Source organism: Ostrea edulis, chromosome 2, assembly GCF_947568905.1.
Source record: "Ostrea edulis chromosome 2, xbOstEdul1.1, whole genome shotgun sequence".
In the NCBI taxonomy this organism is placed as follows: domain Eukaryota; kingdom Metazoa; phylum Mollusca; class Bivalvia; order Ostreida; family Ostreidae; genus Ostrea; species Ostrea edulis.
Genome location: NC_079165.1, coordinates 71,559,108 through 71,624,698, shown reverse-complemented (window position 1 = coordinate 71,624,698; position 65,591 = coordinate 71,559,108). Strand labels below are relative to the sequence as shown.

The following is a 65,591-nucleotide window of genomic DNA, read 5'->3' as shown; positions in this document are numbered from 1 at the left end:
GTTTGACACAGAAATATGTGTGTGTGATACAAAGCCCCAGTTACACTGCATGAAATTTGCCCGCCATCATTAAATCCATCAAGCAGACAATTTGGTATAGAATAGACAGATTTTATTTTTTAAGTGCCATCAGAAAGTTGAAATTGATTAATTTCTTTAAAATTAAAGTTGCAGTGTACTTTTGTTGTGGTTTACTTCAAGTGGTTTCACTCAAACCATAGTATCAGCTTCATGACGCACTATACATGCTTTCTGCAAATGATATAACCGTGATTTTATAGTTTGAAGTCCTTTGTTAAAAGTGTCTAGATTAACTTGCAAGCTGGAACTTTAAATCTATGTAATTGGTTTGGTTTTCCTTTTCTCACCAAATGGAACCTGTACATGTATCTAAAGTTAGCTTGTACTCCGGTGGACTGTACTCCAATAGCATACTATTACATCAACTTTAAGTATCAAACTACTATTTCGATTTCAATTCGTCCCTTTTCATCACTGAACTCCAAGATCAAATGTTAACATATATAACTACATGTACACAAATTAAGTCTCAAATGCATACAGTTGTATACAGATGTAACTTGAGTATGAAGGTTTTTATTAATGCATGATTTTATTCATGGAAGATATCATATAAAATTTTATTCAATTTTTCGCAAATGACAGATTTATTGACTGAGAAAAGCTGGTTAGATTTTGGTAGCAAGTTGCGTGAGATAAAAGTTACAGAGAGACGTTTGGGACATTTGATGGAGCCTTGCTATCTCTGTATTGTTCTTGATACCTTAGTAGTTTAAGTGGAGCTAACCATAAGATCAACATACATTAAAATCAAACATACAAGGAAATAAGAAAACAATACAAGTAGTCAACCTATTTTTGCAGAAGTACTTCTCCAGTTTTATACATTTTATCACATACATCATCAATGCTGTCTCGAGACATTTGTACAGCATTTGGCGTCTACTTTTGATAAATTACGAGAAAAAATGCCATTCAATATATCAACCTAAAGTTCTTTTCACCGCTTCCTTCATGTGACGTTTTGGGTGGGTTTTTTATCACGTAAATTTTAGTCAGACAATATACAGATTTCATTGTCCCCCTGAGTAAGAATGATACAATGACAGTGGATTAAGATATATATATATATATATATATATATATATATCTACATATCTACATATCTATACATGTATATATATCTGTGATTCTGTATTTCATAAAACAAATTTTCCCTTGGAACTTATTATCTTTTTTAAACTCTTTTTAATTTTGCAACAACAACAAATATCGCAATCGACGTTAAATAAAACAGTTGAAATAGTAGAGAAACTGTGTGTACTAGGATCCTTGCAAGTAGAAATGAAATGGAGGCGTATTTCAATTACGTCATATTCAAAGAAACAAACAATCGCGATCGACCTGACATTTTGCGTCATTCTCAAAATTCTTTTGTACATATCGTAAACATTTCTCAGCAAACCCGATCAATCATTGATCAAATCGATTTATGATCCAGCTATTGATTGTTTACAAGAATAACAAATGGATGTATTGTTGTCTTAAACTATCATAGGTTATCATCTCAATTGTGTTTGATGACGAATATAAATCCTGTTGACAGAATTACGATGTTGCTGTATTTTTTAAAATGTTAATGTACCTTATTGTCAGATGAGGGTCAATTCATTACAAATTTGAATCTGGTTGAATGTAATATGGAAAAAAAAGTTACACCTTTAGGGAAACAGACCAGTTTTCAAATAAACGGAACACACGGAGGACCATTTAAATAAACGGAACACACGGAGGACCATTTAAATAAACGGAACACACGGAGGACCATTTAAATAAACGGAACACACGGAGGACCATTTTTTAAAGAAAGAATTTATATATGATTCAGGTAAATATTCACATCGATCATGGAATGACAAATAGCGCATAAATGCGTTGAGTTTTCCCAGACGGTGATGAGAGTTAAAACTTGGTCTAACTCCCTTTTACGTATGAAATTTAAATTACTATAGGTCAGAGGTGGATTTAAGGGGGGCGTAACCGCCCCCCCCCCCCTTAAATTTTTTCAAATCTAATGTAAATCGTGGTATCTTTTTTAGTAAAATGTACTAAACGATAAAAAAATCAATAATTTCTTCCACTCCCGGAGAAATAAATGACAAAATCTTTTGATTTCTTGAATTGCTTTATTGGGAGAACTTATTTTTTTCCAAAAACCCTTAAAATTTGCGTCATTATATTAATTTCTCCTTATAAAAAATGATAGAAAATAGTACGAATGACCAGATAGGAGATATATTTCAAGCAGTATAAAATCTGTAAAATCCAGGACCTTACGGGGGCTTCGTCCCCTGGGCCTACACCAGGGCTTCGCCCTGGACACAATGGGGGCCTCAGCGCGGCCCCCAGACCCCCTGTCTCATAAAGTGGCGCCCCCGTAACCGCCTGCATGTGGAGTTTCTTTCCTGGATCCGCGCCCTGCTATAGGTACATGAAGAATATTTTTGAAAAAATCCAGAAAATGAAGATTTAAAAAGTATATCAAAGGGTACATGAAATATTTCAAAAGACAGGATGAGTAGGATAGATCGGTTACTAAAATGCATGCTGATTTTGACAGATAGGGTTCTAGAGTTGGATCTAATTTCTACGCTGTATAATTGTATTAATAAAAAAAAAATTTGACTATTGACACTTTGACAGTTAGAAACAATGTGTATATAATGACTTTTAAGGCTTCATAGTTGCATCTGATGACTGATTGACTGTGTTTCGTTGCATCTCATGATTGATTGATTATTTGCTGTTTTCCGCCACACTCGACAATTTTTCAGCTATCTGGTGGCGCCCAGTTCTTAGTGGAGGTGAGAATCCAAATACATTGTGTATATATGGGAAGAGAATCCAAATACATTGTGTATATATGGGAAGAGTCCACCGACCTCCCGCAAGTAAACTGGGAAACTTTTGCACTTACCGACGCGAGCGGGATTCGAACCTGCGCCTACCAGAGGTGAGAGGCCGTGTGATATTGAGCGCGATGCTCTAACCACTTGGCCACGGATCCACCACCACACACACCCCCACCCCACCCTCCCCACCCTGTATCTCATGAAAATTTGAACAGACACCAAATACATTTATAAATATGGTGCATGCTTTCTATACTTTTATAGTTTCTTCGTCAAAAGTCTTTCCGAGGGAGTATTGCCGTATTCACCAAGGCAAACACTTGACACCGTTACTGCCTGATGCTCATGGTTACATGTATTTGCTATTACAGTGGTGTTCATATCATTATTCACTCAGCAACCCAGCAATGAAGAAAACACCTACCAATATGAAACAAACAGCTATGATAAGTTATACTTTTTAATCAAACCCCAGTCTTTGTTTTTCCAATTACTACTTTACTATGCAACTATCTGCATCTCTTTTCATAAACATCTTTATTTGACCCTCCTGCTAATTAGTCACAACTTTTCTTGAAATGAACTCAACTGCATTTAATATCATAGGCACATTCAACAGATCAGAAGATAAAGAAGACATGGACATCTATTATGTATATATGTTATATTTCAAACAGATATGATGTAGGCACAGAAAGAACCCACTGTAAATGTACTTTTAGACACTATATTTACAAAGTACAAATTTAACAGGTTCGGACTTATCCTCACATTTTCTAAGTAAAGCTTAAATATTTCGAAATCAATATACTCATCTTTAAAATAACTACATGTATATTTAATTATTGATCTTAAAGCAAAGATATTTACATTAGATATTATACTATATGAGATATGCGTAATTGAATATTATTTTGGCGCTCACTAGTAATATTCTGCGCATATGACCCTAAAAGACTTGTGATTTAAGATTATCATCACCAGGTGCACGCTTCCATATATTCTGACACCACAACAAAGCCCATTTCTCGGTCGAACATCCTCCCACAACAACATTAACGGAGACCTCAGCTGACGGTTAACCATTGCTTGTGTGCAAGTAAGGCAATGAAAAGTACATAAAGACAACAAGTTTGCGATCTCTCCATCGATAAAACTAGGCTATATAAAAGTACACAGGACATTCCAATTTGCAGGTGCATTGTCATTGTCCGGAAGAGATAGTTGGATCCCACGCAAATACATATAGGCTATGTAAAGACCGTCCGTGTTTGCCACGTCGACATGCTTTTAGCCTTGTGATTTTGTATACAAGTTCCTTAGACCACGATAGTTACTATGAATATCATTTTCCATAACGTTATATGGAATAAAGAAAGATGATCATGAATTCAGATCACAATTTTCCTGAACGCTATTTTTTATACTGAAACGTTTTAGGTCGCGTATGTTGACGGACAATTAATAGGATGGTTGTTGACTCATTTCTACATAGGGCACACTGGTTCTAACGAGTGCTGTTGTCTATGGAGAATAAACAAGCTGTTGTGTCACAAGGTTCAAATTAATGTTAACATTGTTTACTATTTTCACCTTAGGCCAAGATCATTTTCTAAGTTCAAGTTCATTTATTCGCTCAAACCACATTATACAATGTATATGGTATGCGGTATATACAAAATACATAATATACATGTAGTGAAAAAGTATTTACAAAATATGTTAAGGAGAATAGACTAACTCATAGATTTTTAGATAAACATACCGAGTTTTTAAAAAAAATTGTTTTAATCTTAATGGTTGACATAATTTCATGAAATTTAATAACATTAGGTCTTGTGTAGTTCCTACTCTGTAGGTACTCTTTCTGACAAAGCACTGCATTCTAATGTATAATGGAATTCGTCTGCAATTTATTATTCGTTACACAAAATCTTTCATTATATGAAATACTAATCCGTCTGCCAGTCTCCACTGAAAGCCGGTGATTTCAGAAGAATAGCTCTAAATTTTTAAGGCAATTTTTCTAAATATTTATAAGGTCCAAAGTCTTATCTTCTGTATGTTTTACCTGTAGATTAATTAAACATATTAATCGACCAGGTTGGAATAAATTGATCCCGAGTCTTTGTTTGACAGCATTTGTTATCTATATTTCATTTACGTTCTCTTGTTGATGCAATATACATAAATTTGAAAGTCCACACGTTTAAAATTCTATGAATACATTCAAACCAGGGTTTTTAGCAGCACGTTAAGATAGTGTACATACACAATTTTATAAAGTACATTTACAATTACAAGTCATAACCGGGCAATAATTCAGCCCAGAATGAAATTATTCCACTATAAACATAACATAAATTGTTTCACCATATACCATAAATGAGGGCGTGGAGCTTTTCAGCTGAAAAAATGTTTCACAAACTTTGAATGGATGCGCTCTTCAACTTGTGAATTTTCATACCCTATACTTCACATCCATAGATTAAAACTAGTAAAACGACTTTGTCAAACAGGTCAACTTGGAAGATTCAGCTTTACGAAAAGACTCTGATCTAGAAAATACAATACCAAGATGTTTGAATTCTTTAACATTTTCTATAACACCACCGTTGAAAGAAAAATACCTTTTCATCAACGGGCCCTTTGATAATATCAGATTTTGTTTTTGTTTTTATTAACATTAATGAAATCCCTGTGTACAGTGTATGGAAAATTCATTTAACCCACATTGTAAATCACCAGTAGATTCAGCCGTTATAAATGTATCATCTGCATATAGATTTGAAGTACAACATAAGTTCCTCCTCAATTGAATTAGTAACACTTTAAATTTATAGGCCAACTATGCATTTCTCTTCTAAAAGATATTCAAGATCGTTAATGTACAAAGCAAACAGAAAGGGATATGATTTCCCGCCCTGTCTTATTCCAACATTACATGTGAAAAAATCAGTCGACATGCCATTTATCTTAATCATTGATTTAATTCCAATATACATATTTATGATATTAGTAAATCATTTTCCCTCAATACTGTTTGTAGTTAACTAATTCCACAGACCACTTCTCAATTGTCAAATGCCTGTTTAACATCAATAAATGCACAGAATAATTTCTTATTTTTTACTTATACAAATGTAAGAGTGTAAAACTTATACGGTACCAATTTTGATGCACCAGATGCGCATTTCGACAAATAATGTTTCTCCAGTGATGCTCAACCGAAATGTTTGAAATCCGAAATAACAATGAAGTTTTAGAGCTATTTTAGGGGGAAACAGAGTGTCAAAAAAGTGGAGTCAAATTCGTCTAAGGATAAGAGCTATGCGTGAGGGAGATGATCCTTAATTTTGAAATGAATTTCTAAATTTTATAACAACAATTAAATATACATTCGTATTTTCAAGCTAGTAACGAAGTACTTAGCTACTGGGCTGTAGAGACCCTCGGGGACTAACAGTCTACCAGCAGAGGCCTCGACCCAGGGGTCATAATGTAAAAATAATGTGTGACAAAAACTGTAAAGAAACAATATGGTCTAATGTTGAATAGTTTTTCCTAAACCCAGTTTAATTTTCATTAATCAAATTAACTTCCTCAATGTATGCCTCCAGTCGACTATTTAAAATACATGTGAAAAGTTTACCAAGACAACTCAACAGAGTAATAGGACGGTAATTTACAGGTGATTTTGGGTTACCCTTATTTTCGTATATAGGTTTAACAACCTCAAGTAACCACTCATATCCATTTTATAGGATAAATAACCCCGGTGTATCAAGGTCATCCAGACGCTGTTTCTTTAATGGTGTAACCCGAAGCTATCCAATGCTCAGCAATAATCATAAACAAAAGGCCCATGGACCACTTCGCTCATCTGATTCACCTTGGACTTGTCATTGTTCAGCTGTTGTGATTTTTAAAAGATTTATTTAGTTGCGCTGACAAGAACAGGACAGACGGGCTCGAAAAATTATAAGTTCAAGAGGGGCATAACTCCCAGAAAAATTATTGAATCAAAATTTCTTGGAATATGCACATTTACACGGTGTGTTTTTATTAACTACATAGTTTCTCGAAATTCTGTTGAGCGGTCTCAGAGAAGTTGCGCTGACAAGAATAGGACAGACGGGCTCGTAATTCTAAGATCTAAAGGGACATAGCTCCCAGAAAAAATATTGAATCAGAATTTCTTGTGAATATGCACATCTACACAGTGTGTCCTTATTAACTACATTGTTTCATGAAATTCTGTTGAGCGATCTCAGAAAAGTTGTGCTGATAAGAAAGGGACTGACTGACGGACGGACTGGTAAAAACATTATAACCTCCGCAACTTCGTTGTGTGGGGTATAAAAATGAATTCACATAGCACAGATATGCCTCAACACCAGTATGACTAATATGATCTTCCTGTTCTGGAAAAAGACCAAGAGGTCACAAGGTCATTGATCATGGTATGATATGAAGACCTTGCCATACGAAAATTATGTACAAAATATGAATGGTCTATTTTAAATAGTTAAGGAGATATTAAAATGGTAATTTTTTATTAAAAGTATGTCAAACGTCCTGGTCAAGGTCAAGCTTCACAAAATAATAAGGTCCTACCATAAAGAACCTATATACAAAATTTGAAAGCCCTACCTTTAATAGTTCAGGAGATATTGAATATGTCAGATATTTTTTTAAAAGGTAGGTGAAAGGTTTATGTATGTATATATATATATATATATATATATATGTGTGTGTGTGTGTGTGTGTGTGTGTGTGTGTGTGTGTGTGTGTGTGTGTATATATATATATATATATATATATATACACTATGCTCAAACATAGTATGGGAACAGACAGAATAAACTCTTGTTTATATTCTATAACAAATATCGCATGAATTTTTGTTGTTTAAACTTGTTATAAATTCTTTAAGTATATAACAGTCGTCCACTTCTGCTTCATACGTAGATATATTATTGAAAGTAGACATTAACGGCAAACTGACAACTCAACTGTATGACAAACGGGATGATTTCAGCTTTTCCATCGTCAACTTCCCACATTTATGTAGCAATATTCCATTATCAGGCCAAAAGGTGGGTCCAGTATTTTCAAGAGGTATTAAATTGCCCAGAACCTGATGAACCTACTACTCCTGTACCTGCTGAGGAAGACCTGGAAATAGACCTCGAACCACCGACATTGGAGGAAGTTAAAAATTCTATAAAAAATCTTAAAAATGGGAAATCACCTGGCATTGACAACATCCATGCTGAGATGCTAAAATCAGATATTGTCACATCAGCAAACAAACTACTGAGCTTATTTGTATCCATCTGGGAAAACGAGACTATACCATCTGATTGGAGTAAAGGACTTATCGTAAAACTAGCAAAAAAGGGAGACCTCCAAATGTGTGATAACTGGAGAGGAATAACATTGCTCTCAGTCCCCAGTAAGGTATTCTGCAAAATTCTTCTCAGCAGAATAGATGAAGCTATTGATGATAAATTGAGAGAAGAACAAGCTGGGTTCAGAAGAGGAAGAGGTTGCATAGACCAGATTTTTGCCATTCGTAATATTATCGAACAATGTATTGAATGGAAAATGCCACTATACATCAACTATATTGACTTTAAGAAGGCATTTGACAGTGTGCATAGGGATACATTGTGGAAAATAGTTAGATCATATGGAATCCCAATGAAGATCTGTAACCTTATGCGAGCATTCTACCAAAACTTTGAATGCAGTGTCATATTAGGAAAGAACATCTCTGAGTCCTTTAGTGTCAAATCTGGAGTTAGACAAGGATGTATATTGTCACCTATCCTCTTCTTAATAGTCATTGATTGGATCCAAAGAAACAGCACAGCAGATAAGAAGAGAGGTATCCAGTGGACTATGTTCAGCAACCTAGAGGACCTAGACTTTGCAGACGACCTGACAGAGATCTCAGGGAACAAGACTCATCTACAAGAAAAAACAGATCAGCTGAACAAATTTGCCAAACAAACTGGTCTTAACATCAACACCAAAAAGACCAAGGTGATGACAATAAATGCTCCAGTGGAACCTGTGGTTTTAAATGGAGAACCGATAGAGGAGGTAGAGGACTTCACCTACCTAGGAAGCATACTTAGCAAGGACAACGGTGCCGGGAAAGACATAAAGGCAAGACTCAACAAAGCACGTGCAGCATTCGCCCAACTCCAAACCATCTGGAAATCAAACAGCTACAGTCTGAGGACCAAAGTCCAACTTTATAACAGCAATGTGAAATCAGTCCTCCTGTATGGGTCTGAATGCTGGCGTGTTATAGACAGTGACATAAAAAAAAATTGAGGCCTTCCACAACAGCTGCCTTAGAAAAATAAACAGAATCTTTTGGCCAAACAAAATCAGTAATAAAAACCTACACCAAAAGTGCAAAAGCAAGAACATCAGCGCAGAGATTAAACAAAGAAGAATGAGATGGCTTGGTCACGTAATGAGAATGCCCCAGAACAGGATTCCCAAAGTAGCTCTACACTGGACACCACCTGGAAAGAGGAAAAGAGGCAGACCACGTACCACCTGGAGGAGAACCGTAACATCAGAACTAGAGGAAATGGGCTACTCATGGGGACAGGCACAGTATATTGCCAAGGACAGAGGTAGATGGAAACAACTTGTTGAAGCCTTATGTCCCACCGGGGACGAAGAGGATAAGTAAGTAAGTATTCCATTATCACCTGCATATGGTGTTTATATATCTCAACTAATTCGATATGCAAGAGCTTGTTCTGGGTATAGTCAGTTTTTAAATCGAGGTAAGCTACTGACAAACAAGTTGATGGTACAGGGATTTCAACAGTCTCGATTGAAGTCAGCATTTCGCAAATTCTATGGTCGTTATAACGATCTAGTTCGTCAATACGACCTCGCATTGGGTCAAATGCTGTCTGACGTGTTTCATACCGATTGTTAAGCCGTTCTTGGCACACTGATTTTGACTGCGGATAACTCCGTTTACCTGATCAGGATATGGGGCTCACGGTGGGTGTGGCCGGTCAACAGGGGATGCTTACTCCTCCTAGGCACCTGATCCCACCTCTGGTGTGTCCAGGGGTCCATGTTTGCCCAACTATCTATTTTGTATTGCTTGTAGGAGTTATGAGATTGATCACTGTTCGTTATCTTCAACTTGCATTGAGTCTTTAAGAGATGAATATGTTGTTCATATAGATTTAGTAAGAATACATTACATTTCTTTAATCATATCTAATGCGTCTTTCATTCTCCTAAACTGCAAACAACCTTACTGACTCTTTAGTAAAGAAGGCGGCACTACAATTGTGTTCCCTGGAGATCGGGTTCTAGTCTTAGTGCGAGGTGGGTTTTTTTTTAAATATCTATATTAATTTCCTTTATCTCTCAACGGTCTAGGTTAAAGTAAAACAACCAGTTTGGGCAAATAACCATGATTCATATACATAGCAAAGTCAAAGCGTATGACAAAATAAGTACATAAAGCAAAACATAAAGCGAAATCATGGTTAACCTAATCTACTTCTACGGCATTATGTTATATAATAATTATAATAAATTAAAAAAAATGTATATAGTATTATAGACACATTGCAATAATTCCTTGTTTGGAACAATTATGGTACAAAAACTGCCTAGACTGCGTGACCTAGCTGATAAAGGTTGTGTGGCCTCTGCCCTTCATGAATTTTTCTAAAGTGACGCTTAACTAAAATTTGAAATGCTGAAGTAGGAAAAGTTATGAACGTTGATTGGATAATTAAATTGTTATGATTTGAAATAAGATAATTAATAAATATGATTGGTAGAAAGGAGGGGGTCCCCCTAGAGGGCGCAATCAATTGTCCCTATAGGGGGGTGTCCTAGATAGATCGAAATAGTAACACATGATACTAATAAAAGACAACATTTGATTGGTTGATAAATATAGACGATAGGCATACAGGTAACTCTCGAATTATCGCCACTCAATTCATCGCCATTTTCGTTATAACGCCGCATTTTTCTAGGAACATTTTTCCTGTTACTTAAAACTCTCGTTAAAACGCCAAATTCGTTATCGCCATTTGCCGCGGTGTTTTCATTACAAAAGTCTATTTCAACGTGTTAATTATCTCGATAAACCGCCATGGGTGCACGTGGTCAGTGAAGCAGTAAATTGGTCATTATCAATCTCGGGCGTACACCTGGACAGAAGGATCCCAGTAATTGTTGTATTGAATAAACAAGAACAATACTCGAGATGAACAATACTCAAGTTGTTTAAGAAAAGAAACACATTTCAATTTAGCTATGGCTTCGCCACGAAAGAGGGTCCTGTTAAATTTCGATGAGAAAAAGCAAATCATTACGTACCAAGGACATCATCAAAAATGTACCCATCAGGATATTGCAAATCATTTTTCTGTTTTATGGGGAAAGTCTATATAAAAAGAAGGACAGTGGGCAACATCTTAGCAGCAAAGGATTGCTCACTTACATAAGTATTGTAAATAGAGGAAAGATAACTTGCATATAAAAGAACAGTAACTCTATTTTTTCAAGATGGCAGTGATTCAATTCATCGCCAAATTCGTTATAATGCCATAATTTCATAAGAACAAAAGGTGGCGGTTTATCGAGAGTTGACTGTAGTTATCAAAAAAGCGGATGGGGCAGAGAAGTGTAAATTAATAATCATTAAATTAATTTAATAGTATATAGTGAAAATGCGATGTTTTCCCCCAGATTGTTCATGACCTCTAAACATCGAACAATCCAATTGATGGTATAATGGCAATAAACGGTAAGCTTCCAATACTGTAAAATTCACGGCCCCTATGTAGGGGAATCTGGTGCTAGGGCGTGACTCTTGTGTTCATTTAAAGAAAACGAATCATTTCTTCTTCTCCTAACGAGCATGCTTAGTAAAAATGAGCACAGAGCGAGTCTTTATGTGATACTTAAGTGAACGTTAAAGAAGTTTAAGAATTCGTGCAAAAGTATATGTAAATAACAATTCTATGTTATTTTAAACCGGTATCATTATATTGATATTTTTCGATGTGTATGTCATGCGATTGCTTATCCACGGTACACAACCTGAATGTAACTTTCTTTTTCCATTTCATGAATTAATGCATTTTGTCTAATTTATGAGAGGAAAATCGACATATCGAAATTCAATATGGTTGGTGGGTATCTGTGTCTCCTGTTTATCCTGTGCAAAGGAGAAATCTGAAGTAGCTCGACCCAGCGTCTGTTGTCAAATCATTCATTTCTCATGAATATGAATCTTCTTTTGAATTAAATTTCAGCAAGACCTTGACACGCCATGCTATTTCTGTGTATCAAAATAAATAAGTACATGGCTTTCAACAAAGTTCAGTTTTATTTTAAAAGTATATCGGTACGAATATTGACGGTCAGGTGTAAAATGATTTATGAAACACTCTATGCTATCAAAGATCTTTTTGGAAGACTGGTGCATTGTATGTGCATCGTTAACTCTCTGCTGCCGTCCTCAAGCCTTGATTTTATGTATGAGCTATCGAGATTTTTGTTGCTGCTGCTGTTGTTGTAAAGTAAGATACAAAATATGTAGATTAGTTCTACATGGTAAAAAGTCAAAATGCATGGACAAACAATATCCCTGGGAGGTGACAAGATATAAGCGTGAAATAACAATGTTTTTAATGACAGTTTAAAACAGTGATAATATCAAATATTTCAGTTAATTATGGGCTGATTGGTGTCTGTATTTTGTCTTGGTTGAACTACGAGGGGATCCGCATGTTTTGTAACGTCTTGTTGGCAGTCAAGACAATCGACAAAACAACATATAAATGTAGGTAAAAAATTTTCCCTGATACTCCTTTTTTATATATAGATATTAAATCGCAAGATTGTTCAAAATTTAACAACATTTGTTTCATCTTTTCCAAATTTTAATAGTTTTCATTCATCTCTACAATAAGCAAAGTAGTTTGTACATTCAACAGTAATTAGAAGATTTGGCAATATCACAGACAAAATATCACAGTATTTTTAGGAAAAAAGTACGAAGTCCTACAATCTATCCAACTTTTGTATACTCCATTGGTAAGTGAATACTCAGACGGCTATCAAATGAAGCACGGCTGCAGTCTAATTTCTTCAAAAGTTTTGTCAAAGATTTATCACATGAACACGGCTCGTATCCAAACCCATCATCTTTCATCCAGCATCGGTCCTTTTCAAATGTGTAACCTGGAAAACGCAATAAAAAGACTTACAGAAACCATCTTCATTATCAGTGGTACATGTACATTGTATATGAATTCGAGACAGCATCCCGTTTCATGTAAGTAGCTAGTTAGTCCAAATCTTACCTGCTTTGATAAGTTTTTTCAGCAACTTGATGTATTTGTGATCTGACGTGTAACTCATGGTTAGGAATAATGCACTTTGGCCAAGGTGATCCACGGTGTTGACATCACTGCCATGTTTAATAAGGTACTCTGCTGTCTCGAATTTTCCATCTTCCAAAGCAATCAGCAATGCAGACTTGCCAGCATTGTTTATTTCGTTCACATCTGCCCCTACAACGTAATAGTACATTCAATTGTTAATTGAAGTACTAATAACTGACAGAATCAATGTTAGGCGTGTCGATTACTCTGATTTGATTATATTATCTGAAGTATTGTCTCTATTTACCTGCTCGGACTAAAAGGCGAATGATTTCCTCCTCGCCCAAGATGACAGCAAGCATCAATGGTGTTTGTCCGTTTCGGTCTTGTTGATTTATGTCATATGCATCTAAACAAAGATAGTAATTGCAGATTCTTAAAATCAATCGGTAGTAAAAATTTCCAGTTTATTTGTAATTAGCCAATGCTATCATTAATTTCAATAGCTTGTATTTTCATGCAAGAATAATAAAGTTTGAATTACCTACCATGAGTAACCAAAATTTCAGCCATGTCATAAAGTCCATTTTCAATCACAATATGCATCAACGTATTTCCTTCACAATCCGTTGAATTTGGATCCACGCCAGCTTTTAATAAACACTTAAATTCAGCCAAGTCATTCTGATAAACAGAGCTGAAGAGTCTGAGTATCATTCGAATTTCATCCAGCGCACTCTCTTTGGTCACTTTTATCGACAAACTAGAGACATGGTAATGCAGAGCTCGACGTAGTTCTTCTAGCATGATGGAAAGTCTTCGTAACCCTGCAAAAGTGAATAAATCTGTAAGACAACTCTTACTACGATGCGTTTGATAGAGGACAAAAACAAAGAAAGAAAGAAGACTCTTGAATCTTGCTAACGTTTCTTTACTTACTGTTTTCAGAAGTGAACTCCGATAGCAATATACAAGACACCAAGTTGTCGTCTGTTTTATAGCTGCACGCGCGATGTTTCGCGACAAGTGAAGCGTAACAATCGTTCTATACAGCCCTCCCCCGGCGTAGATTGGTCGACCCAACATTCAATAATTGTTTGTCTTTATTGTGTTCACGGTTCCAGACGACCCGGTAGTTGTTTATAATTTATTAACGCTCCAATTGTTACTATATTTTCTATCACAGATCTAATGAATATGATTATTTTTATGATACAACACGTACTTCATTTTTATGCCTGCAAGTGGTGTTTTTGTTTACAGATAGCTGATGTATGTTCTATCATGGTTCTTTCTGGAAAGTATTCAAGTATAGATATTCTTTTTGCTCTTTTCAAGTCTTATATAATCATTGAATAATCAATTAATATGGTGAATTAAACACTTTATAATATATAAAACCTATTATACTTCTCATTCAAATTCCTATTTTTTAAAATGTCGACAGTTGTGAATTGTTTTCATAAATGCCTGTGAAACACAAGTATTAAATAAGTACACCGTGTTTTCATGTTTTTCTTTAAAAACAGTTTCTTTTGTTTATTTCATAATGCGATGGAGTTGTGTACATCTCACAAACAACATCTATACGTGCGCAGGATCTATTTTTATTGCATGAAGTTGAACTTGCTCTTTAAAATTTTTGCAATTTCTATCATGGTAGCTATCATTCAAACTACTTATCAAAATAATCCTAAGCTTTTCTGCTATCAAAATAATCCTAAGCTTTTCTGCTATCAAAATAATCCTAAGCTTTTCTTCTATCAAAATAATCCTAAGCTTTTCTGCTATCAAAATAATCCTAAGCTTTTCTTCTATCAAAATAATCCTAAGCTTTTCTGCTATCAAAATAATCCTAAGCTTTTCTGCTATCAAAATAATCCTAAGCTTTTCTGCTATCAAAATGTTTGAAGAATTTATCAATAACCTCTCGGTCTGAAACTTACAATTTGTCTGGAAAAAAAAACTATTTGTCAGATAGTGTGAAAACAAAATTTAAATGCAAAAGTCATTCTGCTACTTAATGAATAGTAGAGGCTTAGTTTTGATTAAAAGTTCGTAAAAAAAAAAAATGAAGCTTCTGCATGCTAATTCCTGTGACAATTTAGTTACGCGATCATTGAGACATAATTCGCAGGTGGTGTTTTGCAATTTAGATAGGGTTCAAGAAATTTATTAAGTTATACATGCAAAAAAGTTGTTACTCATCAACTACATAAAAAGCATCAAACATGCGCGTGATTCATTCCCGTAATATAGTGTATTATATATAGTTAGTGTAATTAATGCAAATATCATAGCCACGCCAAATTAACAAGACGACATTTACGCTCTAGCTTGAAACCATTCATAAGTGGACTGGAATCAAAACGTCGTCGTTGTTTGTGTTGAAAGTCCTTTATAGTTAATGAAATGTTATTGCAAAACACCTCGTAGCAAATGTATACACTATGGATCTATTACGCCGCACAGTAACACATGATTGCCATATTTACGTTTACAATGTTATGTCCATGATAATACCGACGTCAACTCGACGTTCTTGATAAACAAGTCAGTGGTACCAAAACATCTTAATGTGCAAGATACAGTAAAAGTGCGACCATTGTGTATCGCAGTAATACGGATGTTTTATCATATATTGAAATAGGAATACATTTCCTTGCAGCAATGCGAAAAGATGTTCAGTATGTTATCTTTGTATAAAAACAATGATTGCATCGAATTTCATATACTAGTATATCTCTAAAAGTATATTTCTCAATAAGGTTGTATACATTTCAGTATATTTCTCAATAAGGTTGTATACATTTCAGTATATTTCACAGTTACGTTTTACATATTTTTTTTTATTTACACTATTCCCACTATCAATGTTTTTACATGGCCGTCTGTCAAAGCAGCTGGATTGGTCGGATCAGAGGAATGCGGTCAACACCAGCAAAAACATTCAAGATCTTACATTACAAATAAATTACCTTAGCATAAGATTCACAATGTGTGGACTACAGCCAATGAAATTGTACTATAACTTGATTATTTTTTTCAAGGACACGAGGAAGAGTACTTCAACTATTAGGATTCCGTTTTCTTTATTTTTGAATTTTAAATCAATTACAAGTTAAATCTTCATTTACATTTGGTTTAATAGAGCATGTGCCTATCCCAGTCATAACGAGCCCCGATTGTTAACCAACCAACCTACCACGATCAAGAAGTTTTAAGGAATTGGAAGATTTCTTGGGTATTGTTATTTCGCAAACTTTTTATTTACCACCATCCAATTATTAACAAATTTACATGTACATATCATCATGCTTAACGATGAATTACATATCTAAAAGAAAGCTTTTGGACCCCTGTTTTGCGGAGTAGGCATGGAATTGTGAAATATTGAACTTAGAGTAATTAAACTAACGAAATATAAACATAAATTACTTTAGCATAATGCTATATAGATGAACTGAATGCATCTATTACCATATTTAAGATATTTACATATACAATTTAAGCTTGAAAATGTGTATTGCATCATCAATCTGTTGTGCATTGATCACCTTCTATAGACAAAAATATTGTATTCTTTTCTGAAATTTTCTACTTGTGTCATACCCATACCAAACAACAACATGCACATACAGCTTCATATTTTTTCACTGTAAGGTCTACTTAAAAAGAAAATCCAGTTTTCCTTTTAAACAACTTTTCCATAACGTTTTGTTTTCTAGTATTTATATGTACTTTTACTCAATAGATTTTCATTTCCTGATGGAGATCTTGCCTTCTCAGCAAAGTTAAAGAAAATGTACCTGAATATCTGTAAGTATGTATTTCAATTTTCTTAATTAAGGAAATCTACTTCGTAATTAACGTTTTGATAAGCAATATTACTAAATATGAATATAGTAGAAGGAAAAACTAGCGTCCTAATTTCGTATGATAATTATAATTGATGATACGATGTCGGTACTAAACACCTCATTATCATTGCTGATCTATTGCTGTTACTATTTTCAGTACTTTCTCAATCTTCTCTATTATTACAGACATGTCTAAGAAAACGCTTGTTCATGAAAAATTGGGAAACATTAATGTTCAAGCTCATATTCCTCTTGTTACTACAATGTACACCTTAATAACTTCTGTCAAGTAGGAAGTGGATATTCTAGGTATTTTTAGTGTAAATCCATAATAGACAATCGTCAAAAAATTCTATTTCATTGTAAATCTTACAATTTTGATAATGGAGTGGAAAACAAAGCGGTTTTCATTGTGTGAAATATAGACAACTTATTCATGCACTAGATGGTGTGGAAGTTGGCGCCCATCGTGTCACTCGACTGCACTCCGCCAGTTTCCATCAATCACTTACCTACAAGTGCCTATCACCGATCGATTTCCTACTTATACAATTAGTTTGTAGATCGATATGCTGCAGTAGGAAGTCGTATCTAAACCATAACTGTCATGAAATAAGCGGATTTGTACGAGAGAGCAGGGGACGCGGATCTTCGTCACGTGATATAGGTTTTGAGAACGACCAATGAAATGTAAATTACTGAGCAAGAAGTTTGTATTGATTATGATGTATGTGTACCTCCGGTTCGGGTATTATCGGACACGTTACTGTAAAACAGGTATATTTATGTTCCTTAGTTCTGCTGCCAAGCGACTGAACTTGTTTTTTTTGTTAAAAACAGGCAAACAACACGTAACACCATGTAGAAGTGAAAAAATGTCATTTATTGAAGTAAATGACGAAAAGTAGTAAAATATGATTAACAAGTACAAAAATGGGGGTCAGAAAAAGGGAGACTTAAATAAAGAGTATTACACATCTTAGGTAAATTATAATCCAATCTGACCCCCTGCACCATAATGGCATTGCAACATAATGTACATAGGAAAAAAGGGGGTCAACCAGACTAGAATAAGAATTGTACAGTATACATGTATCTTAGGTTGACCCCTCATAAACCTAATACAATTCCAAAACAGACATAAATGCCATAAACAGCTGCCTTATAATAGTGATTGGCTTGATTTCAACTTATTTTATTGTGTATATAAACGGATTGAAAACAACATCTATCAACTTATAAATAAAAGGTATTCACCTTAATCTTGGTCCTGAATTATATATTCCTCTTTCATAAAATATGATGATATACACATGTAGATAGACAGGTCGTGCGTTTTATTTCATTGATAATTGGAAAGGGTAGCATACATGAAAAAAACCTTAATATGCAGTATATGTACATTTCAAAAATTCTACATATGTCAGCTGAATATTTTTATTTACTATATCGAATGATTTATTCATATTTTTTTCAATGATATGTTTATGAGAATTGTGATTAGTACATGATTATTTAGACATGCGCGCGCATTGGATATGGTAGTAGAGAGCAGAACTAAGAATGACATCAATTTGATTTATTTGTTTGCTGACGACCAATAGTATCGTATCCGACAAACGCTTTGTTTTTTATTTGACATGTTTCAAATATATCTAAATATATACCTCTCCTCTTTCCTTAATATGGATATAGAAGTAGGGTTATGTAATGCTGAGAAGATTTGTCAGTCTCTTGAGTAACTCCGGTGACCTATTGCTCTTATTCTGCGTCTGTCATGTATGAACAATTGAACATTTTTCAAACTTCTTGACATTAGATGGTATATAGACTTGCCTAGATGGTCGAGTGGTCTAGCGCGCTGGTTACATGCTGCTAGGAGATTTGGTTCCGCAGGTCGTGAGTTCAACCCCGGGTAGGGGCGGAAGTGGGTATCCAAATAAAGTGAAATTTTCTATGCTTTATATTAAGATATTTCTTCACTTAGGGCAGTTATGTTCATTTAAGAGTTCATTGCTATTTCTGTGTTTATATATATATATATATGATATAAACCAGACCTCCTGCAAATCCAAGTTTTTGAGGCACATGGCGGGTGTGACCGGTCGACAGGGGATGCTTACTCCTCCTAGGCACCTGATCCCACCTCTGGTGTGTCCAGGGGTCCGTGTTTGCCCAACTATCTATTTTGTATTGCTTGTAGGAGTTATGAGATTGATCACTGTTCGTTATCTTCACCTTGCATGTGTTTCATGTGTATTTTTCTCAATGGAAATTGAATGCAAATGTTGAGAAAGCAAGGTATCAGTTTTTTCAAATGGCCCTAAGCCTAGAAATGTTTTTTTTATTTGTTGTTGAAAGTGTGAATGAATTCAAATATTTAGGTAAAACTGAGAAATGGATGTATAATAATCAATGTCTTGAAGTTGTAAATACAGAATTAAGGAATGTTGTTTTATTACAATGGCAAATTTTTCCAATCACAAAAACATTTTGCCGAAAAAGGACGTAAAGCACTTTTTGCAATATCTAATACTTTGAGAAATCATTATTTTAATGTTGAAACACAATGTTTAAGTTTTGATACCTATGTACAAAATATTCTTTCATATGCATGTGAAATTTGGGGTTTTCATAAAACACTGGACATTGAAAAGGTGCATCTTTTTCTTTCTTTTTTTTAAACTGTTAAGAGTAAACAAAAGCACTAACAATAGTTTGGTATATTGTGAACTTGGCAGATTTCCACTTTACGTTAGAAGAAAATTGAGAATTTTTAAATTCTGGTTAAAACTTAAAACCACGAATAACTGTATTTTGAAAGATTGTTATGAAAATATGATTGCAAACAGTTAATGTGAAACATGATCTGTCAAGCATTGGTTTAGAATATTTGTTTGAAAAGTCGTGTGTGAATCAGCTTAAAGATGACAGCATTTAGAATATTGCATATTTACAAACAAAACCTAATGTCTCTTTCAAGTTCACCAAAAAGTGTTCTTTATCAACATTTAATACATATAGATAACGTTTGTTTACAATCATATCTCAAAGGACCAATCAACTTAAAAGGGAAAAAATATTATTAAATTAAGAACGTCTTCACATTCTTTGAATATTGAAAAAGGCAGGCATAACGAAGTTTTAAGGATTGCGAGGCTTTGTAAATTATGCGATTATAATGATATACATGTAGAAGACGAGTTTCATTTTATCCTGAAATTTCCATTTTACAACGATTTGAGAAAAATAATATATTAAGGGTTTTTATTACAAAAAACCAAGCGTCTTTAAATTAGTTAAGCTCCATAGTTTAGACAATATTAAAAGAACTCAATAAATTGGGAAAATTCTTAGTACAAGTTGTGAAAATATGAAGTTTAGCATTGTAAGTCAATAATGTAATTATAGTATTTTTCTAATAACAGGTGCATCTCATAATGTGATTACATGTATATTAACTTATACATGTAATTTCTTCTCCTCCTAACTTCTCCTGTCCACTCACCTGTTGTTTACATTATACAATTAGAAATATTGTGTATGAACATGTACTGTAGTAACTGAGCAGTAATGCCCGTCTACTCTATGGCTGTGAAATTTGGGGGTTCAAAAATTTGGATGTTATCGAAAGAGTGCATTTAAAATTTCTGAAATGTATTTTATGATCCTTAGCTCAAAAGCACTAGCCAAGTGGACTGCACTCGTTTTTTGCTCAAAGCAGGCAAAACAGAACAAGTTTGAGAATAGAAAATGTCATTTATTTAGTAAATGACGAAAAGTATATACACTTCATAGTTATTTCGGATTTCAAACATTTCGGTTGAGCATCACTGAAGAGACATTATTTGTCGAAATGCGCATCTGGTGCATCAAAATTGGTACCGTATAAGTTTTACATTATGTCCTCTGGGTCGAGGCCTCTGCTGGTGGACTGTTAGTTCCCGGGGGTCTCTACAGCCCAGTAGCTAAGTACTTCGTTACTAGCTTGAAAATACGGATGTATATTCAATTGCTGTTATAAAATTTAGAAATTCATTTCAAAATTAAGGATTATCTCCCTCATGCATAGCTCTTATCCTTGGACGAATTTGGTTCCACTTGTTTGGCACGCTGTTTTTTGCTATATTTAGATCTAAAACTTCATAGTTATTTCGGATTTCAAAGATTTCGGTTGAGCATCACTGAAGAGACTTTATTTGTCGAAATGCACATATGGTGCATCAAAATTGGTACCGTATAAGTTTTACAGTACAGGGGGTCATTAAAACCAAGTAAAAAATTAAGATCATATGCTCCAAATGACTAGATGACCCCCTGTTACATGCATCTATAAAATTGACATTGAGAAAGAGAACATATATACACAAAATAAAAACATCCAATAGGGGGTCTAACAAGATGACCCCCTATTGCATACACATATGTAAAAAGACTAGCATAAAATTATTGCCTGGCCACAAAAAAGGGTGGGTAGCAACAAGAAATCAAGGCCTATACAGTACATGGAGGTAGAAGGGGTGGACGGTGGGTACAAAAATTGTTGCTCTGAACTAGCGTGACTCCTGGTACATAGTAAACAAACAGACAATGACCACGTGACGAATATGTTACATTTGATTGGATGAAATACAGCAAGTAAGGAGAAGGGTAAAATTAGATCAAAAACAGCCATTACTCCACTCAGACATAACAACGGGTCAGGGTAAAGTGAGAGACAAATACCTCGAACGTCACATAACAGTTATTATTTACAATAATCACTGATTTATGTTTGAAAAGTAGTACGCCAGCATAATTATATGGTCTATGGTGAAAAGGGTCGTATTTAAGGATGATCTCGTATTGTTTCAAGACCAAGAAAATGAAGCTGTATTTACTGTATATATATATATATATATATATATATATATATATATATATAATCAATACATGTATAATAATGAGAGTGTGAACCTATTGGGTTATTTTCATAAGAAATATTTTTTGATTCCTGTGGTTTTTCTAATATTTGGACAGGACAGTGTTCTGTGATGCTTAATGTCAAATGGATTACTGTTGTAATTAAACAAAGACTAAATAAAAGACCAGTTTATACAGAAATGGACAAATGATATTAATAATTCGTCAAAGGGCCAAATCTATAAAATGTTTAAGCTAAACGTTGGCTTCGAGAAATACTTTAACATTCTTTCGAAACAATTTTGGAAACCTCTTGTTAATTCAGAACAAACCACCATTTACCCATAGAAGTAGGTAGGTGGTATGTAATTCCTGCAATTGATAGAAAGTGCACACTCTGTAATACTGATGAAGCCGACGAATACCACTTTATCTAAGAATGTAAATCCCTATCCACTCTACGGAAAGAAGTTTTGGCTTTTAGATATTGTCATGTACCAAATACACTGAAATTAAGAGAATTAAGGACATCAAACTTTAAAACATTAGTAAACTATGTATATTTATTTCTAAAATCCAGGAATTAGTCTGCTGTCCTCCCTAACATGTAACATGTATATTTATCAAATTCCTGAATCGCTTTGTACGCATCATTACATGTACTTCTATTTTGTGATAATGAACATATACATTGTGTGCATGTATGGTGTACCGGTATATATAACTATACCCTTGGTAATATTGTTTATATAATTATAGAATCCTACTTATGAACCTCATGAACCATCGTGAATGGTTTGAGTGAATAAATGAAATAAATGGTGCAAAGCGAACGCTCTGAGCTATAGGATATCGTAATCGGTCCGTGGAGTATAATTAGTTTCAAGTATTTCAATAACAGTTTATCTCACGAATGCACAATAGTTATCCTAAATATTGATGGTAAATTTAGTACAAAAATACATTTATGAAGTGTATTTTGATCGTAGTTAAGTTAAAGTATGCACTAAAATATCGTTATCCAGGTATAGTCTATAAACTGTATGTTATATGTAGGATGGTAGAGGTATCCAGGTATAACCCCTAGATTTGGATGGTAATGTCCTAGTGGCGAATAGACGACGCTAGATAAGTGGTGCGGAAGTTGCCAAACCGTATGTCAACATTAATGGAAATCGACAGCAAAAATGTCTGTTATGAATGGCAGTTACTATCAATTACTTTTAGTGTACAGTGTCAGAGATTGTCAATACGAAGAAACAGACCTAGCGAAATTATCATCATTATTATATTTTCATATTATATCAGTTATCCTATGGGTAAACACATTTCCTGAAAATTTGAAAATGTTTGATGGATAATGGAACTAGACATTTTTGTGACAATAAACACATTAGATAAAAAAGGAGATAATTCGAGAAAAAAATCTGTAAACCAATTTCATCCGAAAAATCACACGCATGCTGTTTTCCTTTGTAGTTAATACTTTTGAAAGGTACAATGTACTTTAAAAGAATTGAGTTCTTGCTTTGATACATTTTGAAATAGTCTAGAATATATAAAATATATACTTCTATTTCGCATTAGTGCATGGAAGAAATACAAAATAAAAGCCTCCTTTACATGTGACTGCATTAAATGTAAAACATTTGCAATTGAAGGAAAATCAAGTTTTGAAAAAAATGTCTAAAAAGCCGTGAGAGGCGAAATCGTCACCTATAATTTGGATATTGTGTTGTAATGTTGATGGTTAATATGAGGATGTTGATTTAAGTTTTATTTTATATTGACAATTTCAATAAGGTTACCAGTTAAATACAATTTTGAATCCAATGTATGTTGATTGTGTCGGTAGCATGATTGTGATTAACCCAGCATGCTACTTACCGTTACGGACGACATTTTAAAAAAAACCCACTGTCTTTATGGTTCTATGTATGTTCAAGTTGTCTTTTGGCCACTGTCACACTGTCTGCCAAACAATAATTGTAAAACGCTAACATGCTGTGTTATATCTCAAGAGTCTATGAGAGAATTACATTGTATAATTACAAACATAAGTTTGTGGTTGGAATTGCTGAACCAATGATATAATTCAGTATTGATAATTAACATTAGATCAGTACATTTCTACGGGATACAGTTCCGGACAGGAACAATTTGACAGAGAGTTGATCTTGTGTCTGAATTGTGTCATGGGTCAAAATAAATCCACAATCTGCAAAAACCAATTACACACAAATCAAACATTTAACAATTTATTTACAGAAAAATGTATCGATGAAAAATACTAACTTACAGTAATCAAAGTTCACGAAACAGTGTCTGTTGTATGTTTACCAGAATTGAATTCACACACGAGTTTGTTGTAAGTCTATTCCCCAGTAATGTAATATACAATGTAATTCTCTAGAGTGCTTTAATATTACCACACAATTTACAGACCATTTATACTGAAACAAACTTTTTGAGAATTTCATTTCTACAAAGTACACAGTGCCGGTAAAGGAGTTATACATGTTTTTGTTGAACTCTCTCAAGCATTGTTCTAATAATAGACCTTCTAGAATCTTGTTTAGGTCAAGTGCCAATGCAAAATAGCAAGCAAAAATGTACATGTACATTACAAGATTTTTCAAAAACATTCCTGCCAAGACCACAAATGTTAATAAGTAAGCATCCTTATGTAATGTAGATTCAAGTGTGTTCATAGCTAAGATCGGCCTGAAAGAGGGATTTACATAGGAACAAAAAAAAGAGAGAATTTATTTACAATACTAACGTGTATCTCGTTACAATCTGATGCACGCCAATCTCATCTTCAACGTCTGTGCATTTAAGTTCTTTTTTACCGACTTTGTTTACGAGACAGATATTTTTACTTGTTATAACTTCTATTTCCGTGTTGTACAAGTTATGCATATAAAGGTATTAATAGAGGATATTCAATGTTTTGTTGTTGGAATAAAAATCATTTCATGAGTGAGACAGGATTGTTTTTATATTTACACGAGTGAAAATATAAAAGAAAACGTTTCACACCTGAAATAAATTCTATAATTAACAACAAAACATTAAATTTCCTGTTTATTACATTTTATTAAAAAAATGAAACTGATAATTCTTTTTTCGATGCATGTATCAAAAAAAAATTGGACGGAAAACTTCATCGTAGCGATGTTATTAAATATACATAAAATAAATCTGAGTCCAAGGGTCCTCATTCCTTCAAAAATAATGATGCAGGATTCCCCTTGTCATATGCACATCTCCACATTGTGATCTTTCTTTGTACCAAGTTTCATAAAAATTCCCAAAGGGTTTAGGAGGAGTTGCGAAGACAAAGTATTTTGAATAAAAAAAAATTAAGTCCAAAGGCCACCACTTTTTAAAAAATAAATATAGGGCACCGCTAAACCGGTGCATGATACGCCCGCGTGCATTCCTGACCCAGGAATAAGTAAGAAAGGATTATCCACAAAAGGATGTCATCGGAGTTACAATAACAATGCATTTTGCATTAGATAAATCTAAGTCCAAGGGCTGTAACTCCTTCATAAATAATGGGACAGCATTCCCCTTAAAATATGCAGATCTACACATTGTGATCTCCCTCTGTACTAAGTGTCATTGAAATCCCCCAAAAGGTTTAAGAGGAGTTGAGAATAAAAGGTGCTTCCATAAAATAAATCAAAGTCCAAGGACCCTAGCTCCTTCAAAAATAGTGATGCAGCATTTCCCTTGTAATATGCACATCTCCACATTTTGATCTTTCTTTGTATGAAGTTTCATCCAAATCTCCCAAAGGGTTTAGGAGGAGTTGCGAAGATAAAAGTATTTTGAATAGAAAAAAATTAAGTCTAAGGGCCACAACTCATTTAAACAAGATATGTTTGTGAAACACAAATGCCCCCGATAATGACCAATTCCGAAGATGGCCAAGGTCACAAGGACAAATATCTTGGTACCAATAGAAAGATCTTGTAACAAGAAATCCTCATGTGCAATATGAAAGCTCTAATATTTACCATAATGTCATTTTTTATTAGTAGGTCAAATGTCAAGGTAAAAAGGTTTAGTACCAACAGAAAGGCCTTGTCACAAGAAATAATCATGTGAAATATCCAAGCTCTAGCACTTACTGTTCAAAAGTTATTACCAAGGTTAAAGTTTCAGACAGAATTACAGAACGACAGACAGGACAAAAACAATATGCCCCCCCCCCGAATTTCGATCTCGGGGGGCATTAACACATTAGACAGCATTCCCCTTCCAATATGCAAAGCTCCATATTGTGATCTTTCTTTGTACCAAGTTTCATCAAAATCCACCAAAGGGTTTAGGAGGACTTGCGAAGACAAAGTTAAAGGGGCAGACGGATGACAGCGGTATAGCATAATACGCCCGCATTTTCATGCGGGCGTATAAAAAGGTATCCTTTATGGTTTGTGAAATACAGATTTTAGTGTTTTTATAATAATAAAGGGGTCTAATTTATTTATTTACAATGTATACATAGTTATACGATAACAAATTCACCTCAGCAACGCTCAACAAATTAAGGTAGTCACATATTGTTGTTTATATCTTAAAATGGACATCATTTGTGAAATTTTACTAAGCTTTTCAAATGAAAAAAAACAACAACACTCAAGCCTGTAAGCATTAATATTTTGTTGCGATATACATATATTATTGGATTGAGGTATTTTGTTGCCAGATTTATATCATAGAATTATAAGGTATGATAGGCACACGTTATGTAGACCCCCTTTTAGGTCTAGATCAAATACAAGTATAACTCTTACAAACAAATGTAATTCTAAGGTTAAACTAATGTCAATTTTTTGGGAATTATATTTTTGATTTCTACATTGAAGGAGAATTAGGAAATTAATAAGAAAAACTTGGGTCGCAATGCTTTTTGCGATCAGGATATGGGGCTCACGGCGGGTGTGATCGGTCAACAGGAGATGCTTACTCCTCCTAGGCACCTGATCCCACCTCTGGTGTGTCCAGGGGTCCGTGTTTGCCCAACTATCTATTTTGTATTGCTTGTAGGAGTTATGAGATTGATCACTGTTCGTTATCTTCACCTTGCATTGAGCTACAGTGTTCTAGACATGACCTTTTTGCACTTAACATTAACTCAAGATTATTCAATTAGAATTGATTTGTCTGTTAGTGTCAACATAACATAAGCAACACAAATCAATAATCACATAAAATAGAAACATAATCGTGTCTTCTAACAATGCAGATAAAATAAAATTAATACAAGTCATGGAAATAGTGTCCTATTTGCACTTGATATGCAAAAAAAAAAATTCATGATATCAAATTTGCTAGTTTACATGGACATATTAAGAGTAATGTCAATTTCTGAAATTTCAGATACTGGTAATTTTCAAGGTCTTGTCTTAAAATTTAAAATGGAACTAAAATAAGAAGGGGTTAGAAACCAAATTTTTAAATTATTGGCTAAAATACTGAATTTTTATACAAAATTTCGAGTACATGTACATTAATCTAGAATTTTTTACGAGTCGGTGTTCTGTTTGGGAAAAATATATCAACCAAATTTGATAAATTACAACATTTGAACTAGTTCCAAATATCATAAAACTGAAATAAACATATCGGAGTATAAAAATAGGAAATATGTTGGATGAAACAGAAACTGTAATATCATGCAGATTTAGAAAATTTTATTAACCAATCCTTCCGCCAGAAAATATAGTCCCTGCCAAACCCTTTCAAAATTTGTATGGGCACAACATTTTTCAACACATATTACATGTATTACTACATTGATTTAATCTGAAGAGTCGGACCAGATCACACAGATGCGAATAATAATAATGATAATAAATTCTTTATTTAGACAGGATAACACTGTTAGTACAAATGACTAGTTTACATTGTGGTCCTGTATAAAACATACCCAGACAGATAAATGAGAGAATAGAAAAATAGATAACATAATATAAAATATATACACGATATCACTGGGGAAAAAATAAACATATAAATATCATATATATCACTTATTTGAGTAATAATGCTGCAAATATGCTGATTTAAAAGATGTAATAGAACCACAGCTTCTGAGAGACTCGGGCAACTGATTCCATAAAATTGTGGAGGATACCTTAAAAGACCGTTTATAATATTCATTTCGAACTTTTGGTAAATATAAAATGCCAACGAGACGTGATCCAACTCTTCGGATCAACCTACTGTAGTAATGATAAAATTATATACCCCCTTATGCATTTTAAATTCACAAAAGATAATAATACGATATAAAATAATAAATGTAATCCAAATTATCAAAAGCACAGACATACAGTGAAATTATATTTTGTGTGCGCAGTTTTGTTTGTGACACGGTCGATATTTTCCACAAAAACGTTGCGTTGATGCATTATGACGTCATCAGTTTCAGAGGATAATGATACGGAATCAGAAAACCACAGTGTGGTGATACGGAACATCGGATCACTGTGGAATCCACAGTATCAAAAAACGAAACATTGATGTGTATATAATAAATGTCCATATACCCTCTTATGCATTTTAAATCCACATTTATAAGATACTAAATGTAATCAAAATTATCAAAAATACAGACATACAGTGAAATCATATTTTGTGTACGCAGTTTTGTTTGTGACGCGGTCGATATTTTCCACAAAACATGATGCATTGTGACGTCATCCGTTTCAGAGGATACTGATACGGAATCAGAAAACCGGATCACACTCTGTGAAATCCACAGTATCAAAAACCAAAACATTGGAGTTTTTTGCTCGTATACGGTTTTCTATTTCAAAATTGCGGAATATAAAACAAAACATTGATATGTATATATATATATATATATATATATATATATATATTATTATTATTTTTATTATTACACTGTACTACAGTAACTTGATCCGAAGAGTCGGATCACGTCGAGTTGACAGGCGCGGATTATCAGATCACACGAGACGAGACGCGAACCGGATCACATGCTGTGAAATCCACAGTATCAAAGAACGATATATTGAAGGGTACATAATAAAACTTCTTATCAAAACAAGTTACATTTTATATATACACAATGTTTCCATGTACAATTTTCATAAATGCATCAATATACATGTATTGCAAAAAGGAATGATATATCAACTAAACTAAATTGCGATTCAATTCATAATGAAACAAATGTTCATAATGCTCCACACAATGACGGTAACAGCGGGGTCTAAGCGTGGTGATGAGCTACTCAGATCTGTAAGCGTAATTGCAATCTTTGATTAGCATATGTAAGTGCAATCATGATATGCATTTAATGAATTTGATTGATTCTTCACCTTTCATTGTTATTACGGAGATTATAATAAACATTATACATTAAATCGGTATTGCATGCATAGACTAACACATAAAGAAATTATCTTTTAAGACTAAACTATTTACAAGAACCGTACCTTTGCATAGAACATCCTTTAACTTTCCGATTTCTTTAAACGATGAAAATGATGTATTATTTGTACATGCGTTTTCATAAGGAGCAATGCATTGTTTTTCTGCTGTTTTCAGGAGTCTACAATAATTATAAAAGTAATTAAGAGTAATTGCACTCAGTATCCATGGATGGATATCTTCCTGACAGGTACAGGTATTTCGGACTAATAGAACATTATACAAGTGTAATCTGCTTTGAACATATTGATATACATGTATACATTAAAAAGATCGGAAATACTTTCTGACTTTTTACTATATGTAGTGTTTCTGTCATTACACAAAACAAATAATTTCCGTGCAAAGAAATCATTACACAAAGTAAAACGGTACATGTGTTGTAGAAAGTGAGAATAACCCTATATATAGACTATGTTTAACCAGATTCATCTATTAATTTGTGTACCACAACAAGTACAATTTTGGGAATCAGCTTAATTTGCCTAGGCAATCTGATTTAGTCAGAACTGGTACAATGATTAAAACACTCACTGGCATTCAGCTGTAAAGTTCCTGGAAGCGGTATTAATATCTAAAATCTCCATGCGCTGAGCAGTAAAATCATGCATACACTGTGCTGCTTTTGAAAACTCGCACTGTGGTCCGCTGGTACCTGTTAAAACATTGATTACGAATATTTCTGATTTTACCTTGACGTTTCTTCCAAACATGAGAAGCTTATTCTAAATATCGTTAACACCTACGAGGTCAACGCACAGTACACTTGCATGAATATTGTAAGCAAAGCTCGCACCTAAATGTCCTACAAGTAGTAATAATAAGACAGAACAAAAAGAGTCCCTCCTAATATTCAGATGAGCATGCAATAAACACTTGAACATAAGTTAATGTTACAGGAGTTTCAACAGTTCTGTTTACAGTCAGCAGTTCGTATATTTCTCTTGTCGTCATAATGGTCTTATTTACAAATACACCCTGTCATTAGGTCGAATCCTGTCGGAGGTGTTCCATATCAATTACTTGACCCTTCTTTACACACTGATGTTGACTACGGGTTACTTTGTTCAGCTGATGAAGATATAGGGCTCACGAGGGGTGACCAGTCAACAGGGAATGTTTCCTCGTCCTAGACACCCGATTGCATTCTTAAGTTTCCACGGGTCCATGTTGGCCCTACTCTAAATTTTATACCTTTTAAAGGATTTTTGAGATTGGTTTAGACTGGCTGACATTATAATGAAAAGCGAATACGCCAGTCAGTGGCTTTTATTTCAAGAGTTTGTCAAAACAGAAGTTAGGATCAGGACCATATAAGACCCCCATTTTAAGGAGAGATATGGAGTAAACTGTATATTTTCAATTAGCGATCCAGATCATGTCAATCATAAAATGAATATCGGTTTTAACATAGGACGTTTTCCTCACGGTGGTCTAGCGGTGGAGCGTTCGCCCTGAATGCGGAAGGTCGGGTTCGAATCCTGACCGCCACAGACTTAGGTCGTTAAAACGAGGTGTAAAAGTTCCATCACCAATTCTCGGCATCCATATCTCGTGAATGTCACGGGTCCTTGGAGATTACTTTAAAAACGGATTTTCTATGTCACAGTAGGTGTGGCACGCTAAAGAACCCACAGTACTCAATAGTCGCAAGCGCCGAGCATATGCCTAAATTTTAAGCCCTTGACCTGTATTGGTGACGTCTCCATATGAGTGAAACATTCTCGAAATGGACATTAAACAAGATACAATCAATCAATCACACAAGAGCCAAAAAACGTTAATGAAATTTTCGAATGTCATCATTTATGGCCAAAATATGCAGATTTGAAGCATTTGTTGCGTCAGGTATTCTGGAGCACACTCTTCTTCATCTCTCAAACTCGCATATTTTGTACACCTGTATCAACCGCAACTTTGATATAAAATTTTATTAGCCAAGCGTTTATGCGATGTTTTCCAACATAATATGTATGTAAAATCACCCCTCCTCCTCAATAGATATCATTTTCCTCTGAAATCCCAGATTTAGTAAAATTTGTGTCAATTCTATGTTTTACGCACTTACGCATGGTTATGATTACTAGTATATATTTCTGCTAGAGCGTCATCAGGTAGTGAGAATTCTAGTAAGGGGGCTTTATGCATTTACTCGTGATTGTCATTCCTAGTACATGTATATATTTCTACTATGGCATCATCTTGATATAAGTTTTCATTAACTTACAAAGTTTTAAAAAATTTTGATATATGGGGCCCCTTATACCACTGTGGCCTTTCACATAGGTCTCTCAACTGATCTAGGTTATTTTCTTTTGGAAGTTTGATTGATTGATTACGATTTTACGCCATTTTGGCAATATTTCAGCCATTTTACGGCAGTTGACTAATTGAACTTTATGTAATACCCGTTTAATGATGATCACAGAAACGTGTTCCTCTGACCCCAACAGTAAGACAGACAACATTACGTGTGTGAATTGTCATTTATTGTGATGACAATGTAAAAAGGGGAGATCACCCAGAATGATATGCATTGGTACTACTTAAAATTGCGTAGTGATCTACCCCGATATAAAAACAAATTAATGTAGAAATAAAAATGACACTAAAAGGGGGAGATCACTCATAAATATATCATACGTTGTTGCTAATGAAAGTTGCCTAATGATCTCTTTTACGGACGTTGGCTAATTGAAATATGTTTGGTTGTGAGTGTGTGAGTTTCCCTGACGACCCCCAGTGAGCCTACTCTTTTTAGAAAATCAGGAAACCAGTCTTTTCCGTGCTAAGGGGTTGTGATCTTTGACACGGGACGCCCTTTAACGTCCCATTCGACGGACATAAAAGGTAAAAATACATAAACAGATAAAAATACAGGTCATTTCGTGTATATGAATAGTTGTATTATAAACGTAATTAATTGTTTCTGTAAATATCGCATTCTTGTAAATATTGTATGATATAATGATTTCCAATATTTTTAAAAAGTTTTTGCATTGACTGCATATTGCCATATTAACAAAATGTCTATTCCGTATGGGCGTAAAATCAATGGATGCAAGGTGAAGATAACGAACAGTGATCAATATCATAACTCTTACAAGCAATACAAAATAGATAGTTGGGCAAACACGGACCTCTGGACACACCAGAGGTGGGATCAGGTGCCTAGGAGGAGTAAGCATCCCCTGTCGAACGGTCACACCCGCCGTGACCCCTATTGGAAGGAATATCATCCATAACCCGTGCTGGCTTAAAGAGCCTGTGGTAGACAACATCCATAATCATAGAGTTCAGTCTATATTCAGGTGATGTATTTATTGTAGTTATAGCGAATATATCCGGAGTTTGTTGTGTTATTTATTCTCTGCACGCAAAATAAAAAGTAGTTTTAATGCAACCATTCAAAGCTTCATACTTATAAACTATATAAAATATGTAAAATCAATGGATGCAAGGTGAAGATAACGAACAGTGATCAATATCATAACTCTTACAAGCAATACAAAATAGATAGTTGGGCAAACACGGACCTCTGGACACACCAGAGGTGGGATCAGGTGCCTAGGAGGAGTAAGCATCCCCTGTCGAACGGTCACACCCGCCGTGACCCCTATTGGAAGGAATATCATCCATAACCCGTGCTGGCTTAAAGAGCCTGTGGTAGACAACATCCATAATCATAGAGTTCAGTCTATATTCAGGTGATGTATTTATTGTAGTTATAGCGAATATATCCGGAGTTTGTTGTGTTATTTATTCTCTGCACGCAAAATAAAAAGTAGTTTTAATGCAACCATTCAAAGCTTCATACTTATAAACTATATAAAATATGTGCTTGTTTTTACTTCGTGAATGGAAGCGTGCATAATTTTCCAAACTGCAACTCGGCCATACGCATCTTTGATGCATAATATTTTGAAATTATATCATTTACAGCTCTTTATATCATGTTATTTAAAAAAGAGTTGTCTGGCTTGTGGATTTGTATATTTATGATTGACTATTACATGTAAATATCTTTCATTGCATAGGAAACTTCTAGTCCTAATGTGTGTCAAAAATTTTCAAATTATGTAAATAATTTGTTTTAAATTGTTTACAATTTACATGTACATATATACAGTTCTAGTAGTTTAGAAACTATTGTTATGCACCCGAGATCGAAGATCAGGGGGCATATTGTTTTGTCCTGTCTGTCATTCTGTAATATTGTCTGAAACTTTAACCTTGCTGAACTTTTGAACAGTAACTGATAGAGCTTTGATATTTCACATGAGTATCCCTTATGACAAGACCTTTCCGTGGGTATCAACATTTGTTTTATTCTGTGACCTCGACCTTGGAGTTTGACATACTTTTTAAAAACTTTAATATTGCCAATAACTTTTGAACAGCAAGAGGTAGAGCTTTGATATTTCATATCAGTATTTCTTGTGACAAGACCTTTTTGTGGGTACCAACATTTTTGACCCAGTGACCTTGACCTTGGAGTTTGACCTACACTCGTGACAGAAGACCGCCCATCTATTTTATAATGTGAATATTACTCGGATGCTAGAAGATAACCATTACATATGCGATAACAAAACCCTATTGATGATAACCAGATACAATACCTGAACAACAAAAGAAAATCACTGTAAATATGTGACAATTGATTTTTGACGCCAATAAACTGCACTCTTGAGAGCGCTTCTGTACTTACACATTGTGTTTATTTATAGTATAAATTATCTATGTTCGGTAGAGTGTAACGAATTAGAACATAATTGAAAAATCGAAGTATAGACTAGCCATAGCTTCTTCAAATAACGTGTGTAAAACTCTCAATGGAACAGAGTAAAGTTTTGTACGAATATGATGTGGACCTAATTGTCTGTTGACGTAAGGCAAAAGGTAATCAAACGTGACATCATTTATACTTGGTTTTTTATATGAACGATGTCCATGACTGCATTTCCGTCTCTGAGTATTGAGAAAGAGTTCCATCACATTGACGTTATTTCCTTGTGGACTAGTCAAACAAGAACTAACAGAATGTGATGTATAGTTCATGGACAGTCACAAGATATACATTCAGACTGAAGTTCTATGTTTAGTAGGTAAAAATGAGTCAGTTTTGAATGTCCGATGGGTATTCTTAATATAATCACTTTGTCCTAGCGTTTCATTACGATGTTACACGGTTTCTTTACTTTGTTTTGAATTCAATAAAGTTTACTTGTGTCACAGAAATTTCTGCATATTTGCCAAAGATAATTTAAATATAGTTTTAATTCAGTGTAGGGAATTTTAAAGTGTGCAATTCTGCCGCTTTGTCTGCTGTGGTGTTGCCTGGGATACCAATATGGCTCGGGGTCCAGGAGAACTCATCAGACCACTATTTTACCTTCTTTAGTTAATATGCAAGTTTTTATTTAAAATATCTAAAATATATGGATGATTAATATCCATTTTGTTGATTGACTGTTCATGTGATATGAGCGTGAGAATATAGTAAAAGGTTTGTCCTATGAAATTTTAATGTACTGAAACGCAAACTGAATAGTCTTTGGTTCGGCGGTATAAAGTCATCTCTTCTTGTAAGTGGTCGAACATTCATAGGTCGACTTAAGTTTTTCCACAACTCCTGTTCGTATCGCTGAGCATGCCCAGTTGCAGGACATTAGTTACGCCGAGAGCTTTACTAAGTTCTGGTAAGAAATCCCTACACGCGGCCGGTTATTTCATTTTGATGTATGTAAAAATACTTACCAGAACAACCATATAATTCCGGTTCGAGCGACGAAACAGTGGAATTGTATGAACCGGAATATAAACTTTTCATACAAACATCTTCATAAATTCCCACGCAATCGAGTGCCTTCTTCAATTCAACACTAAAAATGCAAAGGAATCATATATCAACTAGCGATTACACTCTGCGAAAGCTGAGAAATGAGTGAGCTATAGTGTATTGCAAGGAAACCAATATATTTATTCATGTATACTTCCTTCCACTTACTTGCAGAAAAATGTTAGATTTGAAGTTAACAAAGACATGTCCATATCAGTAAAGCATCGAAATACTGCTCGCATGTCACATTGCAGTCCACTGATACCTGTGTCAACATGATATTTATATCTTAATATTAAATCACTCTTATAACTGTACAATGTACATATGTACTAGGTATAATGTAGGCATTTTGTTTCTATTTTCTTACTGCGCTGTACCTTGACATCCAAACGTGGATGGTTGGAAATACTGGACATACTGTTGGTACGTGGAATCATTCTGACACGCTGTGTCATACGGCTGTAGGCATCGGCTCAGCTCTCCCAACTCATCACTGTAATATCAGAAACAAATCATTTTCTCCAGGGATGGGATTTAATTCAATTATTAAATTGTAGTATAAGATAGTTTGTTACAATGTAAATTCTGCCTATCTAGTTTGTTGTTTTACTTTTCTAACGGTTAAGTACAGGAGAAAGGCCGGAATTTGTTCTTTTTCTTACATATCCTTGGACGAATTTGGCTCCACTTTTTTGGCACGCTGTTTTTAGCTATATTTAGCTCTAAAACTTCATAGTTATTTGGGATTTCAAAGATTTCGGTTGAGCATCACTGAAAAGACATTATTTGTCGAAATACGCATCTGGTGCATCAAAATTTGTACCGTATAAGTTTTACATTATGACCCCTGGGTCGAGGCCTCTGCTGGTGGACTGTTAGTCCCCGAGGGTCTCTACAGCCCAGTAGCTAAGTACTTCGTTACTAGCTTGAAAATACGGATGTATATTTAATTGCTGTTATAAAATTTAGAAATTCATTTCAAAATTAAGGATTATCTGCATAGCTCTTATCCTTGGACGAATTTGGCTCCACTTTTTTGGCACGCTGTTTTTGGCTATATCTAGCTCTAAAACTTCATAGTTATTTCGGATTTCAAAGATTTCGGTTGAGCATCACTGAAGAGACATTATTTGTCGAAATGCGTATCTGGTGCATCAAAATTTGTACCGTATAAGTTTTACATATGGGCAGTTTGGGGCATTGTTCTTACTTAGATCATCGCCTCCATTGTTAACAAATGATACAGTCACGGGTACACACTTCCTACAAGGTCAGTTGAAGAAATGCGTTGTTTTTAATAGTTTGTTAAGAGAATGGCCTGTTTCAGGTACTTCTATTGAAACCTCATGTGGTGAGTTCAATGAATTATTTTGTCCAAAGTTCTTGAAGAGAAAGCATTACATCAATATACACATATAAATGGAACTTGAATGATACGGTAAAAATACCCCCCCCCCCCCCCCCCCCCAAATACCAATAGTAATATTATGTTTAGAAAATCTAGTGTTTTTAGAATATTTCATAACATTTCTTGCTTTTTAGATTATATTATCGATTTACTCATTACCTTTGTATCTTACATGTCCAACTATCTATTCTGTATTGCTTGTAGGAATTATGAGATTGATCATTGTTCGTTATCTTCACCTTTCATGTATTAATTATTGTTACGCATTCTTTTTCTTCAGTTTAGGACAGTAAAAGAATTTTGCTATCATAGTTCTCACTTCCCGGGCCATTTTAAAAGTTTGGAAGTACATGTAATGATATTTGTCCCCCAACAATCCACAATGTCCCATTACACTGCATTTCTAAAATAATGGAAGTCCATATATAGTCATTATCTTATTTTGAACATTTGTTCTGGCAAATGGATTTGTACATCCATACAGTCTTACTCGATTCTTTAAATGTGGATGATGAATACGTGGCATAAAGTTTAGTCTAGTTAGTAAACTTCAAAGTATATTCAGTTTTTATTTAGATATCTGCAAGTGATTGAATTTAGATCATTACCTGTGTCTACCCATTTTTAAAACAAACAATATAACCCTTTCTTATCTGTTACTGTCCATTATAAGAACCCCGTGGGGATCTGGGTAGCTGCGGATGAGACCGCATAAGCCGAGGTGCCGTTATATAGATCCCTCCTTGCTCAAAGACCGCCAGCACCGAATATTGGCCTAGCTAAATTTTGCCGTCCTTCACCGGCAATCTTGACGTCTCCATATGAGTGAAACTTTCTCGAGTGGGACGTTACATATCAAATCCATTCTTAGAACAAAAGGCTTTATTATATACCATACCCGCCCCCTTTTTACAGGCATCTGTCCATTCTGTAATTCTGTACCAATAACTTTTAAAATATTGGTTTAGTTGTTGCTTAAGAAATTAGGATTTGACAGATTCCAACATATTGGACAGTTTAAATAGATAAAGAACATTGGAGTGACGTCACAACTATAATTATGGAGTTGTTACCTCAGACACAGCCAAGGACATGGTTACTTACTACTTTTCAAACATTTTATACCGAATTTCAATACAATATTTCACGGTTTTTTTTTTATTTAACTGATAATTAAAATTGCACGAAAGCATCCTTCAAAGAGCATAAATTATATCTTCAGTTTCATTTCCAAAAAACAATTTTGCCTTTGTTTGATAAATTCTTCCTCAAACATTTGATGATTTAAGTTTATATAGTTTAAACCGAATTATATTCGTTGTATATTTTGTTACTTTTTCAGAAGCTTGACGAGGATTATATTATGTTATTATGTTTACTTTTTATCAATATCAGTATATTGAATATGCATACTTGCAAAAAGCTGTTATATTTTCACGTAACACTGCCATGTTTACGTTGGAGATGCAAGTGGAGACACTGGTTAAATCACAATCTTCGCAAGATACGATGCCTGAAAAGACAATAGGAATATCAGAACAGAGTAACCAACCATAAACAGTACGCATAAAACTGTTTTCTATACTCTTTGGAGGCAATATAAATTCATAAAATACATGTATTTATATTAAATCTTTCTTTTTTTTTTAACATTTTTCATTAATAGACAATGAGAAGGATCCGAAACTATTTATCAGTACTTGTATCGTTTGAAGACGTGTATAATGGTTTTATAAATCCAAGCATATCTATAATGTATGTATGTATGTATTATACATGTACTTGAGAATAGTAGGTACTTAAAGAAATCTTGTTCCTGAGTCCATGATAACAGAATAAACGTTTCTTTGAATAGAGTATCAATTTTTGGTTAAATGGGCTCAAGTGTGTCGAGGGTAAAATGACTATTTTATCAGCGAGTAGGGATTCTCCTCACCATTGCAACCAATCTGTTTTTCAATTTGAAAATAAATATTCCCCTTCTAAGGTCATAACAGTCAATGTCTTTCAAGATTCCACCGTTAATGTTCCTGAATTCTTATATTTTAGTACTGGAACACTTTAAAGTCTAGGGCAACAGAATAAAGGTGAGTTTTGTTTGAATATAGTATCAATGTTTGTCTTGATAGAATCAAGCATGTCAAGGGTAAAATAAATGAAATAATTCATAAGTTCGGCATCTATATCCAAACATGTGAAGGATCAGTTTAATCACCTTCATACCGAGAACGGGTTTTCCAACGGGTCTAAAGTGTGGCGATTTGCTGGCTCAAAGGTATTTATAATAATCTTAGCGAATAAAGTTTGGCGAACAAAGAATTTCAAATCTCTTGCAAATACTAAAGTTGCAATTGGGTGTACATGTTTATTTTTGCCAGAGCAATTTTCTACCGGAGTTTTCCTAATATTTTCAGGAAATAAGGCAAAGATTAACACGAACTGTATCATGTGAAATGTGAAAACCTGGTTTAAAAGACAGTCATACTCGAGTGATGGAAGCTCCATTCATCACGGCCTACACACAAAGAAATATGAAGGAGAGTCACTGTGGTTATTCAAGACGCCTTCTATGATACAAGTGCTTTTTACAACTTCTGCTGAATATCTGCTCACCCAGTACCAGTATGAATGTTGTCACTATTAAAGTTTTTAAGGAATTCATAAGGATAAGGACTATATGGTTTATAAGGTTTATAAGGATAAGGATTGTAAGGATAAGGGTTAGAAGGATTAATGTTATAACAATTTTTTTTTCCGCGTTTCGAAGTATATAGCGGACAAAATATTGTATAAACGGGTTTTTAGTCATGTGATATATGTTATTCATGGGCTGTATGTTATTCATGGGCTGATAATTTTCAGCCAATGAAAATGCTTGCGATGCATAGTGTTCGATTGGGTGTCTCAGGTGGTCATTCTCTAGCCTCCTTTCGAGCTGTGAACTCAAGTTTTTGTTATTTTCAATATAATGAAAATGTGCTGAAATAGGATTTACAGTAATAAAGGATGCCCAGTTTTTTGGTCCCAAAATTCAAGGGCTGTCATCTCTGTTTTCCCCCTGGGCTTCGTATATTACATAAATTTATTTCTTCCATAGAATATTTGAGAATAATTAGGTGAAGATGAATCTTGCACAATGTATAGACTCTGTTATGTTTAATGAATATGCATTATAAGTAGATGTCGAATATTAGTAAATAGTCGGCGTCTAATAACTACGGCAGACTGTCGGCAAAATATTATACATGTAGTTTTGTTTTTGTCCTCAGATATGGAAATATAGTGGGTACTTTATAATTAAGTATATTGTTTGTATTATGTAGGTCGTGGCCACAATCGCCAACTCAAAGATAAACTATTATAATGATTTACACTCGTCTTTAATAATTAGATACTCCTTTGGTATTTCAAATAATGTCCATATAAAACACGTGCCTTACCTGGCATTAGTAGTGTAACACTTAAGATGAGGCATATGTTCAGAGGTCCTTTCCCGATGTACATGGTTGGTGGTGAAATAAATGGTTTCCAGCTTCTAATATGTGACCCTTGTCCCAAAGATCCGGAGTCTCAACTTCCCTCACCTAATATACTAGTTTGTATGTTTACGCTAAACACCTTAACATGTATTACTTTTTTTACCGTAATGCAAAGGACGGAGTTGTACGTGCATTTAAATCAGTTAACACTGCTCACTCTCGTATGACCAAGGTCTTACGAACGACGCAAAAACTATATAACAGGAATAGGATTGAATTTCAGCCCTCCAGAATATTCCAAGGAATTCCGCAGTTATTGGTTTATTTATTTATTTATTTATTTTGTGATGCACATTGATTGGTTTTTATATGTAGTGTGTAATATGCCACTTAGATGTAGGAGCCGCTTTACTGAGGCATTTGGTTTCAAACGTCTGCACGTTTTAATAGCATTCAAAGTTAATGATGGTGTTAAAGATAGTCGGGTGTGAATACAATGTTGAGGAGTAAATGAAACAGTATAAATCATGCTACATGCGATATACTGTTATTACATGTAATATGATTGGAAGTACCTCGTTGGTTAACAAAATTCGATATCTGTACATGTATGTATTACAGGGGTGGATCCAGGAATTCCTGTTAGGGGGTGCGAATTTATGCGGTAGAGGGTTTGGGGGCTGCCTAGTGGGTCCAGGGCAAAGCTTTGGTGGATGACCAGGGTGCAAAGCCCCGGAAGCTCCTGGATTTTACAGATTTTATAGGGCTTGAAATATGTCTTCTATGCAGTCATTTTTACTATTTTCTGTCATTTTTGATAAGGAGAAATTGATAAATTAACACAAACTTTAAGGGGTTTTGAAAATATTGTAAGTTTTCTTAATTTCTCCGAAAGTGGAAGAAATTATTGCTTCTTTTATCGTTTACATTTTTCTAAACAAAAAACCACAATTTACCTTAAATTTGAAAATAAATCCGCCACTAGGTTATGTGGCTTTTAACGGTACATGTACCTTTAAAATCAGTCAACACTGCATGTTTATTTTCGTATGGTCATTTGCGACACAAAAATCATTCAAAGGAATTCTACACTCATATTATCATTACACTGTTTACTAGAGTGTGACCTGGACCTTAATAAAACGACGCAGAAATTATCTAACAATACACCTATTGAATACTCAAATTCTTTTTTTTTTCTTTTTGTTGGTACGTGCATCGGTCACGTACACATTTTCACAAAATATGATTTTGTTGGGGTGTTTTGCTTGTCAGTCAAGCATTTTGAATAATTGCGAAGTAACTTCTCCTTCGGATGCCCCTGCCCCCACTTTGAAAAAGGATGTGCATATTGGTGTTCATTTAATTTTTAAAACTTCAAATGAACAATTTCGATCGGGTGCAATTTTTGTAACTTAAGGTAGTGATTGCATGCGTCATTGAAAATCAATGAATCTATGAATGTTTTTTATTTTTACATAGATTGTAGTTCACAATATTGGTAACTCATTATGAAAATATCATGTCTGGTTTTCACGGAAACTGTGACGCTACGGTTGTCATAGTAACCCCTCTTGTCGACTTTCTGTAACAAATGGTACATATGTTTCAGATGGTGTTTAAAATTGATACAAAAAAGTGCTAAAAAATTTATATCAAATTGAAGTTAAAGCCTTATTTGATATATAATATGTATTAAGATGTCCATTTACCGTACTTTCATGTGAAGTAGAAGTACGGCTGGTTATGAGAAATTTTGCTAGCTTTAGAAGGCAATTATTCACCAAATCAGACATATCTCCATCCCCTGAGAAATAAATGACCAGTAAATTTTTTTTTAATTTATACATATGTTTTAATATATGTTAGTAGGAATTTCTCCAGAAAGTATCCATATTGGTTTTCGGGTTTACTATGGCGCTATGAGCACTATATAGTTACCCCCTCCCCTCCTTATATAAATACTGCAAGTAATAATACGATAAATATGCATCTTAACAGTTTTTAAAAACAAACTGCTAATTCATAAATATGTATAAATTAATTGTAGATATTAGGGACGAAGAAATACCGGCATAGGGGTCATTGCCCTTGATGAATAATTAATTATCTCTGGGGAAATATACACTTTTTCAGTGTCAATAGTTTACCAGGTGGTTTTTTTTTATTTTATGTAGTGTTTAAAATTCATTTGAAAGATATTTTTCTATCATGCGCAAAGTTTGATTTGATAAGAAAAAAATTGCAAAAGCATATAACATCATATGAGGATCATCAACTTTAATATCAGCAAAGCTATATAAGTAATATTTATATTGGAGCATTGCTATATTGTATTGATTTAAGTTCGGTTAAATTGTAACCCCATCAGGTTACGGGGGCGCCACTTTATGAGGCAGTTGGTCCAGACGAAGCCCTAGTGGGGGCCCAGGGCGCGAAGCCTACGAAAGCTCCTGGATTTTGCAGGTTTTATAGAGCTTGAAATATGTCTCCTGTTTAGTCATTTGTACTATTTTCTATCATTTTTATATGGTGAAATCAATAAAAATTACGAAAATTTGAAGGGTTTTTTTTCCCCAAAATTATGTTCTCTCAATAAAATATTTCAAGAAATCAAAAGATTTTGTTATTCATATCTCCGGGAGTGGAAGAAATTATTGCTTCTTTTAACGTTTAGTACATTTTTCTAAACAAGATACCACAATTTACCTTAAATTTGAGAATTTTAGGTGGGGGGGGGGGGGGGGGCGCAACCGGATTGATGTAACTTGAGTTAATCATTACACAGGTGTTTTTATGATCCTTAGCTTAAAAGAGCGAGATTAATATAAGCCTTTTGGCTTGTTTCTCAATCTATTTCATGTATAAGACATTGTTTGTAAACATTATCGAATTATTTACGAATAAATATTGTTGAAACTAAGCACTAGCCAAGTTGACTGCACTCGTTTTTTTGCTCAAAGCACGCAAATCAAAACAGTTTTGAAAATAGACAATGTCATTTATTTAGTAAATGACGAAAAGTATATACAGTACAGGGGGTCATTAAAACCAAGTAAAAATTAAGATCATATGCTGCAAATGACTAGATGACCCCCTGTTACATACATCTATAAAATCAACATTGAGAAAGAGAACATATATACACAAAATAAAAACATCCGATAGGGAGGTCTAAGAAGATGTTCCCCTATTTGTTAGACCCCCTATTGCATACACATATGTAAAATGACTAGCATAAAATATTGCCTACCCATGGCCCTAAACAGCAGCTTTTTTGTAGGAGGCTGGAATGCAAAATAAAAAGAGGATGAGATTGATGTATTAATACTGGTGTAGCGGAAGCAGCATCTGTAAGTAAAATGTTCATGTTAAGGCGGTAACCGGTACATTAGCCACACCCATCATTGTTTAGCCTGGATTCCATTGATCCTCAAGAATCAGTTTTTATTTTCAAACAGACCTACATGCTGTTGTAAAAGACTCAAACTAAAAATGATATTTCAAGAATATCATATTAAGCAGATATATGAATATAAAATCAGTAAATGCCTTTTATACGTCTTTTAACACCTTGAGAGATACATTTAGTTACAATACATATGTATATATTGTTTGTTACAATATTGTTATGCCCCCGAGATCGAAAATCGGGGGGGAGGGGGGGATATTGTTTTTGTCCTGTGTCATTCTGTCTGAAACTTTAACCTTGCTGATAACTTTTGAACAGTAAGTAATAGAGCTTTGATATTTCACATGAGTATTCCTTGTGACAAGACCTTTCCGTCGAAACCAACATTTTTGACCCCATGACCTTGGAGATTGCCTTACTTTTTGAAAACTTTAACCTTGCTAACAACTTTTGAACAGTAAGAGATAGAGCTTTGATATTTCACATGAGTATTCCTTGTGACAAGACCTTTTCGTGGGTACCAACATTTTTGACCCCGTGACATTGACCTTGGAGTTTGACCTACATTTTGAAAACTTTAACCTTGCTAACAACTTTTGAACAGTGAGTGATAGAGCTTTGATATTTCACATGAGTATTCCTTGTGACAAGACCGTGGTATTGAACTTTTTAACCTTGACATTGGACCTACTTTTTTTTTTTTTTTTTTTTTACATTGGTCATAACTTCTAAATGGTAAATATTAGAGCTTTCATATTGTACATGAGCATTTCTTTTGACAAGACCTTTCTACTGGTACCAAGATATGTGGCCTTGGCTATCTTCGGAATTGGCCATTATAGGGGGCATTTGTGTTTCAAAAACTCATCTTGTTGTAAATTGTTATGTTTAAAATTAAACATCTGAGATCTACTGTTTCTATGGCATGTCAAACGTTGCAATATTTGATCTTTTCCATTTGTATTGTATAATTTTCCATTTGTATTCTATATTTTCCATTTGCATTGTATAATTTTACATTTGCATTGTATAATTTCCATTTGTATTGTATAATTTTCCATTTGTATTCTATATTTTCCATTTGTATTGTATAATTTTCCATTTGTATTCTATATTTTCCATTTGCATTGTATAATTTTTCATTTGTATTGTATCCAGCGAATGTTTATTTTGATTTGTTACGAAGGATTTCATTAGTTAACGTCACTGATGTACCACATCTGTACTGTAGACGTGCTTAGTACACAAGGCCGCATCGTCGCAAACCACGGTTTTGAGTCCACTCACGCTCGAATAGAAGCATCCGTGGGTAACCGACGATGACAGGCCGTAGCAATGACGGTTCTTTATCGTGCCAACGCCTGTGCAGCGATACGGAATATCTGTTTTTAAGGTCTTTTAAATGCCGAGTGTTTGGCAAAGGAGCAATCACTGTTTTTATGTCTCTAAAGCTTTGATGCGGCAATAACAGTAACGGTTCTCGAACTCACGACCTCTCGCCCACAAACCAAGCGATATATTACTGAGCTACCGCGACCAGGTCCTGGACTAGTTATTTTTAAAAATACTTAGCTAGCTCTAGTAATGGCGACCCCCCCCCCCCCGATCATTTTTAAAAAAAATAGAACTGTCCAGAAAAGCGTGCACATTTTTATTAAGTCAGAATTCAGTAGATTCGGGGGACTTAATTCGGCCCTTGGGTCCCCACCAATTGTTAACCTCGAGTTTGGTTTGTTACAACTATTCAATGGATTAATCTTAAGTTATCGTTTATCGAATTTGGTAATGCGCGAGATATTGAAGAGGTAAAGTTCAGGAGCCACGTTTCGCAGGAATGTACCGTATTTGCTAAGTGTAATGGCGTAACCCAACCCCCAACCCCCACGCCCACCCCATTAATTGATCGCTTTTATGCGTCTAATGTGATCAGCATATTCAAACTAGTCTCCTATTTAACCACTGGCTGATCTAGATAATTCTGAACGAAAGGATGCAGTAAACTGCTGGATGTCTGGGGACTATCTTAAGATCCCTAGTGAATCCAGTGCAAAGCCTTGGGGGAGGGGGTTGCAGTTGGAGGGCGAAGTCAGTGGCGGATTTAAGGGGGGCGCAGCCGGCGCCCCCTCCCCCCTCAAAATTTCCAAATTTAAGGTAAATCTTGGTATCTTGTTTAGAAAAATGTATCAAACAATAAAAGAAGCAATAATTTCTTCCATTCCCGGAAAAATAAATGACAAAGTCTTTTGATTTCTTGAAGTACTTTATTGAGAGAACTTAATTTTTCCAGAAACCCTTAAAATTTGCGTCATTTGACTAATTTCACTTGATTAAAAATGACATATTTCAAGCCCTATGAAATCTGTAAAATCCAGGAGCTTCCGGGGACTTCGCCCCCTGGACCCCTACCCACTTGAGGCAGCCCCCAGACCCCGTGCCTCATAAAGTGGCGCCCCCGTAACCGCAATTCCTGGATCCGCCCCTGGAAGTCCCCTGGACAAGTGCGTTCTGACAAAATAAAACGTACATGCATGCTTTTTTCGACATCTGTATATAAAATATCATTTGTGAAGGGAGGGGGGGGGGGGTCTCCCGGCGCAAGATTCCTCATTGCTGGCTACATGTATGTTCAACTAGTCCTATATGGAACCGATCGCGGTAGTTCAGTGATATGCCCTTTGGTTCGTAACCGTGAAGTTGCATGTTCGAGTTTTTCTCGTGTCATGGCTGCATCAAACCTTAGACGTAAATATCGACAGGCGTTGACACGTTAAAGTAGCCCCAATACTACGACACAGTACCCATACATGTAGCATAGTAAGTCTATTTGTGGTACGTCACCTGGTGACGGCTAAATATAAGTGGGACCTAAACTAATGAAATCCTTCGTAACAAATCAAAATAAACAATCCCTCGGATGCAATATTTATAAATGAAAGATTTTGCAATGCAAATGGAAATTATACAATGCAAACGAAAAAAATATACAATACAAATGGAAAATATAGAATACAAATGGAAAATTATACAATACAAATGGAAAATATAGAATACAAATGGAAAATTATACAATACAAATGGAAATTATACAATGCAATTGAAAAATTATACAATGCAAATGGAAAATATAGAATACAAATGGAAAATTATACAATACAAATGGAAAAGATCAAATATTGCAACGTTTGACATGCCATATGTTTCATCTATTGGGAGCGTTTTGTTCATTATTTTCCATCAATACTTTTTAGTGTCAGTTCAATTTGCGCCGTCCATCTTGTTAAGTACAAAGCTAAAAATCAAATGATAAAATAAAGGTAGTATAAAGTTAAGAGATATTGTTTTTGCTGACACGTTTGAATGCTCTTAAAGGAAATTGTTACTCCTCCTAGGCACATTATCCCACCTCTGGTATATCCAGGGGTTCGTGTTTGCCCAACTCTCTATTTTGTATTGCTTATAGGAGTTACCACAGGCACCTGAAGTGTGGATATTACTAACCCCCCCCCCCCTTTCATAATTTGTTGTACGCGCCGTGTAATTGGTTCGCAAAGACATTGCTTAGTCGTGGGATCATCCGAAGGGTCTCGGGATTATTCGCGGACCAATCACACGACACGTTATAAATTCGTACTCTGTGACCTCCTTTTTGGCTGCCAGTGGAAGAGATTAAGCCCTGTCCGATCAATGCATGCAAGATTGTGTCAAATAAAAGACTTTTAGAGATGAGATGGGTTTTGAGTTGAAGAGACTTGTAGTATGACATCTCCCCGACCTGCCGCTCGCCAAAATTCCGTAGGTAACGATGTAATTACTTGGAAAATATGCCCCGAAACGGGGACCCCCTGTTTACAAATTTTTGTTTCTTACCTTGTGTATTTTATTATACCGGTAGAAAGCCAATCTCTAAAGCTAACAAAAAGCGTGAAATGATTACATGAATCGAAAGAGGGATGAGATAGACTGGAAATTCATACATTTTAGAGAATTTATTGCCACCAAAAAAAATTATGAAAAAGGGGGGGGGGTATAGTAATATCCATACTCAGGTGCCTGTGGGAGTTAAAGGACACAACGCATGTTTCTAAACTTTTTCATTTTTTCAGCAATATTAATTCTTCTCATGTCTAAAACTACTTAAAGTTATGCGCCCTCGGGTTTAAAAACATCTATTAGGCATTTCATAAACTGATTAGATTTAATCGACAAAAAACCAATTATCACATTGACGGCTTGTAAATAATATTACATTAAGATGTTTTGTGTGGTGCTTGGGTGTACTAGTTGTCGGTAGAAAGGATTTAGACTGAGTATTTTTCGAAGGAAGGTACGAGAAAAAAGCTGTGCATGGATAATATTTTGTTGGAGCAAGAATTTTACCTTTAAAAACACACCCAGTCACCTTTTCAAAAACCGCTTGGACAGAGACCCTGATAAACTGCGATAAAATGGATATATCGAAGCTTATAAGCACTACATAATTCTGTTCTGGTCTTCAAATTCAATACACACTCGGTTCAACTGACCTTCACCTTGTCAGTAACAACATACCCGGTATAACATGCTTCCAGTTTCTACCAAATGGTAGATTTACAAACATTTTAAAGGTAGAATATAATTGAACTTTTAATTATATAAGTAATAGAATACTGTATTTCCTAACTTTAAATTGAATTATAAAATCATTTCCTCAATGAACTCGTAAAATCTTTCAAGAGTGCGTCAGTACAACCCCGTGCTTCCACTTCCTAACGACGTGCAGATCACAATTCAAAAGTAATAATAAGATTGCTTTATCAAAATAAAATAATTTCCACTTTAAATTTGATTATTTTTACTGATTTGTGTATGTTGTTTCTTTTTTCCCTCTTTCCGAAATGCACTCGGCCGTGATAGTAGCTTGGCCTAGGACGTAGTATAACTAATAGGAGATCTAATAGTTGACAACAATGTAACGTATTATAATTTGTCTAATTCAAAAATAAATAATAATAGCACTGTTTAATTTGGGGGGAAACAGCGCCAATTACAGATGTATGAAGGAATAACATTATCAAACAGTTTGTAGACAACGACCATATAAACATTATTTACTCGCAATATTGCCGATTTCATACACGCGTTTCTCGCTATATTTGAGTATTTACATCGCTAGATGTATGCAATGGTGACGAAAACATATAAAACTCGGACAATTTGTCAACATCGATGTAAATGTTGCCTGTGGTGAATAAATTAGGCCCCTAAAAGCTGAGTTTTTAATAATATCTCATACTACAATCCGAAGGGTGCATGTGACGTCACTGTACCACGTGACTACCTACCTAATTAACTTGACTTTATTACTACTTTTTTAAAATTGCACATGCATTATATTGACAGCCATTATTATCAATGACAGCTGAAATATGATAGTGAACGAATCGATTGGAAATAACATTGTAAAAGCAATGATAACAGATTATGTCGAGTGAATATTAAATTCCAATCTTACATCTAAACTTCCAACTGCCCCTTTGCTTAACATGCAGACACTACATCATCATTTTTTGTGCACAATTTGCATCATGTTTGGATCTCTTTTGTAAACAATATATCACCGAGATAGCTTGAATGTCTTTATACATGTAATGTTACAGAGGTAGGATTTTTATTAGACATAGAATTATACTGAATTAATGTGATAGAACAATTTTCAATTTCTAATATGTCAGGATCATTCGAATTATCTTTTAAATTTTGAATTCAGTGCACAATCCTATGTTCACAATAATCTCAACAATGACACACAGAGTGTAGAAATGTAAATGCATGTTACAAATGCAGGATTATTCCAGCCTGCTAGAGGTTCATGATGAGATACTTTTGACCTGGTGCCGCGTATATAAGGGACGTTGACCGAGGCTCTAACTTGTTGGAGTAATGCAGGATATATATCACTTTAGGTTGTTTTTTTTTTTTATCCAGGGTTCTCATTTTTCCATGTTGACATGATGAGGGTGATTGATTATATAATATTTTTATAACATAATATTTTAGCTCTAAAGGATCCAAACTTGAGCAGGCTACTTATGAAGTGATTCTGGATCCCAATAAAGATGTCGCTTCTTATGATGCCCACAGATCAAAGAAATCGCATCCAGCAGTCAAGAAACTATCTTTCCCTCCTAAGTCCCGTAAAGGCATGACAGTTTGCATCGACCATGGATGGCAAAAAAGGGGGTTTGACAGTGTAACAGGTATATATTTGACAAAGTTTTGATTTTTTAATCATCAAAAAATAATGAATGTTAGTCTAAGGGTTGGTTGTCTGTGTACCTTGTGAAATGATTATGACATTACTTCAAGCTAATGTCAAGTTATGCAGAATTTCTAAAAACATGTAGCACCACTAATTTAATTAAATCCCAAAGTAATAAATAAATATGGTTTTTCTCCCAGGGCATACATTCATGATGAGCAAAGAAAATAAGGTTTTGAAGGCAGTTGTAACACACCGCACTTGTGGAGTATGCAAATGGTGGAAGAGAAATAGACCAGGAGTAAAAGTTAGGGAACATCGTTGTGTGTGGAATCACAGAGGATCTGCCAGGGCCATGGAGAGTGAAGCAGGCCTGAAAGCCATCAAGGATATGATCCAAGAAGGTACTCCTGTAGATGTAATAGAGGGTGATGGTGATAATACTCTTGTGGCTCGTATACATAAGAGTCTTGGAGTGACTGTTAAGAAAAAAATTGACAGGAATCATTGCATAAAAAACATAGTCAAACTTCTCTATGATCTTCGCAATAGGAAGGATGTTAAAATCAGTAATATGGTAATTCAACATCTCCATAAGTGCATAAAGTATGTATTTAGTAAAAACCAAGGTGATGTAGATGGGATGCGTGAGAACCTACAGGCACTTATACCTCACCAGTTTGGAGATCACAACCATTGTCATGCTCGCTTCTGTGGTTACAAGCGAGTAGGAATCACACAGAAATATGCACACAGAAGTGTGCCATACAAAGCACCACTTAGTGACCCTTTACTACATGAAAAACTTGATTTACTTTTTGAACCAGTTATTGCTAAGTCTGCCATGTATGTTGACCTTGGCTCCAGTCAAGCATGCGAGTATGCAAATCGTGCAGCGATGCTGAAGGCCCCTAAACATTTACATTATGGGGAGAGTGAAAGCCTAGATTTCCGCATTCATGCAACAGCAGCCAGCATAAATATTGGAAGGAAATATCTCTCAGAGGTCTACTTTAGCATTGAAGTTTTAGTTCCAATGATGTTTCTGTTTTGGGTTTTGAGTTGTAAGTTTGCTTACTCTTTTCAAATTATTACTAACTTTGTGGTGTTTTCTATTTTAACACATTTTATTTTTCAAAAGTAAATTTTATTAATACATGTATATACAATGTAAATACACATGGATTGTCTTTTAAAAATATTTTTAAAGCTGTATTATGAATGTGACATTGTCTGATGACTAATTGGAAAAAAAACTATTATGGAAATCTATATCTTTATTTTAATGATTTCAGGTTTTCAGTAAAAATGGGCTTTCCCCTGGTCACTTCAACATGAAGTTCTCCAACAAAGTGGATGAATACAGGGTGAAACGAAGGGAGAAGATGAAATTGCCAGGGACAAAACGCAGACGTCTTATCCTAAAACAAGAAAGAGCAATGCAAATGAATGCATCCGAGGCATCTGAGGGGTCCACCTATCAATCAGGTTCACTATTCACTATTTTTTCCCTGCAAAATGATTTTCGCTTACCTGAGCGGAAGGCCCAAGTGAGCTTTTCTGATCAAAATTTGTCCGTTGTCTGGTGTCGTCAGCATAAACTTTTCACATTTTCATCTTCTCCAGAACCACTGGGCCAATATCAACCAAACTTAGCACAAATCATCCTTGTGGAAGGGCTTTCAAGCTTGTTCAAATGAAGGGCCATGCCCCCTTCGAAGGGGAGATAATAAAAAATAGGATGCGGTCATTTAAAACCATCTTCTCAAAAACCACTGGGCCAAAGAAGTTTACATCCTGCCACAGTGAAGATTCAAATTTGTAAAAATCATGCCCGCCCCCGCCCCCCGGGGGGTATGTTGGGGCCAAAATAGGCACCAAAGTATTACATGAATACAATGGAAAATATTTAGATATGGGCTCAGGTGAGCGATGTGGCCCATGGGCCTCTTGTTTTCTGCATTAACCCCCTGGAGTTAATTAGTTTATATCTTAGATAGAAATCAGGACAAATAATCATTACATAATAACTAAATACACAGTATTTGTATTTATAGAGATTGGTTTAGGTACAGAGGCTGACATTGAACAGATTCCGAATCCCATTCCCAAGCCAAATTTTGGTGCTGTCCAAAATCTGAAGAACATGGAGGCAAAGTACATTATATTTGATCTTGAAACTACAGGCCTTAGTAAGTTCTTTAATAATTTTCCCTTTTTTCAGATAAAATGTGATTGCGGATATTACAGATACTAAAATGATTATCTATATACCCGGTATATGTACTTTTGCTTTCTAAATCATGATCATGAATCAAAATAAATGTGTTTTTCTTTTTAAAAGTCAGACAAGGAGCTATGCCTCATATAACTCAAATTGGCGGAGTGGAGATAGAGTCTGGAAATGTGTTTTCAACTTATGTTCAGCCAAAGATTCCAATAGAGCCCGGAGCAGAAGAAACAACAGGAATAGTCTGTGATGGGACCTCTGTATTTGCACATGGATCCAAGGTTACTGCAGTCCCCATACGTGAAGCGATATTGAACTTCGATTTCCGTGTCCTTTCCCATGCCATTGACTGTATTGGATTACAGGAAGACTTTCTAGAAATAGTGTCTGGTTTTACTGACTCATTGTCTTTGATTCGTTCAAAACATAAGAAACTTGAAAAGTATTCACAGATTTTTTTAGCTAAGCACTTCTGTAATGAGACTTATTCTGCACATGATGCAGTGGATGCACATGATGCAGTGGAAGATGTAAAAATGCTCTCAAAATTTTTATCAGTTGCTGTTTCACAAAGTGAATTGTCAAAAGCTGCATATGATGCAGAAACCCCTTTTCTTCAAGATAAGTTTAATTCCGCAAAAACATTATATCTGCCATCATTGAATATTCTGGTTGGTAATGGTGTTATGAAAATGAACATGGCAGAGAATGTTGCAGGCTCCGGACTTGGCCTGCATCATCTGAAACTAATACATAAGCGTTCTGGTGAAGATGGTCTGCGCAATATTTTTTGTGCCCAAACCTCTTGTGGTAAACCACGAGTTACGAGTGATTGTAAGGTTTTGGATTATGTAGTACCTAAATTATGTCAGTTTTTTTCACAATAGAAATGTTGTCTTCTATTACTTAGAAGTTACTTTATACAAACTTGTACAGTGCAATTATGTGTCTTAGACTCAGAGCACACATCGATAAATTCTTCAAAAAGAATGTTTGATTCTTATAATTCCAGTTCATTCACTTTATTAACAATTGCAAAAATTTGAATAGTTTCCCCGCACTATGTTATTTGTTTTCAGGTGTGTATGAATACATTGCGTTTTCGGATTTATTGATGTGTAAACTCTTGTTCAGCTTTATTTTTGTCCAATCAAAACAATTGTAATAAATAACATTGGAATTATTTTAAAGTATGTTTTATATGATTAGATGCCTAAATTGTGCCATTTTTTATCTGTTCAAAGCATGCTGCTGACCAAGAATTTTTAGGTCACCCTAGTCACTCTCAGATGAACTAGTGTTGTTGGTCTTTGTTCGTCGCCATGTGTTGTCGGCTAACATTTTTCATTTCCTCTTGAAAACATAGACTAGGCTAATGTTACCAATAGGGCTGTGGAGTGAAAATGTATTATATTTCATAATTTTATTATTATATTGAATCAAATTCTATAAAATCTTTATTTTCAGACAAGTGTGTGGATAAAATAATTGCGTGGTCTATGTATGGGGTATGGTACTCAGGTGATCGTTAAGGCCTGTGGGCCACTTGTTTATTACATGTGCATGTAACCAAATTGTCATAAATACTGTTATTCATTTTGTGCATATATGTACATGTGTATCCCGAACCAGAAAATCATGAAATTAATCATACAATACAATTGACACATCTCGACTTTTCTTGTTTTTAAAAATGTGTGTGAGGGGTCGTGTGTGTCTGTAAGGGGGGGGGGGTAAATTTTTCTAATTGATTTTATAATTGAATGCAATAAATGAAGCAACATATATTCATATTATGCCTGAAATATTTTGCCTATCATTCTAGTCCGATATATTTTTCCAAATATTAATTTCAAGCTGACTTTTTGCTCATTTTTAAAGAATAAATGCGTTTTTCCATGTTATTTTCAAATGGCTAGAGTTACCTCCCTTTAGTGTTTTGGCGGGGAAAAATGCTATTTTTAGAAACTACACACCCATACCTATCTAATGATGATATGAAATATATACCTTACCAGGCATAATTTTTTCGTCAATTGTACATCAGATACCTTAAAATCTTTTTGATTTTTTTTCTTTTTGATCTTTTTGAAATTGGGTCTGTATTGTGGTTAATTATCGCAAAAATTTGACGAACGAACATTTAGAATTAATTACTATAAGCATAAAGAAGGGAAAATGCTTGTAATTTTGTATACTTTGAAAACATGAGATGTGTCCTTTAATGATTGAGACACGCCTCGTACATTCAATTTCGACATAAAACATTGATGGATCCATAAGTTGGTTACTGGGCAGTTCCGCCCATTCTCCTCGTTGGTCTGCCACAGAAAGGGATAAACCGACTAAGTGTTTTCCCAAAACATGACACGGTTTTTTAGCTCACCTGAACCGAAGGTTCAAGTGAGCTTTTCTGATCACATTTTGTCCGGCGTCCGTCTGTCTGTCTGTCCGTCTGTCTGTAAACTTTTCACATTTTCATCTTCTTCTCATGAACCACTGGGCCAATTTCAACCAAACATGGCCAAAAGCATCCTTGGGTGAAGGGCTTTCAAATTTGTTCAAATGAAGGGCCATGTTCCTTTCAAAGGGGAGACAATCACAAAAATGCAAAAATAGGGTGGGGTCATTTAAAAATCTTCTTCTCAAGAACCACTGGGCCAGAAAAGCTAAAATTTACATGAAAGCTTCCTGACATAATGCAGATTCAAGTTTGTTCAAATCATGGGCCCCTTGATTTGGATGAGGCCACAATAGGGGATCAAAGTTTTACATACAAATATATAGGAAAAATCTTTAAAATCTTCTTCTCAAGAACCACTAAGCCAGAAAAGCTGATTTTTACATGAAAACTTTCTGACATAGTGCAGATTCAAGTTTGTTCAAATCATGGCCCCCGGGGATAAGATGGGGCCCCAAGGGGGGGATCAAAGTTTTACACACAAATATATAGGGAAAAACTTTAAAAATCTTCTTCTCAAGAACCACTAATCCAGAAAAGCTGATTTTTACATGAAAACTTTCTGACATAGTGCAGATTCAAGTTTGTTCAAATCATGCCCCCCGGGGGTAGGATGGGGCCACAAGGGGGATCAAAGTTTTACACACAAATATATAGTTAAAATCTTTTTCTCAATAACCACTGAGTCAGAAAAGCTGATATTTACAAGAAAACTTTCTGACATAGTGCAGATTCAAGTTTATTCAAATCATGGCCCCCTGGAGTAGGATGGGGTCACAAGTGGGGGGGGGTCAATTTTTTTTACATACAAATATAGGACAAAGCTTTAAAAATCTTCTTATCAAGAACCATTGGGCCAAAGAAGTTGACATTTACATGAAAGCTTTCTGACATTGTGTAGATTCAAGTTTGCAAAGGGTAGTTTGGGCCATAATAGGGACTAAGGTTTTACATGCAAATATATATGGAAAGTCTTCAGATATGGGCCAAGGTGACTCAGTTGAGCGATGTGGCCCATGGGCCTCTTGTTATTATTTCTGATAAGCTATTTGTGAATATAAAAAAATCATCTTGAATATTTCCATTATTTCTCTAATTGAATTGCTGTGCCGGCACCCTGCGTCACAGTACAGACACTGAGAATTTGCGTACTTGTAAAGTACTGGGGCTTCCGGTACCTCCAGACCATATCACGATATAAAATAGAGGCGAATATGATCTTTCAACGATTTATTAAACATAAAACTAAACTAAATCGCATTAAAATACCATAATATAGACATCATATGGCCATTTTCTATAAAAGGAATAAGGATGGATGTTTCGGAGGATTTGGTGGAATTTGGTGGAAAGTGAATAAATATTCCCCAAATCATGAAATATAAATTTCTCTCTCTCATCTCACATCTTAAACTGTGATTTGATTAGTTTCAACCTAACTTTGATTCATAACTTCAGTGTTTTGTCACTATTATCACCAAAAATCAACACTTGGTGGAATCTTGGAGTTGGAGGAACACTGGTCTAATCAATAAATATATCTGACACATGATATTAGAACTTATAAAATCTTCTCATTAAATTTGTCTTAACAAATTTTCTTACATTTCTCCTTTCCATCTTCTCTAAATAAATTTCTTTTCTCTAATTTCTTTTTGCTCCTCCCTCAAATGCTGGGATACAATCTCCGCCAAATAATTCAATGTTGCCTGGTTTTATACTAAACGCGTCCTAAACTACCAGGAGGCGCTCGGTTATTTTTCAGCCAATCAGAACGCTGAATCGTATTCCGTGCGTTGCGGTCCATGCAGACGAATGGAGGAGTTTGTAAATGAAACTAAGTAAATGTTTGTAATTTCTAAGTCAAATGACATGTAAAATTCAAGCGAGCTTAACCATTAGCACAAATATATAACACAAAATGTATTATTCACCGATTCCCTTGATGAAATGGCTTAAAGCAAAAGTAAAGTTGAAACATCCATCGGAGATCGAAAGTTGGCGAACGGCCAGTATAAGACAAGGTTAAAGTTGTCAACAATGTGTACAAGCATACCGCATGAAATTACAATACATATTGCGCACAGTTAGTAATTATAGATTACATAAATAATATCAACAAGTAATTAATTACCAATTGCATCATAATATACCGTATTTGAGTGTTTACCACGAAAAATATACAACATGAACACTCGAACATGCACAATCAAACTTCGTGCGTATGTTGACTACCTGCTTCATTAGAAGTAATTAAATGTTTGACTGATAACTATATTAACTCATCATTTACAATGTATATACAAATTGTATCGATGAGAATTTGAAGAGGATATTCTTGATAGTCCAGGCACTACAGAATCAATGCTGAAATATATCGAATACGACACAGTGGGCGTGACCGTTCAACTGGGGATGCTTACTCCTCCTAAGCACCTGATCCCACCTCTGGTGTGTCGAGGAGTACGTGTTTGCTCTTCTCTTAATCTTGTATTATTGATAGAAATTGATCACGGTTCGTTATCTTCACTTTTTCATAAGCTGGTCCTTTCCCCCAGAAACTGGAGTTATGTATCGATGTGATTTTTCTTCGGAATCCATATGCATATCAAATACTGTTGATAAGCTTAATGACATAACCTTTGGTGTTAATACCAAAAATGTGCTTTTTGCCTGCTGTACATGATATACATGTAGTGTATGAGCAAAAAACGGCTTTTTTTATTTTAATTTGAAAAAATCCAACACATATATGTAAATCAAATACATGTATTAAATTTGTATACATTTCCATACCGAGGTCACATTGCATACTTAAATCAAATCAGACCCTTTGACTCTATTTAAATCCTGCACTAGTATCCAAACGACGCGGTACATGCATATACCATCCAACTGCAACAGATATCATTTGCACATGTGTTTAGAAATACTGTCCGCTCAATATCTTAAGAACCTTTTGTTTGACAGACATCAAACATAGTACACTGGTACATCGTCAGAAGAAGATGACCCCTATTGATTTTGAGGTCACGTTGTCAAAGGTGAAGGGGCAATATATTATTTCCTATATTTTAAGAATTATTTACTCGATTGACACCAAACTTGGTACACCGGTACAACATAAGGAGTACATGCAGATGACCCCTATTCATTTTAGGTCACATGGTTAATCAACTCCTGACACAGGAAGATATTGTCTGCTCAATTTTTGGAATTGGTGATAATACTATCAATTACATGATGCATGTCTATCATTCTTTTCAATTTTGCACCATGGGGGCACATATGTTTTACAAACAGCTCTTGTTGTAGAAGCATTTGTCATAACAATATTCAACTCAAACTTTACATAACTTTACAATGTACCAAAAACCTGGACAGTGGGACTTATGTCACTTTTTAAACACAATATGCTTTCTAAAGAGGATGGAGTGCCTATTTAAGTTAACTCTTTAAGATATACATGAATATCTATTCATTCAATTGTTGAAGGGAATATATCTTAAACAAAGTTTAAAACTTAACGTACCGTGTACTGTAAACCTTAGAGTAAAACACAATCAGTTATATAATATAGAAATGGATGAGAGTTTGATGTAATAAGTAATACGGTTTGGTTTATACTAGGCTAGTAATAAGAATGGCGACATACAATTAAGTAGACTTAATACATAGTAAAGTATTATAATACACAGATCAGTATAATTAGTACATAATAAAGTACTTTATCATTAGGCTTCATATATAAATCATGGTAACATGTCTCAATCTCTTTTTGTATGCATTTCGTCGTCATTCACTCAATGATTAACATGTTTACATAAAAAATTTACAAGTACATACATGTATTGTTTGTATTCATCACAATGAGCCCCTTCACAAATGAACTTATACACTATTGCTCATCAGATACAATCCCAATGATTGTAAAAATTCTAGTTTAATTGATACATACAACACGAAATAGTTACTTCAATTTGAAGGTGTACAAGTACCATAATGCATTCTATTAAAAATACAAAAATTGGATACAGTTTTAGTTATCAATTTATAGTCAAATAAATGTTGATTCGTTTAGACAATCAATAAGACATGTACAACACTAAATAATCACCAATCTGTGACGTATACATACACAATGTTTGAATGTACAATTATTATAAATGCACTAACTTGAGAGACTAATGACATTTAAGCTAATATAATTAGCTAATATGATATTCATACTGAAGTAAGCTGATAAGACACCACACGATGATGGTAACAGCGCACTCGAGGCGTGTTGATGAGCTTGTCGGATCAGTGACCGGTTCTGAAAGCGGGAAAATAGTTCAAATTTCAAACATTGATAAAATAAATCAATCTTACTACATGTAGTATTAAAAACAATACCGGTATCATCAACTAACTGGTTTTTACAAAATAGATGCGGGAAAATTAAACAGCCCTACCTTTACATCGATCATCCTTTAAAAATTGCTTAATCGATGAAAATGATGGTTTTGTTCCACATGCACTATCGTAAGGAGCTATGCAGTTTTCTGCTGTTTTCAGATGTCTAGAAGGTAAAGAGTGAAACGTGAACTGCATGCATTGCTTTTATTCAAATTTTGTTCTCAATATATTTTTATCAATATACATGTGTATATTTATATTTCCATCGTTTTTGCCTTTGATACCCGTACAAATTGTGATGATAGCCATTTCCTCATGAATGCGCTACAGTTGTGAACAATGTGCGTATGAATCTTGATAAATATAGTACGTTTCTTCTAACGACTGGGTATTCCGACAAAAATTATAGTAGAATGTAGATATTGAAAGAGGATATGAACCGCGACGCTTCACGCCCGCATACTTCATGAAGCCCGTTAGCGCTTCGTGAATAGTACGCCAGCGTCAAGGGTTACAGTTCATACCCTCATGTATTACCAAGAATGAGATTTATACTTCTCAACTATCAACATGTATTTTAGATACGATAAGTTTATAAACGTATAATCTGAATGGTTTAGGCACAGATAATAATAATTTTAAAAAACAAAGCAAAGGAAACTCACTGGCATAGAGCGGTCTCATTCATCCAGGAACCAGTGGAATTAAAATGCTCCAAACGCTGAATATTGAAATCCAAAATGCATTTTGTTGCTGTGAATAACTCACACTGTGTCCCGCTAGTACCTGTTCAAATTTTGAAGATCGATTACTTCATCATATGAATAGGAGTTGCTTCAATGTATAATATATCAACCGGTTCATTTAAGGTAGAATTGGGTTAAAGATAAAGTTATATAAAAATCCGTACCAGAACACCCGTATTGCTCTGGTTGAAGCGAGGAAACAATAGAACTATATAGATCAGAATACTGGCTAGTAGAACAGATATCTCTGTAGTTCCCAACACATTCTAATGCCCCCTTCAATTCAACACTGAAAACACAAAATGAAAAGTTTATCAACATCTAGGGTCTAAGAACGGTGAGAGAGGAATTATGAGAACTATGTTTCATGATTCTTTTCTTTTCTTAATTTGTGCATTTTTAAATGTACTCACTTGCAGAATAATGTTAGATTTGAAACTAAAGCAGAAATGTCCAATTCACTAGAGCAACTTCGTATAGCTTGTATGTCACATTGCAGACTGCCGTTACCTGTTTAATATAAAATTGTATTGCCTCAGTACAATTAAGTTCATGTACAAGATTGGCTATCACGTAGATGACCGATATTTTGTTTTTATTTCTTCGCTACAGTTTACCTTGGCATCCAAACGTGGATGGTTGGAAAGCCTGGACATTCAGCTGGTACACGGAATCATTCTGACACGCTGTGTCATACGGCTGTAGGCATCGGCTCAGCTTTCCCAACTCACCACTGTTATATCAGAAACAAATTAAAAAAAGATCTAGATTGTTATAAGTTTTTGGAGATGGGAACTTAAATTAATTCTTAATCATTTGGTTATTTCTCGTCAGTCTGCACACTTTATTGTCAATTGATGCCTTTTTATTCTTCCAGAAATTGAAACCATGAAGTTTGAAGTTTTTGTACCACAACAAAACTTAACTTGACAGAAATCTTCTGTAATTCTTTTTATAACACAGTTAACATGAAGAATATGGCAATAGTCCCTACACCTTTATATGAAACAATTACGTTGAATTTAAATGTATAATTGTGTGATTATATTGAACAGTATTGATTGCTGTCAATCGAAGAATGCATACTTGCAAAATGCTGTTTGATTTTCAGATAACACTGCCATGTTCATGTCCGAGAAACATTTATGAACACTAGTTAAATCACATCCCTCAGCAGATACTATTCCTGAAAAGACAAGCTCGAGTAAATAAACAACAAGGAAAATTGTTGCTTGAAAATAATACGATAATTCTATCAATATTTTAATGATGATTTTAAAATGATTTCAACTAAAAATACCATACATGATATGAGTTACATGTATTTTCATACTTAAACAACTGTTAAACGTTTTGAAGTATGATGGCATTCCTACATGTGTAGGTTATTAGATACTGCGCATCCGAGTGAAAAATGCTCGTGAGAGACGTTAAACAAGATTAGATACTGCAGGAAGACAGCTTTGTACAAAATTATATATAATCAAAAAATTGGTTAACTTTATAAAAATAACTCATTAGGACTGTTCAGTCTGATCGCTGTTTCAGGGTTTTGCAGGATTGCTGGTACCTTTCCTCGAAAAATGTCAAGCATGGTGTTTGTCTGATTAAGCAACAATCTCCTAGGCCAGTTGTGTAACTCCCATTGTCTCTCATCAATGATGACAAATATGTCCAATTGTTCAACCATCACTCTAAAATTACTCTCAATCTGGACTCTTACGTGTGGACATTACAACGTCAAAAGAGACAATCACAGATAGTAGGTCTCCAAATATCATAATGGACAAAGTGTTTCTTAATAATCCTTCAATGCACATGTCCTCCATTGCACAGCTACAATTTCCCCCAAATTCTTCTCATAATTGAAAGGTACCAAGTGGAAAATCATAAGTATTAGTATATCAAATATACCAATATTTGTGTATATTATCAAAAAAACTACATGTTTTAAAAGACATGGATAAAACAATGATGAATTCATTTTGTAGTTCCTAGGGTGAAGTTTTGTTAAAGTAAAAACATATCCTTTCAGTGCCTCACAGATCGAGCAGAGTGGTAGATTTATACTTTATTTTTATAAATCATGCCAGTCTCCCTGTTCAAAATATCGTCTGCTACAGAGCACGTGTAGAGTCAAGTATCAGACTGCTGCTTATTCTGATAACACTGCTAAGCCCTGCCCTCTTGCTTAATTGCTGTAGGGGTGTAAATTTTTCTAGGTTACTCCCGGCCTTTAATATATACACATCATGTAGGTTCCTAGCCACACAGAAAGCAGTAATACATTGAAATTTGTCTATTTATAAAGACTGTGATGAATATATAGTGAATCCGTTAAATAATTAGATACTCTGTGTTTTAATTATGTCCACTAAAACATGCCTCTTACCCGACATTATCAATAGACAAGTTATGATGAGACATAGCTCCAGTGGTCCTTTCTTGATCTGCATGGTAGACGGTGAAACAAGCGCTAAGTTTCCAGCTTCCAACAGACTGTCCAATGTGTAGTGTGTTTGTCCGGATTCTCAAAGTCCCTCACCACATGAACACAACTAGTGGAGGGAATGTTTACGTTAAAAGACAATACCAGCCCAGCCGTTAATACATTTTCTATATGCAGTGAACCGATACACCCTAGTTTTTATCAAAATAAAGTATCAGGTTACGCTGTTTATTGTCGTACGACTATGAGCCTGCATTAAACAACGCAGAAAATATCTAAATATAAGATGGTGAAATTCCAAGGATTCTATTTTCACTTTTCTTGGTGCGCTGTTTTCTGAAATAGATTGAGTCTCTGAACGGGGGTATGTTTTGTTGACATACAAAAGAATCGGAATATTGACATATTCAGTACACGAATAACATTGGTCTAAAAATACACATCACTGGTGTACATGTGTATGGGTTATGGTGCATTTTTTAAGGTTTGGATGTCAAATCTAAATTTAGCTTTGAATGTATTGTAACATAACTCATTTTCAAGGGAATCAATGAAACCACAAATTCAGATTCCCCACGAAAAGTGAATAAATATTAACCACGGATTTAAGACTCTTGGACCTGCGAATATTTCCTCACACCACAGGAGAAGTTGTGGTTTCACAGTATAAACTCGTATAAAAGGAAACATTTATTAAAGGATTGCCCTTAAAAACCAACTATTGAATTGTCTCAAATATATTGAAGTTAATATTAGGAATATTTTTAAAAATCAATTTATATAATCGGGTTCATTTTGGGGGGAGTTTTCGGATTGATATCCTCGAAATTGAGTTTCACTGCTTAGTATATCAAGTCTGTTGAGGATAGATTTTTGTCACCATATAAACGATATTAGATGATATGCACCATATGTTCTTAAATTATAAAACATGTGGGTCAGGGTACCAGTTTTGCTTACAGGTACATTTCTGTGGGGTCTGAGAAACTCTATTTATAGGTCATTAGGTTTTCAGTGGAATCCACGGCGTAGCAAATCATCAGTTGATTTGCTCATTTGAAAATATCGAACTTTTGTCTCCGGTAAAACAAAGTCACACCAAGAAAAGATTTTGAAAAGCATGGAAATACGTCATAATTGGCACAAGCACACCTATAGTAAATGTACATGATATTTTGAACTTGCTACTTCCATTACCACTGTTTTAAATGCCCTAACGTTGAATTAATCTTTTTTTTATAATATGAAAGAAATCATTTTGTTTTTCTGATATTATCCCATACCCCTACTTTATATAGTAAGTCATTTTGTATCTTGTTACGCTCCTCCAGCCAGCTAGAGGTTCAGCGACGCCACCCTTATTTTATGTTATCATATATATATATATATATATATATATATATATATATATATATATATATATATATTTCTTGTTCTCATTTTAATCAAAATTATTTTACTTTACATCAAATAGTCAGTTATCAATTATCAATTTAGGAGAGACCACACGCTGGTAAAGCAAATTAAGTTTTGTAAAGTAAACCCGGGTGGCTCCGGATACAAGGAAAAGGACAGAATAATTCGAATCTGGCACTTGTTTTTTCACTCCCTCCCCCTGTGTGCCTAATGTTGTCCTGGTAGACTTGCAGGTATCCTCAGCCCCCCCCCCCCCCCCCAAAAAAAACCTCAAACAATTGCGGCCTTTAACTCCCAGTCATTATTGTCCATCAAAGGTATTATATGCAATTCATGTTCAGTCACAATAAATATAAAACTTGGTAAAAGTGTTACCAATTGGGGTTTCTGTATCAAGTCTGTCCGTCTGTAAACAGGTAAACATAAGTAATTGCATTTTATTTTCATCTTATCTCATTTTGTTTCATTTATCAATTTTAATTACCTCAGATCCTCTAGCATACATTGTAAAAAAAAAAATAATAATCGCCGCAGAATCCACTCCCCTAGAAATGGGTATTGCTAAAAAACGGAACTGAAATTTTAGAATTTGAATGATTAATGTGGCTTAGATAACACAAAAATCGGGCAAATATGCTGTATTTTGGTTAAAATGAAAATAGTTTACAAGTGGTCAAACAAGTTTATCTTAATATTCTATACCGTAAATTGATAAAACAAAGTTAAATGATCGTATAAAATTTACAAAGCGGTTTACAAGAATCTTGTAATTTCAGCATAGACAGAGGTTTACGCAAACAGCGACACCTATGTGTAAAGAATGGAAGTACACAGTCTGACAGTGGTGAGACCTGTCAATCTCCAAAATGCTACACTATACCTGGTTTAAGGGGCGTGGACAAAGCAACTGTGTAGTACCGCCATACAGTTTTCTAAAATATGCATCAGCCTGTAGCATCCCCTTTCTTAGCTGAGAAGTGGATATGGCACCAGTTGCCCTAATTAGTATGTTTTGAAAATATACATGTAAGGTTTTGCTAGTCGAGTTTGTTAATGACATGCGCAACTGTCATGTTGTTAATGTGAAAAGTAAGGTTAGCGTTGTGTAACAATTGATGTCACAGTGTAAGAGCTACCATTACTGGGAAAAGCCATGTCCCCGATCAAAACTGGTTCCATCGTGCCTTAACTATGGGGTGCAGACCCCACTTGCCGTTGAAACAGATTCCTAAGCCACCTCTATCATCCCTCGAGCTGTCAAGGAAAAAGCTAATTTAAAATTGCATGATTCTCAATAGACAAGATATTTAGGACAAACACACCATTGCAGTGTCGCAAAAAATGTCAGATGCTGAAGTAAAATTTCATATATTTTTTTACAGGTATAAATCAAATTAGATTCTCTCGCTCTCTGTCTGAATTTCACGTATTCAAAATCTTACTACCGAAAATTCAGAATGTTGACTAAGTGGATCTTACGCCATCCTCCTATTGTTTCTTATCCTTTTGTGTATTACACAGGATCTGTTTACACCAATTACATGCAAAAGTTTCTTTTGAAATTACGTACTTTATGAAAATAAAACATATCTTATGAACCGTGATTATAATTCAAAAGCTTAACACATTTCGGTTTGAGAAACGTGATTAAAATAGTAAAGTTCAGAGTGACACAACTTTCATTACAAAAGTTAAATATGCAAACGTGTTTTTTTTTTTAAGAACATTTTCTAAAATTCACATATACATGTAAATTATTTTGATCGTATATACATGTACTTATATTACAACCTTTCTTTATAATTTGATTTTATTGCCGTTTGATTAATAATATATGAAATTTCAGATTGTCAACATTCTATTAACATCAATTTCGATGTAGATTTGGTTGTAGATGTATAGGCCCCATCTAAAAACTTGAATTCGGATCATTCA

The 65,591-nt window shown here is 34.7% G+C and overlaps 4 protein-coding genes and 1 long non-coding RNA gene across 8 annotated transcripts; 2 read left to right on the top strand and 3 right to left on the bottom strand.

The window, feature by feature from the left end:
• Nucleotides 1–12,804: 12,804 nt before the first annotated feature.
• Nucleotides 12,805–15,440, bottom strand: LOC125682582 (ankycorbin-like). Of its 2 annotated transcripts, XM_048923233.2 has the most exons (5): nt 14,276–15,440; nt 13,885–14,163; nt 13,644–13,745; nt 13,316–13,525; nt 12,805–13,193 (listed from the first exon to the last, which is right to left on the bottom strand). In XM_048923233.2, exons 2-5 carry the CDS (start codon nt 14,141–14,143, stop codon nt 13,021–13,023), a joined length of 744 nt encoding a protein of 247 aa, XP_048779190.1. In that variant the 5' UTR covers nt 14,144–14,163; nt 14,276–15,440; the 3' UTR covers nt 12,805–13,020. The 2 variants fall into 2 exon arrangements, with proteins under 2 accessions (XP_048779190.1, XP_056013129.1); XM_056157154.1 differs by lacking the exon at nt 14,276–15,440 and having other exon boundaries at nt 13,885–14,250.
• Nucleotides 15,441–15,693: 253 nt separating this feature from the next.
• On the top strand, nt 15,694–19,146 carry LOC125682585 (uncharacterized). The gene is made up of 4 exons (XR_007372610.2): nt 15,694–16,023; nt 16,488–16,580; nt 17,091–17,155; nt 17,383–19,146. It is a non-coding gene; the product is annotated as an uncharacterized LOC125682585 (long non-coding RNA).
• An 8,645-nt stretch (nt 19,147–27,791) lies between these two features.
• On the bottom strand, nt 27,792–41,446 carry LOC125682579 (uncharacterized). Of its 2 annotated transcripts, XM_056157151.1 has the most exons (9): nt 41,263–41,446; nt 40,268–40,411; nt 38,241–38,340; nt 35,797–35,912; nt 35,585–35,681; nt 35,335–35,459; nt 30,109–30,229; nt 29,580–29,695; nt 27,792–29,380 (listed from the first exon to the last, which is right to left on the bottom strand). In XM_056157151.1, the coding sequence occupies exons 2-9, from the start codon at nt 40,329–40,331 to the stop codon at nt 29,295–29,297; spliced, it is 825 nt and encodes a 274-aa protein (XP_056013126.1). In that variant the 5' UTR covers nt 40,332–40,411; nt 41,263–41,446; the 3' UTR covers nt 27,792–29,294. The 2 variants fall into 2 exon arrangements, with proteins under 2 accessions (XP_056013126.1, XP_056013127.1); XM_056157152.1 differs by lacking the exon at nt 40,268–40,411.
• A 7,623-nt stretch (nt 41,447–49,069) lies between these two features.
• Nucleotides 49,070–53,861, top strand: LOC125682578 (DNA polymerase III PolC-type-like). 2 transcript variants are annotated; one of them, XM_056157150.1, is made up of 6 exons: nt 49,070–49,660; nt 49,755–49,954; nt 50,157–51,020; nt 51,252–51,444; nt 52,014–52,148; nt 52,301–53,861. In XM_056157150.1, exons 1-4 carry the CDS (start codon nt 49,638–49,640, stop codon nt 51,260–51,262), a joined length of 1,098 nt encoding a protein of 365 aa, XP_056013125.1. In that variant the 5' UTR covers nt 49,070–49,637; the 3' UTR covers nt 51,263–51,444; nt 52,014–52,148; nt 52,301–53,861. The 2 variants fall into 2 exon arrangements, with proteins under 2 accessions (XP_056013125.1, XP_048779184.2); XM_048923227.2 differs by lacking the exon at nt 49,070–49,660 and having other exon boundaries at nt 49,679–49,954; nt 50,157–50,360.
• Nucleotides 53,862–57,360: 3,499 nt separating this feature from the next.
• LOC125682580 (uncharacterized) lies at nt 57,361–62,671 on the bottom strand. The gene is made up of 8 exons (XM_048923231.2): nt 62,184–62,671; nt 60,878–60,977; nt 60,409–60,524; nt 60,205–60,301; nt 59,956–60,080; nt 59,711–59,831; nt 59,102–59,208; nt 57,361–58,962 (listed from the first exon to the last, which is right to left on the bottom strand). Exons 1-8 carry the CDS (start codon nt 62,245–62,247, stop codon nt 58,856–58,858), a joined length of 837 nt encoding a protein of 278 aa, XP_048779188.1. The 5' UTR covers nt 62,248–62,671; the 3' UTR covers nt 57,361–58,855.
• Between the last annotated feature and the right edge of the window lie 2,920 nt (nt 62,672–65,591).

Bases quoted from the DNA above. Each gene is read 5' to 3' on its own strand.
- LOC125682578 (XM_056157150.1), top strand. From the start codon at position 49,638: ATGCAGGATATATATCACTTTAG. The intron at 49,661-49,754 runs GTTGTTTTTTTT...ATAATATTTTAG, and splicing joins CAGGATATATATCACTTTAG to CTCTAAAGGATCCAAACTTG. The intron at 49,955-50,156 runs GTATATATTTGA...TTTTTCTCCCAG, and splicing joins GGGGTTTGACAGTGTAACAG to GGCATACATTCATGATGAGC.
- LOC125682582 (XM_048923233.2), bottom strand. From the start codon at position 14,143: ATGCTAGAAGAACTACGTCGAGCTCTGCATTACCATGTCTCTAGTTTG. The intron at 13,746-13,884 runs GTAGGTAATTCA...ATCTTTGTTTAG, and splicing joins TGAAATTTTGGTTACTCATG to ATGCATATGACATAAATCAA. The intron at 13,194-13,315 runs GTAAGATTTGGA...TGCGTTTTCCAG, and splicing joins GAAAAAACTTATCAAAGCAG to GTTACACATTTGAAAAGGAC.
- LOC125682579 (XM_056157151.1), bottom strand. From the start codon at position 40,331: ATGTACATCGGGAAAGGACCTCTGAACATATGCCTCATCTTAAGTGTT. The intron at 30,230-35,334 runs GTAAGTATTTTT...ATGTTTTAACAG, and splicing joins GGAATTATATGGTTGTTCTG to GTACCAGCGGACCACAGTGC. The intron at 29,381-29,579 runs GTACGGTTCTTG...TTACGCTTACAG, and splicing joins AAAGGATGTTCTATGCAAAG to ATCTGAGTAGCTCATCACCA.
- LOC125682580 (XM_048923231.2), bottom strand. From the start codon at position 62,247: ATGCAGATCAAGAAAGGACCACTGGAGCTATGTCTCATCATAACTTGT. The intron at 60,081-60,204 runs GTGAGTACATTT...TTGTGTTTTCAG, and splicing joins AATCTAACATTATTCTGCAA to TGTTGAATTGAAGGGGGCAT. The intron at 59,209-59,710 runs GTGAGTTTCCTT...TTTACCTTCTAG, and splicing joins AATGAGACCGCTCTATGCCA to ACATCTGAAAACAGCAGAAA.